The sequence below is a fragment of the Sinohyriopsis cumingii genome, chromosome 5 (assembly GCF_028554795.1).
Source record: "Sinohyriopsis cumingii isolate HCF-2022 chromosome 5, ASM2855479v2, whole genome shotgun sequence".
Classification (NCBI taxonomy): Eukaryota; Metazoa; Mollusca; class Bivalvia; order Unionida; family Unionidae; genus Sinohyriopsis; species Sinohyriopsis cumingii.
The window spans coordinates 144,351,239-144,423,327 of NC_142965.1; the positions used below are offsets into that span (position 1 = coordinate 144,351,239).

The following is a 72,089-nucleotide window of genomic DNA, read 5'->3' on the forward strand; positions in this document are numbered from 1 at the left end:
ACATTTGTATGGATAGTATGTTTGGGGTTTGTACACGTTAGCGAGGTTGTGTGGATAGTATATTTGGGTTTGTATGCGTTCGCGTAAGTTTTTTATGGATAGTATATTTGGGGTTTGTATGCGTTCGCGTACGTTTGTGTGGATGGTATATTTGTTGGGTATGTATGCATTAGCGTAAGTTTATATGGATAGTATATTTGGGGTTTGTATGCGTTCGCGTACGTTTGTATGGATAGTATATTTGGGGTTTGTACGCGTTAGCGTACGTTTGTATGGATACTATATTTTAATTTTGGTTTTATTCTTCGATCTGTTGTGTGTGTGTGTGTGTGTGTGTGTGTGTGTGTGTTAGTGTAAGAACGTCTGGAAAGTATATTTGTTGGGTTTTCCCTCTTCCCTGTGTGAATTGTATATTTTGGGATTGTTTTTTGTTCTTCCCTCTGTGGTGTGCGTGTGCGTGTGTGTGTCTGTGTGTGTGTGTATTGGTCTCTTTTTGTCCCTATAAAACTCCCTTTATCCCTATCAAATACATTCTACCTACCTACCTACAGTAGCGCGTATTCAGGTCAGCCACTTGCAACACTGTTGCCATATATCCCCTAGTTTCCAGTACAGTTACGTCACTGACGCTGGAAATTTTGATACTATAAATATAGACTTGGGGTTTTCCACAGGTTGTAGCTATACATATGTACTAGAATTCATAAACAGGAACGTCACTCAAGCTGAGGCTATAAAAAGATAGTGGGATTTTCCAAAGGCATAACCCACAAGTTGTATTATAAATGGATAGTGGGATTTCATATGAATTTTAGCTGAATATAGCTATAAATAGATACATAGGTGTTTATCCACGATCGTCACACAAGTTGATATTGTAAGTAGTTACTTATTTTATCCATTATAGTCGAAACCATTTTAACTTAATTTTCGGGGATATGTTTTAAATTATGGGACAATTTCGTCATTGTTGCGTTACTTTTAGTCACTTCCATTTTGTCGTTGAGCATTTCCTTGATTATAGCTGTTTATAGCATCATTACAATTATGCAACTTTTTGAACAGCCCAGCAAAATTTCAGGTCTTAGTAATGCTTTATATATAAATCTCAGGCTTTTACTAGTGTATGTCTGTCTCTGTCTCTGTTGTGTTTGGCCCTCTACCATCATTGTCCCTAGACAGGCCCACCATGTTAAATTCCCCTTTACGCTATACAGACCCACCATTTATTCCCCATGTTAATTTCCCTTGTCGCTAAACAGACCCACGATTTATTCCCATTGTCCCTATACAGGCCCACAGTTTATTCCCATGTTAATTCCCCTTGTCCCTAGACAGACCCAAACTCTATTCCCATGTTAAATTCCCCTTGTCCCTAGACAGACCCAAACTCTATTCCCATGTTAAATTCCCCTTGTCCCTAGACAGACCCAAACTCTATTCCCATGTTAAATTCCCCTTGTCCCTAGAGTGACCAACGATTTTTCTCCATGTTAAATTTACATAGTCCCCAGAGTGACCCAGGGGTGTCTGTAATGCTAATTCCCATTGTCCCTAGAGTGACCCCATTCATTACTAATAACATTATATTTTCACAGAGAGAGAGAGAGAGAGAGAGAGAGAGAGAGAGAGAGAGAGAGAGAGAGAAAGAGAGAGGTTTATATCTTTAAAATCAAATTAAAATGTCATCAGCAGTGAATCTTGGAGAGAAAAATAAAGACAGAAAATAACCAACAAATACAACAGAGGTCTCAGTATGTTTTGTATGTATTGATAATGAATGAGGAATCAAGAGCTGTAATGTTGTTTACCTGTATTTTTGGTTGCTTATGACATGCGGAGATTGATAATTGAGGGAATACGCAATGACTGTTTTTTAGATAATATAAACAAACCACTGTCCCTTCTAGTTTCATTTAATATACAATCCTCCTGCTGGATGATACTATAATCAGTAATATAATCAATAAAATCAGCACTGGATGATAATATAATCAGTAATATAATCAATAAAATCAGCACTGTGTGATAATATCATCAGTAATATAATCAATATAATCAGTACTGTGCGATAATATCATCAGTAATATAATCAATATAATCAGTACTGTGCGATAATATCATCAGTAATATAATCAATAAAATCAGCACTGTGTGATAATATCATCAGTAATATAATCAATATAATCAGTACTGTGCGATAATATCATCAGTAATATAATCAATATAATCAGTACTGTGCGATAATATCATCAGTAATATAATCAATAAAATCAGTACTGTGTGATAATATAATCAGTAATATAGTCAATATAATTAGTACTGTGTGATAATATCATCAGTAATATAATCAATATAATTAGTACTGTGCGATAATATCATCAGTAATATAATCAATAAAATCAGTACTGTGTGATAATATAATCAGAAAGGAGTGATTATATAATTATTGCAGAGTAATAGTATTATCAATGTTAAGTGATAATTGTATCAGTGCTGAGTGATAATATAACTAGTAATGAGTGATAATATAAACGGTAACAAGTGATATTTAATTAGTAATGAGTGAGAATATAATTAGTAATGAGTTATAATATGATTAGTGATGAGTGATAATATAATCAGAAATTAGTGATAATATAATTAGAGCTGAGTGATGGTATTATCAGTGTTAAGTGATAGCATTATCAGTACTGAGTGATAATATAATCAGTACTGATTGACAATGTAATCGGTGCTGAGTGATAAATATAGACAGTGTTCAGTGATAATATAATAATTAATATAATATATATATAAATAATCAGTGTTGATTGATAATATACCAGTAATCATTACTGAGTGATAATACAATAACTGCTGAGTCAAAATATAATCGGTACTGAGTGATAACACACAGCAATCACTGCTGAGTGATAATATCATCGGCGCTGAGTGATAATATTATCTGTGCTGATTTATTATATAATGGATGCTGAGTGATAACGTAATCGGTGCTGAGCAATAATATAATCCTTGCTGAATGATAATATAATCGGTGCTGTTGTGAGTGATTATATAATTAGTACTGAGTGATACTATAATTAATGCTGTGTGATAATATAATTAGTGCTGAGTGATAATATAATTAGTACTGTGTGATACTAATTAGTATTGATTTATAACATAATCGGTGCTGAGCTATTATATAATCGGTGGTGAGTAATAATATAATCGGTGCTGAGTAATAATATAATTAGTACTGAGTGATAATATAATTAGTACTGAGTGATAATATAATTAGTACTGTGTGATAATATGATTAGTAATGAGTGATAATATAATTAGCATTGATTGATAACATAATCGGTACTGAGCTATTATATAATCGGTGCTGAGTGATAATATAATCAGTACTGAGTGAAAATATAATCGGTACTGAGTGATAATATAACCCTTGCTGAGTGAAAGAATATAATCGGTGCTGAGAGATAATATAGTTAGCACTGAGTGATAATATAATTAGTACTGAGTGATGACATAATTTGTACTGAGTGATAATTTAATCGTCTCTAAGTGATAATGTTATCGTTACTGAGTCATATCATAATAGTTACTGAGTGATAATATAATCGGTGGTGAGTGATAATATAATTAGTACTAAGTTATAATGTAATCGTTTTTGAGTGGTAATATAATCGTTACTGAGTGACAATATAATCGTTACCGAGTGATAATATTATCGTTACTGAGTGATAACATAATTAGTACTGAGTGATAAAATAATCGTTACAGAGTGATAATATAATCGTTACTGAGTGGAAATATAATCGTTACTGAGTGATAATATAATCGGTGCTGAGTGATAATACAGTCGGTGCTGCCTGATAGCTATATATGAATGAAACCTTAGAAAAGAGATCGTCTTACTACTAGATTAAAGTGTGGCTGAGAATCAAAATAAAATATTACTAATTATTCAGCTGTTTGCTAGTTTTTTTTTTTCTTTACATTAAATTCACATTCTAGTTTTAGTACAACTTCTCTCATATGGTGAAGGAGCCATACATTGCAAACCCATAAATGCAATTCTAATTTATGATCTTAGATTCAGATAACTTCTATACACTATAATTATTTTTTTTTTTCGTGGGGGGTAACACATTCTTGATAACTGGCCTAGATTCTTTACGTATAGGAGTAGTAGTCTGACGTAGGTTTGCGGTAGTGAGGCTGCGGTCTTTGACATCCGCTCCCGTCACTGTTATACTGACAGTGGGCTGAGTTTTCACAGCTTTGTGGCATAATCTTTCGTATTTCTCTTGCGATGATTGACTCTATTTCCGGTAACAGGTCTGCCATATCAGCAGAACATTTACATGCTGACACCCTGGAATCTCGTTTAGGATCACGTGAATTTCTTTTTGTCCAAGTACCCTCCTCTAAAATACGACAGCACATATAAGTTAGTTGAAATCATGCACAATGTCCTTATCTTATAATTATGTCAACAAATATATATAATCAATTAAATGCATTAATATATACTCATAAAGATAGACGCGTATCAGTTCCAGGCATTAAGATATATCCTTACACATAGATGGTAGTTCTGGCTAGGTTTCATGAGAAAAGCAGAAAAATATTGCTATCGCTTGGTTGTAATAACCAGCATCGATAATACAAAGAACACAACATAATTTTCAATAATTATATTTTTGTGACGCTTATGATGAATTCTAATCATGCAATAGATCAAAGATAGAGTATTTTGGTTTACTTTGCTTGAATACACTGTGCTACATAGAAAACTATTGTAATAAATTTGGAGTATGCGCGTTTGGTTATAGCGATCCGTTTTAAGGAATTCTTAGATTTTTGTGATTACTTGTCTGATTATGGGAAGTCGGTCCTCTGGAAATATTCATGTGCCCGAAATAATTAGCAAATTACGAGGAGCAAACGTCACAGAGTGAAGTGTTACTGGGTTTCCACGATGCCATGGTTTACTTTTGGTGAATTCAGGACAGAGCCGCATGAGCGTCCCTGACGTTTCATTGTCCCTATTAAAATCTAGTGGTGTACATTGGTTGTGTGACTGCAGGTGCAGTATTTATGGTTGTAGACTGGTAAAATATACAATGGAATAGACAAGAAGGGACTCAGCAGATACAGTTGGTATCGCCATGTTGGCAAATGTGATACAATTTTACAGGCGAAATGTAGTTCGAAAACATGAATTGACTGGCCTAAGATGGCATAGTACAATTAGTTCCCTGTGTTAGGGGATAGTTGTATAGTTATATGGCGTGAACTGCTGACGGTACGGAACGTTGATGAGGAGAAGCATGCATATGTGAGGTTCATAGACATTCGGAAATTTGTGAGGTCTGTCGTCTTGTATTGACTGGAATATAATTATTTATAAAATGGACACGTTGGGCTTTCTAATTTACAACAGAAGTTGTACAGAGGTCTTTAAATTAGCGTAAACCTATTTACCTCTCAGGCTCTCCATTCGAGTCCATGTCTCACAGTGGCTGTTAATCTTATCCACTATCGACGTCTTAAATCTCATCGAGATGAGCTTCTTGTACAACTCTGAGTTGTCATCAACCTGCTCCACATCTGAAATTGCAACGTATGTACATTTTTCGAGCTACCTGGTAGAGTCATCATTAGAACTAAAATAGGTATATTTTATAAATCCTCGACACAGTAATCGTCCAAGGAAAAGTAGGTATATTTATTAAGTACAGATGTGCAGTTGCCTTCAGAACAAAAGTATACACATTCTATACGTTTTTGATATAGTCATCTTTTCAGACGAAAAACAGGTTCATTTTTATAAGTACTTGACACGATCATATTGGGGAGAAATGTAAGAACCTTTTCATTAGTACTTGAGTTAGTCATATTGGGGGTAAATGTAAGTACTTGATAAAGTAATATTGGGGAGATATGTAAGTACTTGATAAAGTTCTACTGGGGAGAAATGTAAGTACTTGATATAGTCATATTGGGGAGAAATGTAAGTACGTGATACAGTCATACTGGGGAGAAAAGTAAGTACTTGATACACATATTGGGGAGAAAAGTAAGTACTTGATACAGTCATATTAGGGAGAAATGTAAGTACTTGATACAGTCATAATGGGGAGGAATGTAATTACTTGATACAGTCATATTGGGGAGGAATGTAAGTACTTGATACAGTCAAATTGGGAAAAACTGTAAGTACTTGATACAGTCATACTGGGGAGAAATGTAAGAACCTTTCCAGAAGTAACTGAAACAGTCATATTGGGGAGAAATGTAAGTACTTGATACAGTCATATTGGGGAGAAATGTCTGTACCTTTTTATACATACTTGATACAGTCATATTGGGGAGGAATGAAAGTAATTGATACAGTCATAATGGGGAGCTATGTAAGTACTTAGTACAGGCATATTGGGGAGAAATATAATTACTTGATACAGTCATATTGGGGAGAAATGTAAATATTTGATACTGTCATATTGGGGAGAAATGTAAGTACCATTTTATCAGGACTTGATACAGTCATAATAGGGAGAAATGTAAATACTTGATACAGTCATATTGGGGAGAAAAGTAAGTACCTGATACAGTCATATTGGGAAGAAATGTAAGTACTTGATACAGTCATATTAGGGAGAAATGTAAATACTTGATACAGTCATATTAGAGAGAAATGTATGTACTTGATACAGTCATATCGGGCAAAAATGTAAGTACTTGATACAGTCATATTGGGGAGGAATGTAAGTACTTAATACAGCCGTATTAGGGAGAAATGTAAGTACTTGATACAGTCATATTAGGGAGAAATTGAAGTACTTGATACAGCCATATTGGGGAGAAAAGTAAGTACTTGATACTATCATATTGGGGAGAAATGTAAGTACTTGATACAGTCATATTGGGGAGAAATGTAAGTACTTGATACAGTCATATTGGGGAAAATATAAGTACTTGATACAGTCATATTAGGGAGAAATGTAAGTACTTGATACGGTCATATTGGGGAGGAATGAAAGTACTTGATACATTCCTATTGGGGAGAAACGTAAGTACTTGATACAGTCCTATTGGGGAGAAATGTAAATATTTGATACTGTCATATTGGGGAGAAATGTAAGTACCATTTTATCAGGACTTGATACAGTCATAATAGGGAGAAATGTAAATACTTGATACAGTCATATTGGGGAGAAAAGTAAGTACCTGATACAGTCATATTGGGAAGAAATGTAAGTACTTGATACAGTCATATTAGGGAGAAATGTAAATACTTGATACAGTCATATTAGAGAGAAATGTATGTACTTGATACAGTCATATCGGGCAAAAATGTAAGTACTTGATACAGTCATATTGGGGAGGAATGTAAGTACTTAATACAGCCGTATTAGGGAGAAATGTAAGTACTTGATACAGTCATATTAGGGAGAAATTGAAGTACTTGATACAGCCATATTGGGGAGAAAAGTAAGTACTTGATACTATCATATTGGGGAGAAATGTAAGTACTTGATACAGTCATATTGGGGAGAAATGTAAGTACTTGATACAGTCATATTGGGGAAAATATAAGTACTTGATACAGTCATATTAGGGAGAAATGTAAGTACTTGATACGGTCATATTGGGGAGGAATGAAAGTACTTGATACATTCCTATTGGGGAGAAACGTAAGTACTTGATACAGTCCTATTGGGGAGAAATGTAAGTACGTGATACAGTCCTATTGGAAAGAAATATAAGTACTTGATACAGTCATATTCGGGAGAAAGTTTAGTACTTAATACTGTCATATTGGGGAGAAATTTAAGTACCATTTTTTAAAGGACTTGATACAGTCATATTGGGGAGAAATGTATGTATTTGATAGCCTTATTGTCTAGAAATTGAAGCACTTGATACAGTCATACTGGAGAGAAATGTAAGAACCTTTTCATAAGTAACTGATGCAGTCATATTGGGGAGAAATGTAAGCACTTGATACAGTCATATTGGGGAGAAATTGAAGTACATGATACAGACATATTGGGGAGAAAAGTAAGTACTTGATACAGTCATATTGGGGAGAAATGTGGGTACTTGATACAGTCATATTGGGGAGAAATATAAGTACTTGATACAGTCATATTAGGGAGAAATGTAAGTACTTGATACAGCCATGTTAGGGAGGAATGTAAGTACTTGATACAGTCATATTGGGGAGAAAAGTAAGTACTTGATACAGTCATATTGGAGAAAAATGTAAGTACTTGATACAGTCATATCGGGGAGAAAAGTAAATACTTGATACTGTCATATTGGGGAGAAAAGTAATTACTTGATATAGTCATATTGGGGAGAAATGTAAGTAGTTGATACAATCATATTGGGGAGATATGTAAGTACTTGATACAGTCATATTGGGGAGGAATGTAAGTACATGATACATTCATATTGAGGAGGAATGTAAGTACTTGATACAGTCATATTGGGAAGGAATGTAAGTACTTCATACAGTCATATTGGGGAGAAAAGTAAGTACTTGATACAGTCATATTGGGGAGGAATGTAAGTACTTGATACAATCATATTGGGGAGAGATGTACGTACTTGATACAGTTATATTGGGGAGGAATGTAAATACTTCATAGTACAGTCATATTGGGGAGAAAATTGAGAACTTGATTCAGTCATATTAGGGAGAAATGTAAGTACTTGATACAGTCATATTAGGGAGAAATATAAGTACTTGATACAGTCATATTCGGGAGAAATCTAAGTACTTGATACCGTCATATTAGGGAGAAAAGTAAGAACTTGATGCAGCCATATTGGGGAAAAATGTTGGTAGTTGATACACATTCATCTTGAGAAGACGAGTAGTTAAATTTTATAAATAATTTATACAATCATCCTCAAAACATAATCGAAACATTTTATTTTAAGTGCTTTGCGCAGTCATCAAGCAGCAGAGAGGGTGAACAGACCATAGAATTCCGACAAAACAAATAAAACAAACAAATAAAATCATCTCGTAGAAAGGTCAAGATTTTACAAATGAACTTTTCCTTGAGATGTTTTATTTCTGTAATGGCCGATTGTGCTAATAAAACCTCAGTTCGAAATAGTAGCTGAAAAAATAAAGTACTCTACGTGTTTATTTATTTCTTGTTTATTTTTTTGACGACCAACGTTGGTAGGCACCCTCTCTGCTGCTATTAATTTACCACCATACCAAGTTTGATGAATATTTTTCAACGCGTTCTCGCTGTCCTTTCTCCTCATCTGTTTCATCTTCATCTGTTTCATCTTTATTTGTTCTATGTTTCAAGTAATATTCAAGTTCTGATGGTGATTTTTCTATTTTTGGATTTATGTTCTTTCTTTTTCTGTAATAGTTCATCAAACTTCTGTATCGATCTCCACCGCAATTTTTACAAATCTGATATAATCCTCTAACGCCGTTGTCACATCCAACACAACTTCGTGGACCAGCATGAAGGTTTTTCTTTAGAAGATAATTATGTTTCTTGCAATATTCTCCACGGCACCTTTTGTTGTATTTATCTGTTGTTCCTTGACGCAGCCACGCACAGTTGTTCATTATATTAATGATATCTGTTTAATTAAATTTAATTTTATCATCACCCCTGTTACCCAAATATTTTATCAAGACCCACACGATATCTTGTTCTTGGATCATGTAAATTTATTGTTATAAATCCATGTGGGGTAGCTTGCGCTCGTGAGAAGAAATTTTTGAATTTAAGTATATCCATGTCACCACCACACCAAGTTTGATGAATATTTCGCAACGTGTGTGTGTCTACGCCATTAAACACAACTAAAATGTTGCAGTTGTCTCTGATCACCTTCGGAATTTGTGTGTATCGTTGAGTAACATAGATCACGTCTGTATTTTTATGTCTACCTCGGGAAAATATTCTGGCTGGATTTGATTGTTTATCTAGCATCACATCGTCGTATACAACTAAATTATTAATAAATCCGTCTAAAACATCTACGGATGGTGCTTCATCAATATCGGTTATAAACTCTATAACATCATTATCTTCATCCAGTAATCGCGCGTTTTCATTGAAATCTTTAAGTACATCATAACATCGCTGATCATCAACGGATGGTGCTACTAAATACAACTTATCCCATTTCAGCCATCTCATTATCAGATTAAGTAGTAATTGCGTCTTACCCGATCCAGATGGTCCTATGATGATCATTCTGATGGAGTTCGGTAGCGCAGGATGGTGTTTAACTGGCTCTCGCTGCCGAGTTGCTGAGAAATGAATTATATCCATATATATTATAACATGAATTTATATTGTTTACGCTGTAAAGTTAAAACTCCAACTACTGATTTAGCTACGGTTACAACAAAAAATAAAAAAATAGCGTACGGTGGAAAATGTTCTATATGCGGTAGAAAGAAATTTTCGTTTTTACCTAATAAGCGCGGTGGTGATATTGCTAATTTGATGTCAAAGTTTCCAGGTGCTCCATGGGCTAAATACAGTGGGGAAAAACATCTACCAGGATATAATTATTGCGGTCCTGGTACCAGACTTGATATCAGGCTCGATAATCAGGATCAACCAAAACCAGGCGAGGAACCAATAAACGCTATTGATCGAGCTTGTCATGCTCATGATGTAGGTTATAAAAGTCAAAATCTACAACATAGGCATATTGCAGATGTAAAATTAATTCATGCATTAAATTCTATAAAAAATAAAAATATTAGAGAATCATTAGCTAATTGGTTAGTAAGATCCTCGATGAAAGGTAAATTAGCGCTAGGGGCTGGTAATATATAATGGAATTAATTTATTATTCACCAAGAGGATACTGGAGAGGCAAAGCAGCAATTGGTAAACTTGCTGATGCAGCAGCGGTTAAACATTCTACTGCTAAAGCGTGGTGATCCAAACAAGCAATATGGCAAATTTATCTACCACGTCCTAAACAAATTCAGTACGCGTATTTCGATGTCAGTGTTCCTAATGAAGTTCATCAAGCTGATATTCTGTTTTTACCGCATGATACTGTACGTGGAAAAACGTACAAGTACGCGTTAACCGTAGTTGATGTTGCAAGTAGATATAAAGAAGCAGAGCCGCTATCAGCGAAAACATCATCTGAAGTAGCCGATGCGTTTGAACGAATTTATCAACGAGGACTCGGACCACAAGGTGGTCTGCGATGGCCGCAGCTACTACAGGTTGATCCTGGTAAGGAATTTCTTGGTCCAGTATCATCGCTGATGAAACGACATAATACCAAAATACGACGAGGTCATACTGCAATTCATCGTGATCAAGCAATTGTTGAGCGATTTAATCGAACACTTGCTGAGCGGTTATTTGGATATCAATACGCGAGGGAATTTATTCAGGATAAAAGATCTCGCGAATGGGTGGCAAGATTACCAGGCGTGATAGCTGCATTAAATAATGAGATCACACGAACAACCAACATGAAACCCATTAGCGCGGTCACAAAAAAAAAATATACCAACACAACGAAAAGATGTTGGAAAACAAAAAATATTAGGTGATGTCACAGTCAGATATTTATATGAGCCTGGTGAACTTGAAGGTGGTAAAGCGAGAGCGACTGATCCTATTTGGAGTGTTACCACACACAAAATATCTACCGTGACAAGATCCACTGGGAGAAACGCAGGCGTTTCCAGACCTGCAATCTACAGATTAGATTTGGCCGCTCCTCAGCGTGGATTTACACGTGAACAACTACAAATAATTTCCGCGGATACACAACTACCACCGCGATCACTTGACTAGCACCCAAGGCGCTAGCGCCTCTACGTCGATTACACTCAAGACAGGTTAACATGGTATTTTCTCGTGTATGACCGCGACTATTATCTTTTCTATCTACGGTAAATTGTCTTGAATCATTACTCGAATATCGCCATAACATTATACAATTACAACTGGTGCAATGATTATTCTGCTGCTGTTTTAACTCAATAATAAATTCAACATCAAGATCAAAGTCACGTTTATTTTTTTTATCAGATTGTTTGTATCCGATTAATTTTTTTCTTATTATATCATCATCGATGATGTTAAATTTATCAACGATTTCAGGAGTTATAATTCTACGTAATTGAGATATATTTCTGACCCTCGATACCGCTAAATAAACTAAATTTGACCACTCGATGCGATCGTCTACAATCCAGACTCGTGTATCAGAAATAGTTAATCCCTGAGACGAGTGGATCGTCATTGCGTATCCCAACACCCATGGAGATTTGTCAGCGTGTATTGCATCTTCGACCACACTGATATCAACGGCGACAATATCATTTAATACGAGATTCTGTTTCCTTGACTCTGTCAAGGGTCCTGGAATATCAACATTAATATTCTGTTTTCGTGTATCTGATGGTCTATAACACAACGGTACGGGTAATTCTGAATATTTTTCTTTATGTAGTTGAAATAACTGCTGTTGTAAAGCGTCTCTGATTATTTTTCTACTTGCTACGATCAAATCGGTGGGTCTCCATAATTTCAAAAAATCACTCATTGATGTCTCTGAGATCACTCCACGTATTATTTCACACTGAATTTTGTTTGATTGTAATCTGATTAATTTTTTAAACTCCCTCAAATTTGCATCAAGAGCTCTATGATCATCATCTATTTCTTCGTAATAATCAACGAAATTTTTTAACCAATCATGTGGAGATGGTCCAACAAAAGGCGGCGGTTGACCATGATCGCCACACGTTATTATAGCGGTATTTTTTGTCAACAACCAATCAAGAAACGTTTTTAATGTATCCAAAGAGACCGTGCATATCTCATCCCAAATAATTATTTTAGGTATATATTTTTCTCCCATCCGTTCAGGAGTCCATGTATCTCCGCGCCACCGAAAGAAACTATGATACGTACACGATTGTACTTGCCGCTGTTTCATCTCACGTGCAAGTCTATGTGTGGGTGTCAGCACGATTATATCTGAATTTCTAAAAACATTAATCGTTCGAGTTGTTTTGCCGCATCCACCAGGTCCATTGAGATATACTGTCTTATATCTGGTTATTGGATCACTCAACGATGGTCCTTTCGACATTTCTGATATTTTATTACCCCTACGATAAAAATCTCTCATTGTAACATCTGCTGATTCTGCATAATTGTGTAATAGTTCCTTTTTTATTCTCCACGAACCCCATCGTTCATCATTACTTGTAAATTTCATAACAAGTTCTAAATATTTACTTGAAATATAAAACGAATCTGTTGCGACTCTGACTGCGGTCTCAGGAAATCTATTAATCATCGATAATAAATTTATAGAAACATAAGCCAACATGGAAGATCTTAGATGAGTATATTGTGGGGATACGTCATTTATGTAACTAACGATCGTACCTAATTTTGTTCCGTCGGATAAATAAACACTTTCTCGATTTACAAATATATTTCTCGCTGTTGTGTCAGCGATTATAAAATCGTACTCGGCATCATCTAGAATTAATCGTGCGTGATGTCTTTTATAATCATATGCACCACCTTGAGTAAATTTACCTATAATTTTTCTATCGAGATCTTTTGCGGTTTTGAGTTTATTAGGAATATCATCTTCGGAAACATCAGGATATTTTTCCTTAAACTCGCTAATAACTTCAGAATCTGACATGGGCAACCAAACTTTGGTCTGTGCATGATATGATATAATTGCCTCACTGACCACCAACGATGTCAGTATCATACAATCTAGCATATATCACAACAAAACTATAGGTGCCCAACGTTTTTCACAAAAATGTCTACCAAACCAAACATAACAAATCTTGTGAAGATTTTCGTTAAACTCGAATGATTCAATACAGGCGAATCCAGTCAGATCAAAATCAGGTAATGGTCCATTAATTGCCACTCGCGTCATCTCGTTTGTAGGGTGACCAAATCTTTCAAAGTACACAGAACAATCTCCGTATCCCAGAAAACTTCCTGGATAACATGCAACCATATCAACCGAAATAACATCATTGTAATTGTATTTGGTATTCCATAATCCGCCATGTCCATATTCGACGCAACTTGCGCGTACGTCCTCGAGTAAATCAAATCGTGTTGGTTTCCATGAATTTCGTTCTCTGGCGAAATGAGCCGCAACAGATGGAACGGTAAAACAATTAGTTAGTAATTTGTCAGTATTTTCCGCGTGCTTGCACTGTAAAAACTTCGCGAGATTTTTCATCTCGTCATGGAGGGATTCTGTGCGATATATTTCACCGTTTGGTTTGACAAACTGATCAAATTCACATTCTTCATTACTTTTAAATAACCATACCGATACAGGATCGGTTTTACTTATTTCGTTGATAAAATCAAACATATCTGTGGGGTAAAATCTAACAGTTCGATCACGTGGAAATATTGTTACTGCGTTAGTCCATGCGTGCGCGTTATGATCGATAATATTTATTGGAGCTCCCTTCGATTTATATTTCGATTGGTACAGTACTTCTCCCGTTATTGTCGCCACAGTTATTGGAAATTTTAATATTTTTCCTAACTCAGCAACATCTTTTATTGTAGCACCGGTATCCCTAACTGAATCAGCCCACGAGTTTATTTTTTCACGCCTTAAATCAGTTAATCCATTTCCACGCATCGCGTTTGTAAAGTGTTCTATTACTCGTTCGGCTACACAATTTAACCTTGAAAATTTCATCGGCGCTAGTTTATCAACGTTGGGTTTTTTATTTATCTCATAGATTCCATAAATAGCCGCTGTTACAGGATATGCTCGCTCATAATACGGTTTGTCAATACCCGTCAGTAGACCCGGTCTGGAATTTTTACTTAATATGACAGTTTTATTATTGCCAAGGACAGGATCATATTTGTCACGGATAATCCAATCTACCTGTTTCTGTTAATACAATAAATTTTACTCTGAAGAAATATTTTTGATTGCCCTCGTATTCAGCGATGTAGTTAATGATAGTTGCCGCTCGCTTGTCGTTCATTGTGGCGTCCGTGACTTTGTCAAGGCGTATGATCTTGAACGTTGACCATGTATGAGATGCACCATCCGTGTAAAATTCTTTCTTGGCGTCGTGAATTTTCGAGATCAAACTTTTATTTTTCGGATCAACCAAATCTCGCACTGGCAAGTCAGAAGATAATCTGTCAAGGTTGAATTTATATTTAACAGGCCTAGTTTGGGATAATCTCTCAAGCTCGTTCTTATAATTAAAACAAATATTTAAATAAAGAAAATTATATATATATATATATATATATATATATATATATATATATATATATATATATATATATCTATATCTATATATATATATATATATATATATATATATATATATATATATATATATATATATATATATATATATACAATGTCTCAATGCAGATGGTTGATGATCGGCTCAGTAAATCGATGCAACAAATCCTGCAGAAAGGAATCTTGTTGGATGCACTCACAAAACATACGACGAGGAAGTCTAGGACCAATACCATGTCTGCGGTGTGGTATTGGAGTGCGAGGAAAAACAGAATTATGTGGAAAGTGCGGCGGAAAACGGTTCAGAGAACTTAAAAGATATTATGACAAAAAAAATAATAGCGGTGAAAACGCTATAAAATCCGTGGGGGATTATATATCAAGATTTCAGACAAACAATGATTTAAACGAATAATATTATTATAATGGAGCAAAATAAATTTGTCCCACATCCTGTCATAACAAACTATGAATCAAATATTAATGGTATCATCAGACACTGCAAGTTGAAGAGACAAGTTGGTTGTATTAATAATCATGGTTATCTAAGGTTTACTGCTGGGGAGAGAAAACATTATCTATGTCATAGATTTACGTATGAATGTCATAATGGGATGATCAATGACGGTCTTGTTATTGATCATATTGACGGGGATACTCAAAATAACTCCCTACACAACCTTCGTGTTGTCACTCGAAGCGTGAACTCTGCATGTGGTAATACAGGAAGATGTAAGACAATCGGAAAGAGGGCGGTAATTTCCACAAACATAGAAACTGGCGAAAAAGTTATATTTCGTTCAATATCTTCTGCTGTGAAATATTTTGATATTCACCCACAATCAGTACAAAGAGTGGCAGAAAATATATATAAAACCACTTTCTCGAAAAAATATAAACAGAAAATCATCTTTCAGTATCAATAACTATCATCACCACATTGAATTAATTTTTTTAATTTATGTCACAGTAGGTCCTCCATACACTACTGAATTTTTGATTATATAAAAGGGAGATTACTTTGTAATATATAGTTTTCTTCGTAGATTTTTGATTTTTTATGATCGTAATTAGTCAGTTTAACTAATTACATCGTAATTAATTACTCGTAGAAGTATTATTTATGGTTTTTAAATATTTCCCATCATACAACATTACGAGAAATCATGATAATGTTATTGATCCGCAAGGAAGCTGTGTAGGTACAGAACAGAAACCGTTGTCATGGTAATCGATCTGCAGGTGTGTGTTCATGCCACTGTTATTATTGATTCGCAGTCTGCTTAGGAAAAACGCTGTTTTATATTCAGAAACTGTTGTTATTCAGAAACCGCTGTTTTATATTCAGAAACTGTTATTATTCAGAAACTGTTATTATTCAGAAACCGCTGTTTTAGTGTAAATATTGGTTCCTTAGCTATATAGCTTAACTATATGTTAACTTCCGAAATATATGTTCGTAACAAGGTTTGATAGCTCAATCAGTATGGTATTGGACTGTGACGCTCGCGGTCCAGGATCGAACCCCCATGGCTGACAATTTGTCGGTGGTGTGCGCATAATTGCGATTTTTATAATAGTGGGGGAACCGCAAAAACCCCCCCGCTCAGCAAAATTCAACCACAATATTGACCTGTGGTTGATACATATTTTCGTATCACCCACTGGATTAATTATTGTGGGTGGGATTTTTGCTGAGCGTATATGTTTGTACTGTCCTTAGTTAGGTTATATGTTTGTGCCGTCCAATGCATAATCTGAGCTCGCTAATACACTCGATAGGGGCTCTTCATTCATAATCTGAGCTCGCTAATACACTCGATAGGGGTTCTTCATTCATTGTATATAACCATTTCATTGGATATATCCATTTCATTGTATATATCCATTTCATTGTATATATGTTATGTGTATATCCTCTAAACTTGGTAGATTGCGGTGGCAAGCTACGAGTTTAATGAGGATTGTGCTGTCCTTGTGCCGTCCTTAGTTAATTATATGTTATGTGTATATCCTCTAAACTTGGTAGATTGCGGTGGCAAGCTACGAGTTTAATGAGGATTGTGCCGTCCTCCCTCTTGGGCCTTCTAGACCGTTGTTTGGCGGGTTAGGGGCTCTCGTAGAGGGAATATTTGCCTAATGAACTTGGTAGATTGCGGTGGCAAGCTACGAGTTCTTGGTTGTGCTGTCCCTGAATCATCCCGACGAACTCGCTAAACACTCGATAGGGGTTCTAGAGATATTTTTTTTTTATTTTAAAGATTTATATATTATATAATGAACCATGAAAATATCAATGATGTAATTGTTGCTATTAAAAAATTGAAAAAAGATGGAATTAATATATCTGATGAACTTAATCCTGAAAAAATAGTTTCTGACTTTGAGATTTTACAAGAACGTAAAACCCAGGGGACACACACACTATCATCTGAATACAGGCTCATGAAGCGGATTCAGGCGGCAATGTTTCAGTCGCTAGCTACCGTAGAAGATGATCATGTGAAGGAGTTCGTTCCTCTCTCTGCCGCCGTAGAAAGAATTAAATCGTTATTATCCCACGAGTACGAGGCAAAGAAAACGATTAGTACCCGTATAAGACTATTAAGAAAAATTATGTCAGAGAGTAACTTCGTTACTGGTGAAACGATCCAGAGTAACTTCGTTACTGGTGAAACGATCCAAAGTAACTTCGTTACTGGTGATAATGAAAATGAAAGTTTTGGTAACTGGGGTCCATGTCAATGCTGACCACGTGTGGTGTAAAATGATCAAATTTTCAGAAAAAAAAACTAAATAAAAATCAGGGAAAAATAATATTTTTTCACAAATACGCGATTTTGACTACCAACTACCTCGTCAGAAATAAGAAAAAATTGATATTTATTTTACAAAATACAAGAAAAATGCACGAATTACTTGATCCTGACGGGGTAGTTGGTAGTCAAAATCAAGAAAATTCTAACTTTGTCAAATTGTTCCTAATAAATTTTATTTATTATAAATTAATTTTATTTATTAATAATATTATTTTTACTGAGGATTTATTTTTTTTTTACTAAAATCAAGAAAAATGCACGAATTACTTGATTCTGACGGGGTAGTTGGTAATCAAAATCAAAGAAAAATGTACGAATTACTTGATTTCTGACGGGGTAGTTGGTAGTCAAAATCAGGAAAATTGAGCAATTTCGTTGTATTTTAGTAAAAAAAAAAAAAATCTCAGTAAAAATAATATTATTAATAAATAAAATTAATTTATAATAAATAAAATTTCTTATTTCTGACGGGGTAGTTGGTAGTCAAAATCAAGTAATTCGTACATTTTTATGTTTCTGACGGGTAGTTGGTAGTCAAAATCAAGTAATTCGTGCATTTTTATGTTTCTGACGGGGTAGTTGGTAGTCAAAATCAAGTAATTCGTACAATTTCAGTAAAAAAATAATAAAAATCAGGAAAATTAATAAATCTTATTTTTTTTGTGATAGAAATTTTATTTTTTACTTTCATCGACCAGCTTTTTTAGTTGCCTAGGCCGATTAATTTGTACCAAACACAAATTTGTGCCAGTAATAATAAAATATTTTTTTATTTATTTTTTTTTAAGTTGATCGAATTTGAGTCTGATCTCTGTTACAATTGTTCTTCTAACTGTTAAGAAATCCTCGTGTGTAAAAACCCTCCATTACATAAAGATCTACGATAAAGTCTTACGACTTTACATACAGATTTATCACAAGTTCTTCTCCACGTATGTCAATTAAGCGATTAAGGTGGTCTGTGAGTTTAAAATTGATTCGTGTTAACATATTATTGTGACACCGCAGACACACAGTATTAGTTGGTTCTTGCACGATTAAACTTCCAGGGGGAACTTGTGGTGTGAACGTGTACAGGATGCATCCTTGTTGAGCCTGATTTGATCTTCCGAGATCTATTTGATAGCTGCCATCGATTACGTCACAAACCAGATTGACCGCGACCGTCGGTGTTATATTAACGATTCCCGGAGATATGTGTCTTCCGCCGCCATGTGGATCATTATCATATCTAAGAACAACTGCTGGTGGAATTAATTTTCTCCATGCATCGAGTATTTTAGGAAAAAACTCATCAATGACATCACTGACAGATTTTCTTAACTCGGTTACACTATACCCGGGAAATTTAAAATTTGGTACATCGGCTTCTGTTAATTTATATTTTTCTAACCATTTATCTCCAAAAAAATTTTCAGATGGTTCTAAACTAAGCATCGCTTGAACTATTCGGTTATTAATATATTCCATATCTGATATAAGCTGATTTAATATTTCCACACGCGTGATGATTTTTTCACGCGATGACGCTGATATGTCAAAAATATGTTCGTTAAAATATTGATTTAGTTGATCTAGTTGTTTTTTACATTCTTGATTGATTTCCTGAAAATATTTAATAATATCACTCCGATAAATAGCAAAACTATTTGCTCTTTTCCCGGAATTTTTAAAAGCCCATAACTCATCAAAATCGTGAATTAAAACCTTGCTGAGCATTGATTTATTTTTTAAAATACGTAGTTCTTCCCCGTATGATGGATTAATTTCATGATATGATTGCCTATCCGTGACATAATCAGACTTTTTCGGTTCTGGTGGTATCGGTGTTATCGGTGGTGATATTTCAGGCCAACCTAGTACGGATCTTATCGTGGATTGATAAATATCAACGGCATAATCAGGCGAGTTTGTTTCAATCGTCGAGGACAGGGTGGGTTCATGAACATTAATTGATATTTTTGCTTCTTTTCCCGTTATTGATTTTATTCTACGCGCAAATTCCTCACTGATCTCTTCAATCTCATAACTGCCAGTTGGTATTCCAACAACAACCCAGTCAGGTGTTCCATCGGGTTTGTTGTTGTTAGCAAATATAAGCGAATTATTTGCTTGTGTACCATTAAATGATTTTGATCTGATATTTGGCCAGCTGTAATATACTCGTAATTGTGCTAGTGCTTTTTCTTTTACTGGAATTGCAGTAGGAAAATTAACACTAAATTCAGGATTAATTGAACTTACCGAGATCATCGTTATCTTTGGCGGAGTTGTGTTGGTCACGATCTGCTGGAGTAATTCTGTCATTATTGATACTTGTACCTTTAATACCTTCGTCGTATATTTTGGTTATCATTGAAAATTCGAAATCAGATATAATTCCATCACTGAGACTCGCTGATAACAACGAGGATAATTTCGAGTATGCTACCGTCGCTGTATGTAATTTTATTTTGTAATCGGATAATTTTTCGTTCGTGCAAGTACATATTTTTTTTGTGATGATATTAAGCACACCTGCAATAGTTGTTGCTGCTGAAATACAAATAGTTACAGCTACTGGTGCCATCGTTGTCAACGCTGATAATATTACACCGGTTTCAGCAACAACAGCGGATACTGAATAAACAATCACATCAACGATAACCAATCGTCGTCGATATTTTTTTACTTTTACTGTATATTGATCGACTTGATCTTTTAGCGCAGCCTGCCATTCACGCGCTTGATTGTACCTGTTTTGTGCACCATCCATATATTTTTATGCAGTAACCAATTGAGGTGTTTCAGCTACAAATTCCAAACACCACCAGTAAGATGTTGCGGTTAATTCCTTATCAGCTGCTTCCAGAATAAATATTTCTTCGGTTCCGCTATTTAATACAACAGATACAAACCCATAAAACCTGTCGGTGGAATGACGCCATGGAAACGTTGTAAATATTTCAAATTTTGCAGCACTAAACACAGACAGCCTGTACACGCCAGTGACTGTTGCGGTATATTTGATAGTATTATTTTGTTGCGACCATGTTGCAAATCCCGATGATACCGTGCATACGATGTTTGTGATATGCCCGGGAGTTATTCCAGCTGGAATTTTAATCAAATTTGTTTTGTTGACAATCTCAGGAATTCCCGCTACGATGTCTTGCTGTGTTTGTTTGATCGTGTCTAGGTCAGTTTTGATATCAACGAGTTTCATGTCAATGACGGGAGGAGTTCCAAAGAACTTATTTATGGCATCATCGATTTTCTGAAAATTTCTTCGAAGTCTTATAAAACCGGTTACGTGAACATCATACTCGGCCCGCAGCGTGGATAGTTTTCCATCCACGTCGTCGACGTATAGTTTGTTTGCGACGTCGTTGTCAGATTTTGGACCTGTTACAGCTACTATTTTGTTCCCGTTCATGCTAAGTTCACCTGTCATTGTGTCACCGGTGTTTCTCACGCGATTAGCAACACTTTTTGCAATTTCATCTCTGATGGTTTTAAGTGACATACTTGAATCTCTGATTCTACCACCGTCAGTAAACACAGGAATATTATCCGTAACTGCACCAAGTACTCGTCGAACTATATCATTCCATTTGATATTGCTGGTTTTTAGTTTACCATATCGATCTTGAAAAATAACAACTTCATCTGGGTCAACTCCAGCCAGGTTCATGATATCAGCGAGGTCATCCTTAGTCACAGACTTCGACAGATCAACGTCGGATTTTATTTTCTTACTAGTAGAAGATCTTCCGTAGATGTCAACCATTATAATAAGACCCGTTGTTTAAAACGCCTTACGCGCAACAAATCGGTTGCTTGTATAATCGTGCACGACTTTATGTGGCGGCCTGGATGATTTTGATATAGCGTCGAGTACATTAATTACTTCACGGCCGCATATTGGCGGATCTGTCATTGTTTGTGTGGGTAGCGTTGAATACCAAACTTTATAACCAGAGGTTCCTGCGTGAAGTGGTGCGACATACTTGATAAATTCAACAGGTGGAGCTAACCCGTACGAATCAAAATAAACAATTCCACGTGGATCAACCGCGTATGATACCCAATGAGTACCAGGTCCAGAACGTTCATCGAGATTAATAATACCTGTTTCGAGTTTGTTTGGTTGTTTCGGTAATTGATCTCGCATAAAAACACCTCTAAAGGCAGATATTTTTAATTTTTAGCGGCATTAAGTAAACCAAAATTTGATGCTGGAACGTCTAACGAAATGATCCTGGAAGCCTTAGGCCTCTCCCCCAACGAGATCCTGGCAATCTTAAGCCGCGTCCCTTTTTTTTGTATCCTTGCCCTGTTGCTTTCTTTAGTGCCATTTCAGCAGCTGTTCCAACAGCACCTAACGCGGCTGCTTTTGCTACGGCTGGAGCAGCTGCAGCTATTAATGCCGGAATGGCCGCGAGAAGTGGGAATATACCACCCGTTTTAACCATGTCTTTGATGGCGCTCGGGGAGAGATGAAATTGAACTCCAGTTTTTGATTCTAGGGCTTTATTGAAATGTTTAATCTGATTATTTGTCAACGATAATTTGTTTGGACCACCACTAATATGATCTCGTTTTAGTGATATTTTAGTTCCGCATTTGTTGGCGGTTTTTGATTGAAGCTTTTTTACCTGACCGGGGGTCAGAGTAACATTAACATGACTATACGACATTTTTATATAAATAATATTTTTTCTGAATAATTAAAGATTTTCCACCGGTGCATCAACGACCCTCATTCGACCACTACCACCTTCAAGTAACATGGCTTTGTCGCTAAGTATGACCGCGATCGCTCTGTAGAAGGCACCACCAGGTGGTGGGTTAGTAACATGAGCTCGAAAGTGTATATCAACGACAGATTGTTTGGATAAATCGAGATGTTCTAGTGAAATATAATAAATCGGATATAGACCTGTAAAATCTAATTGTGATATTTACAAACCGGTATCTATATTTTGATCACGTCCCATGAATGACATTAAACGATGATATGCGCGCGCTACATGATTTTGTGCATAATTTAGTTGTATATTTTCTGTTGGTTCTTGATGTCCATTTATCCGTAAGGAAACTTCATTAACTCCAAGGTTATCAAATATCATATGTGAAAGTTGTTGATCATTTATCCGGTCAATATTTTGCAGTGCAATAAAAATATGTCGTGGTGCAGAAACACCCTGTTGTGATGCTATATGCCATGTAAATAAACCATTAATATTGCTTTGAGCAGCATCTGTGGTTACTGTTAACCATGATAGCAATGATTTACCGCCTTGATCCATAAAAGATAGTAATTTTTGTTCCTCAGTAGCAACAACATCAGCACCTCGCCAGACTGCATCATTATCATCACCTTTTCTTACGAGCACAATTGTGTGTTTAGCTCCAAAGATGACTTTTCTAACATTTCTGCAAAATCCAAAGATGTGAGATAATGGAATTGCACACGAAAAATTTCTATTATCTCCCGACAGAGCTGCTCGGCGTGTTGCAAATCCCAGGTTGTAAGTCGCACTAACACTTTTTATAATATCAAAAGCAGCACCCGGTCTGTCTTCGTGTTCAGAATCAACCGGTTGTGGATTAACTGCAGTAACTTGAGGTGTCTGTAACTTAATATACTGAACATGATCAGCGTTGTTGGTAATATCCTTAGCAAACATAATTGTTGGACCAGCCGATCTTGTAAAGTCGTCAGAATATCTCGCCAGACCAATTATTGTTGTAGCAACGTCGATATCATTCTGAATTGATTCAATATTTTTTCCATCAATCATGTATGTGGCGCCACTAAATAATGCCATAATCCCGTTGTTGACAAAACCAACACGCAAATTAGCAGCATATGGCGTATTAGCTACAACATCCGTTACAAGTCTACCTTCTACTTCAATAAACGCCTCAGCGGGCAAGAAATATCTACTTGTATCATGAACCTGTAATTCGATTCTCCCCCTCTGATTTGGTAGTCTTGCGTCATAGGAATAAAATTGATAATCACGTATAGATTCATACTTAAGGACAGGTGCCTCCATATCAAATGCTGGGTCTGATTCGCGCCTGAACATTTTTATTATAGTTACCATTTTTCAAATGATGATCATCGTCGACGAAGACCGCTTCCTGCTATTAAATTTGCTGTTATATTTTTTTCTGCTTCTTCAGATATCGCCGCTAGTTTTTGATTTGCAGCTTGATTTATTATTTTACTAACATCTGCAGGCATCACCTCAGTACTTGCCAGTTTCACCGGTGGTTGTTGTTTTATTCGCAATAATCGTGCTAGTCTTTCTTTGATCGCCGAGAACGCCTTACCAGCAACATTGACAATTGCACCAGGAGCTTTATCACGAACAATATCAATAGCCTTCATCGATAATTGTTTTGCTACAGGTGCTACTTTTGGAGCTATCCTTGTAAATAATCCCTGAATAACATCACCAAGTCCATTTCCGTAAATAACACTATAGATTGGTAATCGTGAGTTTACCGCTCTGACCTGTGCGGGTTTACGATGATTATTATGTATTATCATCTTATTTTATTTACCATTTATCTAACAACTAGTCATCAACAAGTTCATCGATAAGTTCTCGGTAAACGCCGATATCCATGATACCACCTTGAAATAGTCGCCGACAAATATCAGCTGCTACATTGGTTATTTCTGGTGAATTATTTCCGGCACGTTTTCCTCCTATGAGAACTTCTAACCGTGACACGTCATTGATGATATTATCAGGACATAAACCAGATCCTGTTTTAGGTTCATCTTGAGGTGTTTTAAATACTGGTGGTTGCATTACCGGAGTAAGTACTTCAGTGGTGACCGGGGGTGAGTCACCTTCTCGAAATCCATGTGGTGAATCTATCGGTGCAAATGTTATATCCGGTGCAGAAATTTTACGTAAAGGTGAAGGAAGTTTCCGCTGGGGTGATTTAAGTGACTCTTTAGCCCTTTTAATTTCCGACTTCAACCTTTGCTGCAGCGAAGAAGATTGCTGTTGTTCTATTTGTTGCAGAGGTGGAGGAAGCTGATACTGGGAGGACTCTCCTTGTCCTAGTTGTTCCCGTCTCCCTCTAAGTCTATTTACTTCTTCATTAAATCTTTTAAATTCTTGACCTCTAGCTTGTTTTTTATTGTAATATACGCGATATATCCATTTAATGAAATCATCATCATTTGTTTTTCCATAAAAGGGTTTTAAAAAATTAGATTTATCAGATATATTATCTAATATCATCTTAGGTAATTTCTCTCTTTCAGTTTTTCTAATTTCCTCAACAACTCCTTCGTTAAATCTTGCAATTAATTTTAAGCTTTCTTCTGCTGATTTGGATTTAGATGCAAGTTTTTTTCTCACATCGGCGACTTCAGTACGAAGTTCTCCAATACCTTCAAGTATTTCCTCACCAACAGGTGGAGGTTGAGCTGCAGCTATGTCAGTTGGAAGGTCTCGTAAAATCTTCTTTGTCTGTTTAGTTCTTCTTGCTATTTTTTCTGATACCGGAAGAAGATCTTCTTTGATGACAGTTGTAACTTTCTCAGTAGCTGCAGTGACGGGCTTAAACAGTTTTTTAGTGTCTTCTTCGTACTCAACTCGTGCTTCTTGCTGCGCTTGTAGATTTTTTCTAAATGAGTCTCTGACAGGAAGAAATTTTTTAATTGTTTCTAATCGTTCTCGTGCTGTTCTTGCAGTATGAGATTCTGGATGTATAATTTTATTATAACATAATAATTTAATTAATATCAGCAGAAGAGGAGCAGCAGAGAGGGTACCTACCAACGTTGGTCGTCAAAAAAATAAACAAGAAATAAATAAACACGTAGAGTACTTTATTTTTTCAGCTACTATTTCGAACTGAGGTTTTATTAGCACAATCGGCCATTACAGAAATAAAACATCTCAAGGAAAAGTTCATTTGTAAAATCTTGACCTTTCTACGAGATGATTTTATTTGTTTGTTTTATTTGTTTTGTCGGAATTCTATGGTCTGTTCACCCTCTCTGCTGCTCATCATCAAAGGGAAGATGAGGTAAAATATATAAGTACTTGATCCAGTCATCTTCGAGCATTCGCTTCAGAATAGTTCACCAAACTTAAAAAAAAAAACATTCTCTCCGATACTAAAACATGTACGGAAAGAGAGTGGAGCCACATTTATACCTGTTTATGTGTCCACGCTCAATCTGTTATATGTAAATTTTATCTGAGCAAGTTGTTCCTCACACACACACACACACACACACACACACACACACACACACACACACACACACACACACACACACACACACACACACACACACACACTTAATACTAATGACTGGTCTCCCGTGACGCGAATGAATACCAAATAATCAGAATTTCCCTACGAACCTTTCCCAAATTTTCGCTTGAAGTCATCTGCCGTGTTCATTAAGTCCTGCATAAGGATTTCCTTTTCTTTGAGAAGGCACAATTTTCTTCGAAGCATCGTCACGTCCATTTCAAGATCACAGCCTATGCGAATTAATAAAACAAAGTAAAATAAATAATTGCCATTTTTATCAGATTACTTTCATTAGATCAGTTATTTATCCTTGTAAATTATTGCTGAGCAGCCCTTCATAAGTGAGATACGGAATTGGCGATTATACGAAACACAAATAGTAGCCAGATGTTCTGAAATTTTCGTTTGGATGAAGATTTAGGTGTTTGAAAAATATAATAGATGCATTAAACTTGTGAACATACTTTCAAGAATTTCCAATGAATAACCCTCATTCGTAATATTCTATTATCATGAAATGATCTAACCCATTATTTAGCCGATACACTCAGCACCATGTCACTGCCAAAACGGAGCTCTTCTGTGTTTGGTTTAAGAAGCGTTCGTCTTTGTTTATTGTTAGAGTTACTGCACTCTGTCTGCAATATCTAAGATAAGTATCAAATGCTGATATATCTTAGGTCCCTATTCGAGAATAAATTTTAAAAGGGATATATTTATATTACAAAGTATTCAAGTATGTAGATGGGACAATATGTATTCCAACCAGTTTATTCTACTTCATCACTGGATTAGAATAAAATGGAATTAAACACACTTAAATTAGAGGAAATTAAGACTTTAATGTCCAAACTACATGAAATGTCCGTAGACCAATAAAATGTTGGTTGTTTCTTATGTCACGTGTTTAGGCTTGAATAAACAGTAACACAAGAAAGAGTGAAAACAAGCTTTCAATTTATTTCCCTGGATAAATTCTGTAAAAATGAAAAAAAAAAAATATGATTTTACGGTTTTAAGAATCAAACCCAAAAATAATCCAAGAATAATCCAAGAATACAATTTTTGAAGTCCTAATAACAAAATGTTCTACTGATTTCAAGTTCGAATCCCGTCGAAGAATTCAATATGGGTGACGATGATGTATGCTGCAATATGTAGTGCTGAACTCTACAGTTCCTTGTAGAAACAAGAATTATCACTCCGGTTTTGGAAATTTAAATAAATTTCTTATAAGAACCGTCTTTGATTAAGAATCTCACATGAGCACTTTTATTTTTTTCAGAAAAATAAGAGAATTAATCCTTTTGAATCCAAATAATTGAAAATAACTCCAAACAGCACAACATACAACTTCCAATTGAACAGCCCAGATTCTACTGAGAATAATTCTCATCTAAAAAAGATAGGTTATATTGTATTCTAAACGTAAACAAGAGGTCACGTGATCATCTTCTGGAAGTTTATAGAAGTTAAGTACTTTTTAAAGATCACGTCTACCCAGTGTGATCCTGACGAAAACCAATCATTTCAATCTAAGAAATAAAAATGAAAATAATTGTTTACATCTTAAACTCTAAGTCCCATCATGACCTGAACAACAACTAATCATTTAAAATAAAATATAACTTGTTTACGATGGTTGCTACAAATTTTGAAACAAGGTCAGGATTTAGATCAACACCTGGTGTTTATAAACAAACAGTCAAGGACAAGCTATTTTCTGAAAAAAGTTTCATCTCTGGTGAATAAATTTACATTACAATATCATGCAATAAAAAAAAAACATAAAACTGACAAACAATTAAATGAAAATAAATATATATATATATTAAATCAGATATAATTAAATCAAATATACATAACATGTCCCAATTGATTTAACAAAACGTTCAAATGCTGTTTTGAAAATTAGAACCTAATCATTGTCTTGCATTGAGATTATATTCATGATATTGATTGGTTCATATATTTAAATACTAAATAGGTAATACTAACAATCAATAAGGAAGAAATTGGTCGGGGGAGGGGGTACTAAGTGATAAGTGGACATTACTAACTTTTTAACCAGAATTGTACCATCCTCGAACACTAGACAAGTAAATATAATGTTTAAATAACGGAAAGAAAGTATTTACTTTCTTTATGTTGACCAGTGGTCACAAATTTGCTTTCTTGCCCAGAAGAGCAAGGGGAAATTGTAGATGGAAAGAACAAATGAAGTAATTAGCAAAGTTGCTGAGCATGGAGTGGAGAGGAACTAAACATAGTTATAATGCTAGCAAAGCAATATAAGCAAACAATAAATACAAATACACATTTATAATGTACGTCATTGCAGTGTGGTCAAGAGTTAATAATAATAGATCAAACTGTAACTTTTGAAGCATTGGAGGCTTTAACGGACCTCTTCATTTTGGGCTCTATGAGTTTTGAAATCATTTAATGACCTCTGAATCATACAAAGTATGAAATAAAATTTCCCTATTTGAACGATTAAATATCTTGAGAAAGCATATTCTCAAATGTTCAACTGATGTGTCCCTAACTTAATTAGAGAAAAATCTGAAGGCATGTTTGGAACAGCCAGTGATGTAAATGGAAAACAATAGTAGTAGATAAGAGTTAGACAGTCAATAAAACATATATATATATATATATATATATATATATATATATATATATATATATATATATATATATATATATATTTACTCAACTATGTCCAAAGAAAAAACAAAATTTCCTTTTTGCTGTTAGTACGTATGTATATTTATATATATTTTGCATTTCTTTAGAAAAGAAAACAATGTAACGTCCTATTTGGAATCTTTTGAAATTAAAATGAAATATGTTATGTATATTTAATATAATTAAATTGTTTGTCTGATGTTTCATTTTTTTATTCCATTACATGCTTTTGAAATGTAACATTGTTTACTAGATTTGACATTGTCCGGAATTGAAGCATTGTTTCTGGTTGCTGACCTTGTTCCAAACTCAGTTACAGTTTTGGTAAACAACTTGTTTATAAAACATTTTTTCTTTCTCAAAGTGAGAAGCATTGAATTGAGTCATGGTCGAACGTGGACTACGTGATATAAAGCACGTGCCAATTGGTAACAAACGTCTATTATTTCAAGAAGTATGAACTTTAAACCTTCAGCCGGGAATTTGTTTTGCGTCTTAAGCAATCATATAACTCATGATATGATAGAAATTATATCAGTCATGCTTTAACATCTGACACGTGACGTTGTAGTATGTTGCGACCAATTTGGACTGAATTATGTTTCTTTAAATTATTGAATTCAAGTGATTGTTTTCCCTGGAAATACAAAAGTGTTTCGATAATTCTTGGACAAAGACATTTACTGGAATTTATATGGAATTCAAACACTGGAATACTACTTTCTGTGTTTCAACAAGAGACCGTTAACACATCAGTACAACACTAACTATTACAGACGTCATCGCCTTCCATCTTGAATTTCATCGGGATTTGAACTGAGATTCACTTAGAGTTTTTCATTAATAGGACTTGTGTGTTTTAATTCTTGGATTATTTTTGGATTTAATTCGTTAAACCGTAAGTTCATTTTTCTGATTTTTCACTTTGTATTCCAGAGAAATAAATTATTTGTTACATTTTACAAAAGCTTGTTGTCTTCACTCTTTTCTGTTACTAATTATAAAAGCAAAGACTCGTTATAAAGCAGGAATGATAAATAAAAGCACATTAGTTTTCCATAGTGATTTGTTTAATTAAAATCGGTTGAACATTATTCGGTCAAATTAATTGAAGAAAATAACAGTTCCATCAGTAAAATTCAAGTATGTCATTTCTAACACAATTCCGTTTGTAAACTCAGAGTCTAAATGTGGATGGAAGTTATAGAAAGGTAGCTACTTACAGTCTTAATCTTTTCTTATGTTTTCTTCTTTTAGCCTTAATTCCTTCCATAGATAGTAATGTTCATCTAAAAGGCTTCTTTTACGACGATGGCGAAAATTCTCAACTTCAATAATAATAATAATAATAATAATAATAATAATAATAATAATCATATCAATAATAATATTAACAATGATATTACTGATGATGATGATGATGATGATGATGATGATGATGATGATGGCACCTGAGGTGTGAATTATGTATTCGTTTTAAACAGCTACTTATGTGAGTTTTTTCTGTCCTAAAACGTTTCGCCTTGGATTTAGCACTAAAGTCATTTTTGAATTTTAAACGTTAGAAAATAAGATTAAGATACACAAAACATTTTCTTTTGTCATCAGTTGAGAAAAGAACATGCATAACTATTTACCTGAATGTGTCATTTCCTCTTGTTCTATTTGCTGTTCGCCAATCACAGTGATATAACCGGTAGTGGTAATGGCCGTGTGGGTGTCATCTTCACTGAGATAAAATAAAAACATATGGAATGAAACGACGTGTAATGAATTGACCACTGAACTTAGACACAAAGACACATTGATTCCAATAAAGAGTGCTCTTAAAACTCACTTATTACGACTGCAAGAACAAACTTAAAGACCTAATAATGTTCCTACCTTAAATATTTTGATCATGTTTTGGGGATTTTTTTATAAAATTTAATGGTGCATTTTGTTGTTGTAATAATATCACTACATATGTTTTTTTATGTTTGTAGGTGTTGTCTAACGTTGTAAAGCGCTTAGAGCTTCTAAAGATTAGGCGCTATACAAAGTCCTCGTTATTATTATTATTATTATTATTATTACTATTATTATTTAAATTGAACATGATCAGGTCTGGTCGTTCAATCTTTGATAAGCGATGTGTATTTTTGACGGTAACCATGAATTAACCGTGCTTTTAGCGAAGCGGCTTTTATGTTAAAAGGAAAGGAAAGCCACAACAATACTATTTATAGACATTTGCGTTCAAAATATTCACTCATTTATCGATTAGGCAAGAACAAATATCATACTTGGATGGTTTAGTGTCAACGTTTGCCGAAACAAGGGAGAAGACTTTAAATGTTCGGACTCAAAATTTTCTTCGTGCTCATTTGCATACGACGCAAACTATTTGATCCAGATATTTAACTGTAGGAATTACGTTAAATTTATTTTTTAATTTTTTAATTGATGTACTTTATAGCGTCATAACAAACAAAGACATATTTCTATGCTAGAATAGCAAATAGCTAAATTTGTATCCACTTCATTACTTATATGTCCTAAGATAATAACACTAAACTTCTCTTTAAATAAGATATATAGACACACTATCTACACATAAATTATCAATTAGACAATTGTTTAAATGGTGTTTTGTTTTCCTATGATACTGTATATGAGTATTTTGCATGTTTCCATTCTGCTATAATCCGTCTGTTCTTTTTCTTGACTGCAATATTACATTTCTTGAACAGAGATATCATTTAAAAGCATCTGTACGAACCTACTAAAGAAAAATCTACTTCAGTATATACATGTTTAAGTATATACATGTATACGTATGTTTAAGTATATACATGTAGGTGTATGTTTAAGTAAATACATGTAGATGTATGTTTAAGTATATACATGTATATGTATGTTTAAGTATATGCATATAGATGCATGTTTATGTATATACATGTAGATGTATGTTTAAGTATATACATGTATATGTATGTTTAAATATATACATGTAGATGTATGTTTAAGTATATACATGTAGATGTATGTTTAAGCATATACATGTAGATGTATGTTTAAGTATATACATGTAGATGTATGTTTAAGTATATACATGTAGATGTATGTTTAAGCATATACATGTAGATGTATGTTTAAGTATATACATGTAGATGGATGTTTAAGTCTATGCATGTATATGTATGTTTAAGTATATGCATGTACATGTATGTTTATATTTACAAATGTGTGCGACAGATAGAGACACAATAACTTACCATTGGAGGAAATTCCGCATTATCGGATAAAGTGTAGCATTGAATGCCATCAGTTTTAGTATAATTCCCTGGACAATAGCCCTGAAACAGCACAGAAGAATTGGCATTAATGATCGCTATAAAAATTTTCCTCATTTTGAAATGTTATTACGATAACCTAGTCTGATAGAAAATCTTCACATATGTTCTGCTAGGTCAAAGATCTATAACTTCCTCTGATAAAACTGTAACCTTATTGGAATGTTTAGATCCACTGAATTGACGCTAATAGTCCTTGTTGGAATGTTTAGATCCACTGAATTGACTATAATAGTAATTATTGGAATGTTTAGATCCACTGAATTGACGCTAATATTCCTTATTGGAATGTTTAGATCCACTGAATTGACGCTAATATTCCTTGTTGGAATGTTTAGATTCACTGAATTGACTCTGATAGTTCTTGTTGGAATGTTTAGATCCACTGAATTGACGCTAATATTCCTTACTCGAATGTCTAGATTCACTGAATTGACTCTAATAGTCCTTGTTGGAATGTTTAGATTCACTGAATTGACGCTAATAGTCCTTTTCGAAGAGCTCCTAGTGTTTACCAGTAAATAGTTTGTGAGCATCTTTTGTTTCTGATTTATGTTCATGCCCCCTACTTTTGTGACTACACCATGTTTATTGCTTCTCAAGGTCACGTTCAAACAATACATGACTATACACAATAGTCATTTCTTCTTGCTTTGTATTAAATACGTTACAATGTATATCGTGTTTTAATTAACATTCTTACTTTAAATGTGCTATATGTTACATTAATGTTCTTTACAATAGTTGTAAATTTTTTAAGTCTTATTTTACATGCATGCATACAATTATAAAATATGTATGCACAAATCACTGGCCATGAGAATCCCGTCAAATTCTGTTTGACCATTAATATGAGTATCATTAATTGTTTACTGTAGGCCCACGACACCCATATATGTCTGTGTTCATGTTCTATTGGAGAGTGTAATGGCTGAGTCTCTTCTCCTGCAACGTATCTGGGAATCGGGCCAAATCTATCTTCCATAACACCAAAATGGGAATCGGGCCAAACCTATCTTCCATAACACCAAAATGGGAATCAGGCCAAATTTATCATCCGTAACACCATAATTGGAATCAGGCCAAACCTATCTTCCATAACACCAAAATGTGAATCAGGCCAAACCTATCTTCCATAACACCATAAAGGGAATCAGGCCAAAACTATCTTCCATAGCACCATAAAGAAGCAGTTTCTCCAAGGCCCCAGCAACGCAGTGAAATGGTATATTGTTTTACTTCGGACTTGGTAATGGTTTTTCGCATTTGGCCCAGGGATTACTACCACCATAAAGAGGCACTGCATACCTCACAACCCATTCTCTCCTCATTGTACGACCTCGTGATATCTTGAAGGAATGCTGAAATTGACCGTGACGCAAGGCAGCGTCATCTCCTACTTCCATTGAATAGAAAATTGCATTTCCGCTTTTCATCCTATTTCTTCATACTTCCCACCACTGTTAGCGACTCAAGGTAAATTCCTTACATTACCTTTCCTTGATCATTACTGACAAAATAACTTGAATGATATGTCTATTGCATCTCCATTCTCTTATCCTAATGTATTTACAAATACATTTTTACACATTAATAGTAAATAGGCATTATATAACGAATTTGGATATACATTGCAATACACTCTGGTTATCTAAACGCTTAACTATATTGGTTCTTCACAATTCATAGGTTATCCATAACTCTGCAGTCTACTGACGTAAGTATTATGAAAACACAAGATGGCATGATCTAACTTCAGGTAGACCACGTTGTTATTCTAATTTACACTTAAGTCAGAAATTAATAATTAAAGAAGGCGGTAAGACTTCACCCTTAACAAATAGGATAACATCCACATTGATTGGTGAAATTCATGCCGTTGGATTGTGTTTGATCAGTGTTTTACCTGTACCCATGTAAAATAAATTAATCCCTTTGTGTGTGTTCTTGCAGATATATCTTCCGTGAGCAATAGCTTAGGTCCCGTAGGTATAATATTGAATATAGCCTACATGTATCTCGTCTCTGTAATTCACCTCGAATTATCAACTTGACCTTAGGTATATTATTACAACCATCAGTTGTATCGCATAGCATTGAGACACAAACACGAAACCACAAGGTACTGCCTAAATTAAACCGGAAAGAAACATGTGTCATAAAAAAGATAAAGCAATAATAACAGAAAAGATGTTCCAACATCATACCAGGTCTAAGATGATCCCTGCAGGCTGCAATGCATAGTTCTAAAGACTTAATCATTTACGTCATTAAGAGAGGACTGTAAAAGTACTGAAATGATTTATACTTACGACTGAACTTAACAATATGCATTCACTCAGGTAACCCACAAAGTATTTATTAAGAAAGAAGAAGAAATTCTAGACAAAGAGGTATCGAGTCGGAACGTACCTACTAATGAATTATATTAGAATACCAGAGTAGTGCTGATGTCCCTGCAAGCTATTGTTTATTTAGAGCTGACTTGATATACAGTAAGCTGTTTGACAAGATTCTACATTTACAATGTTTAGGAGAAGTAAACAGAAACAGTGTTCACTGAAAGTACAATTTGTTAAGACAGCTGTTCGGATACAGAGAAAGTATATATAGAAACGATGTTATGTTTTGAATGAAAATGAGATTGCTGCCAATCTTGTACTTTCTTAATTGTTCACCTTTGTACACCTTTGTACACTTCCTGGATATTTCACCTTTGTACTCCTTTTTGCACCTTCCATCAATAATACACATAATTTAACTCAGTATGTTAACATGAAGACATAGTATACGTGCTGATACCTATTTTCGGCTGGTTCGTCTTTTGTCACGGTTGTGAACATTTCTTGTTTGCGTGTAAAAGTCTGAATCTTTTGTGTAATTATATTAGTAGTGAGGGGGGAGGGATTAGCGTCAATGGGAATTAGCAATGCATAATACCCCTGGGACAGATTAGCGTCAATGGAAATTTAACATGGAGAAAAATCGTGGGTCAGATTAGCGTCAAGGGAAATTTAACATGGAGAAAAATCGTGGGACGGTTTAGCGTCAAAGGAATTTAAACAGGGTGGGACTTTATAGCGTCAAGGGAAATTGAACATGGGATTTTTAAAAAAAAAAAAATAAAAAAAGGGGTAGGCAATTGAAAGGCTATCTCTTTTCGAGAAATATGGCTGGCCCTGAAAAGGGCCTTTGGGTTTATGTTAATGTATTCATTAACATAAAGGGCACCGCATTGGTCTTCTTCTTGTCCTTAGGCTGCGTCTTACTGTTGGTCCGTACATCATCACTCTTTTCAGGCATCCTTGTCTTTCAACGTAGATCCTACGTATCCACAGGCTGGTGTTTGTCCTGTGGACAACGGTCCACTTGGATCGGACATACATGAGCATGTCTGTCCTGAACATCATGGAAGACACAAGGGTGGATGACTCAACTGTAGTCCACATCTTGAAGCGACGAGAACAGGTGAATCAATGCAGTGAACTGCGCTTATTTATAGGTAGAGGAAAGATTGAAACGGATTGAGTTCATTCACCAATCCGAACACGCGTTGCAAAATTCAGTCAGTCCGCATCCAATCCGAAGACAGCAGTCTGTGACGTCACGTGGTCTATATAGATTCGTTAGCGCTTGTGTGCAGTCAATCTATGTGACAGTGATTCAACATGACGGAAACTCAGAAAACGATCCATTGGGGTGCACCAGCAGGGGAGACTGTCCAAGGGAACCCGGACTTACTTTCAGAAGAGGTGAATTGGGATTTTGTGGATTTTCTCTCTTCGCAAGAATTTGTTCCGGAACCTTCGTTACCTTCTTCATTACCGCAAGTGGAGAATTTTAGACAGAGACAGAAAGAAGAATTGGAGAAATTTATACAACGACAAAAGGAAGCGGAACAAGCTTTTCTCCTACAGCAACAGCAGCAAGAAGAAGAAGAGGTAAGAAAAAAACAACAGCAACAACAGCAAGAAGAAGTAGCAGCAGAGAAACAAGAGGGTGAAAATCAAACCGTCACGGTACTGTTGAACATTTTAGCGAAGTTAAGAAGTCTGAAACAAATGTATCAGACTTCTTTATTACGACCGAAGAGAATACGACCTTCCCGAGCTAAACACGTCAACCCTGTGACTAAACCTACCGTACCACCCTTAGTGATTTCAACCCAATCATCATCAACATTATGCAGTCCAGAAGTAGGCCTTGGCCGTGGCAAAGGCTTAAGGCAGTTAAAGTTGATTGCTTAAACTCACCCCTACACCATGAAGAAAAAAGGCCCTTTTCAGGGCCAGCCACATTTCTCAAAAAGAAATACAATTTCAATTTGCCAATAACTCAAAAAATGTTAAACAGCCCATTTTACCCTTATAGTACGTTTCTGTGTATGAGTGCGTGAGTGTACGTTCTTATTTTAAAATCAAACTCAAAGACACTTACCTTATATCATTAATTTATTCTTTTATCCATTGTTGCAATCCAATTCACAATTCACAACTCACAACTTTAATAAAAAGTTCATTAATTTCTTCTTCCTTCTTCTTTAGTCTCTCTGTTTTTTAAATTTCTTCACCGTCTTTTCCTCATTTTCTTCCCTTCTTCTTTTCTTCTCCTGTTTCTTTGCCTCTTGTAAATAGAATTGTCTTCTTTCTTCCTCTTCTTCCTCTGAAGAATCCTTCTCTTCTTCCGAAGAATTCCTCTCTTCTTCTGAAGAATCCTTCTTTTCTTCTGACTCCTCTTGTTTCTTTTTTGGGCAATCTGGAGACCAATGTCCTTTTTCTTTACAATAATAACAGGTATCTTGACTTTTGTCTTTTTTAGTCCCTGTTTTTGTTCTTTTTGACGGTCTGGACACTCTGAAGACCAATGCCCTTTCTTCTGACAGATATAGCAAGTATCTTGACTTTATCTCGAAAGGAAGGAGAGTAGTCCGTAGGCTGGTCTGAAGAGAATTTTCTAATGACCCCTCGCAAAGCTCTGACGAAACGTTCGATTTGGGTAGTCTCTTCCATCGTTGTGCTCTGCTTGAGAGTGAAATGAATAGTGAAAGGACAAGACACACACCCTTTTTATATACGCTGGTCTGCCATGACTATAAATTAGTCTATGGTGTTTAAACTTGAGTCATTTGACGTTTTACACTCAAGATGAAACGATCCTATTCATTTGAGAAGAAAGAAGAAGAAAGTAAGAGGCAGAAACGTGATCTATCGCCTCGAACCAGGGCTGAAATCTTGGCACAAATTCATGCCAGTGATTTTGAAGAGGACATGAGTGAACCAGAATTTGAAACCTCTAAACCAAGTTCACCACCCTTAGTCAACCCTGAAAAATACTATTCCATTCGAGAGACGGAAAAGCGCTCCTCTAGAAAATTTAGAACCACGGCTTACAAAAACACGGTGAAGTTTAAAGATTTCAAGGCTGAAGTGCCGTTAGAGAAAGCAGAAGTGTTCATCACTGGGGTGTGGGATTCTTTGCTCACTGCACTCAAGCGACAATGTCAACCCAAAGAAGACGATCGCTTGAGACTTTCCATACAACACGACGGTTTGAATTCCCCTGTTTGGATCGAGTTTAGCACCCTTGCAGAATTGACCGCTTCCAAAGTCATGGACAAGATTCAACACGTACAACAATCTAATGATCAGTTTGACATCACCGATGGTAAAGCCACACTGGACATGACCCACGTCTCTCCTCCTCAAGGGACTGGATGCAAAAAGATGTTATTGGTGAACGACCTTCGCAGCACCAAAAAGAGTCTCGTCCAAATTAACAACCCTCAAGACCAGATGTGCTTAGCCCGAGCCATCGTGGTGGGACGAACCAATGCCAACAAGAACGAAACGGCAGAATGGAAAAGAGCCTGGAAAATTATTCAACAATCGGACCGAGCCAAACAACGAAACGAAGCAGAACTCCTGTTGCAACAAGCTGGCCTGACCAAAGACACACCCTGTGGCATTCCTGAAATGCAAAAATTGCAAGATGTCCTAGCTCCACGCTAAACCTTGAAAGTGCACCCTCAAGAAATGCGCGGGCCTCTGTTGTTTCGAGGCCAAGATTTTAAGGACAGAAAATACATTCATGTTTATTATCACGATGACCATTTCGATACCATTACCAGTATCACCGGATTCCTGGGATACGGTTATTACTGTGAGAAATGTGACCATGGTTATAATAATCGAGAGCAACACAACCATTGTGGATGGAAATGCCCAGGATGTTTGGCCTCTTCACCCTGTCTGAGCGAAGAACCAGTGCCTTGTTCAACTTGTCTGCGCACGTTTGTCAGCCCTGCCTGTTACCAACATCATCTGAAAACGCAAGGTTCACAAAAGAAATGTGCTTGTCAACTCCTGAGATTGTGCCCTACGTGTGGACAAGTCATACGTACCAATAATGTCAAGGCACACGTATGTTTAGGAAAGAAACAATGTCACATTTGTCACCACATCGTGGACTTGGAACACCAATGCTACGTGCAAAAATACCAACCCCCACCAGAGAAAGAGGATGGTCACAAGAAGAAAGGCAATTTCATCTTTTTCGATTTCGAATGAATGCAAGAAACCGGCATTCACATTCCTAATTTCTGCGTGGCTCATCGAGCGTGCGAGAAGTGTATTCAAGAACCTATCTTCAGTTATTGCCCTCACTGCAGCAAGATTGCTGGAGGGCGTGAAAAAATCTTTCGGGGACCGAACACGTTAGCCGATTTTGCACAATGGGTCTTAGACCCCATCAACAAGACGTGGAGCAAAGAGGACATCGAACGTTACGGAGATTGTCATCGCCATGCCACGGTGATGGCTCACAATTTCTCCGGATACGATGGACAGTTTCTTTGAGATACTATACGGAACAAGGCACTGAACGTCCTAAAGTGACTTTGAACGGAGCCAAAATCATTTTCATGCAAGTGGGACAAGTGCAGTTCAAAGATTCGATGCGTTACTTGGCCATGCCTTTGAGCCGAATGCCTAAAACGTTTGGAATGACAGAAATGCCTAAAGGGTACTTTCCACACTTTTTCAATACGGAAGCCAATCAACACCCCGTTCTACCCCATTTACCTGAGGATCACTATTACGACCCCGACAACATGCGTACCGAACAACGAGAAGCTTTCTACGCTTGGTACCAGGCTCACGCCTCGCACCCTTTCGACTTTCAGGAAGAAATGCTAAAGTATTGTCGTTCCGACGTGGACATTTTACGGCGTTGCTGTGGAAAACTTCGAGAACTGTTCATGGAACACGGAGGGGTCGATCCTTTGAAAGAAGCTTGCACCATTGCCAAAGCGTGTTCCTTAGTGTATCGACAACGATTCATGCCTGAAAACACCGTGGCTGTGATCAGTCCTCAAACGACCCACTTTGTCAAACGTCAATACTCAGTCAAAGCCCTACGTTGGTTACATTACTTGTGCGACAAGGAAGACAAGTGGATTCAGCATGCCCGCAACGGAGGGGGCGAAAAGACCATCGGAACGTATTCGGTCGATGGCTGGGACTTAGAAAACCCCAAGATCGTGTACGAGTTTAACGGTTACCCTGACCGTGGCACTAAAAATCAGTTTTTGCAACGAACCATGGAAGACTTGTACCAGGACACTTGTCAGCGGCGCCTAAAGTTAGAACAGGAAGGATACCAAGTGGTGGAAATGTGGGAACACGAGTACGATCACCGTATGAAAACCGATCCCGAGTTTAAACGCCTCGTGGAAAGTTACCAGTTCATGGACCCACTGAACCCGAGGGATAGTTTGTACGGAGGAAGGACCAATGCCACCTGTTTGCTGTACCAAGCCGACGAAGAGAAAGGAGAAGAAATCAAATACTTGGACGTGTGTTCGCTGTATCCCTACGTGTGCAAATATTGTCGCTTTCCTGTAGGGCACCCGCAATTGCTGACGGAACACATCGACCTGAAAAACATTCGACAATACGAAGGCTTGATCAAGTGTAAAGTTTTGCCTCCCACGAACCTATACCATACCGTCTTACCTCACCATTGTCAAGGCAAACTGATGTTTCCCTTGTGCCGTACTTGTGCCGAAACGTGCAACCAAGGCCAACCTTGTCAGCATACCCAGGAAGAACGGGCTTTGACGGGAACATGGGATACCAACTGTTAGAAGTGTACGAAATTTGCCACTTTCCCAAGACACAACAATACCACAAGGGTGATCCCAGTCAGAAAGGCATTTTCGCAGACTACGTGGATGCCTTTTTGAAAATGAAACAAGAAGCCAGCGGCTATCCTTCCTGGTGTCACACTCCCGAAGACCAAATACAATTCAAAGAGAAATACTACGAACAAGAAGGCATTAATTTAGACCACATCGAGAAAAACGAAGGCAGGCGATCGTTTGCCAAAGTGATGTTAAATTGCTTGTGGGGTAAAATGGCACAACGACCGTGTTTACCCAAGACGGAATATTTGACAGAACCTTCCCGCTACTTCCAGATGATTCACGACAAAACCAAATACATGAAACACGTGGACGTCGTTCGCGAGGATTTGATCTTGGTCAATTACGAAGAAGATCTGGACTTTGTACAAGACGACCCTTTTGGAAACGTCATCATTGCGGTTTACGTGACAGCTCATGCTCGCTTAAAATTGTACGAAGCTTTAGAACTGTTAGAAGAACCCGTCCTGTACTTTGACACGGACAGTTGCATTTACATCCATCACCCGATTCAACATCACCCTGACATCGAAGGAGACCGTTTAGGAGCCTGGACAGACGAGCATCCCGACGACAAGATTCTAAGTTTCGTCAGTGGCGGCCCCAAAAATTACGGCTACGAATACCGGGACAAACAAGGAGAAGTGCACACGACGTGCAAAGTGAAAGGGTTGACTCTGAATTATCGTACCAGTCGAGTGGTCAATTTTGGGGTATTGAAAGAGGCCTTGCAATCGGGAGAGGATGGACACTTTAAAGTGACCACCTATCAACCGAACAAGATTGTACGTTTACCCACTCATTATATCGTCAGTCGAGCCTTGGAAAAAGTCTATCAAATCGTGTACCAGAAGCGAGTTCGACTTCCCAATCATTTCACTTTACCGTACGGTCACGTCGGTATTGGTCTGTATATAAAAAGGAAACCCTAGGGAAGATCGATAGTTCATTGGGACTACCAAGACCGAGCGAACAAGATGAACACTTTGAAAGAGACATCGTTCCAGTTTGGGGATTGTAAAAAAGTTGTATCTTCCTCTAGTGTGACTAATACTGGATGGATAAGACCCAGGCATTGCGACGGAAAATGTCCGGAAGGAAACTGCGATTGTCCATGTGGTTACCATTGTAATTGCGTAACGGAGTTTGCAGACGAGTGCGATTGTGAGCCTTGCGATGTGTACGATGCTGTACGTTGTGACCTGAGCGATGCCGTAAAGCATCATGTGAACTTTAGTGTCCCTACCCCTATCATGGAAAGTGATGCTGTGCGTGTCAAACCTGTGGGATGCGAAAGTGATGCCGCTCGTCCTCTTGGACACTTTACTGGGTTTAAAGGGGAATGTTCACCTTCACGTCAACCCCCCCCCCCCCCGACGGATGTCATCCAGCCCTGAGCAAACTCCTGTTCATGTCACCCAACCCTCATCGAAACGAACTTGTGAAAAACGAATATTCGTTTCCTGTGCGTTTGTCGGAATACTGCGACTTTGAAAATCGTCTTCAATCGTTCAAAGGAAAATGGCCTAAGTATCTGGGAGGACCGACCCCCGAAGAATTAGCCAGAGCCGGATTTTTCTACTTGGGCGAAGGAGATAAAGTCAAGTGCTTCAGTTGCGGTGTGTCACTTCACCACTGGGAACCGCAAGATTCGGCCTACGTAGAACATGCTCGATGGTCACCGAATTATCATTACTTACCCTTAGTAGGACCGAGACATTGAAGTAACTTACCATGTCGTTGACGAAGAAGAAACCAGATTGGTTAGAAGTCAACTGTTGGACATCACCGAGACCAGTATTTAAACTTCATTTCAAAAACGATATTGAATCATTGCCTAAAGAACTGCAAGAGAAGATTTACAAAGAAGTTTGGCAGGGGTTTGCCAGAGTGAAATCTCAATGGGTCACTGTAGAACTTTTGTGTTGAGAAATTCATAAGAGGAAAGTGAAAAAAGTCAACCAGTGTGTTAGATTTCTTTGGGTCAAGGTTGCATTCATCCTATTATATCGCTTTAGACCGTTTACATCAAAAGAGTTCAGTGACATTCTTGGACGTTACCCTGAATGGCAGTGGTCAGAAATTGCTCACTATGTGGATTACTTTTGCTCTCTATGAGAAGATTGTGAATTGTACGGACTGACTTATTCATGAATGCTTTACAAGAGAACATTCGTGCTTTGCCTGTGGAATTGAGAGAAAGGATTTACCGAGAGCTGGTCAAAATATAAGTGGAACGCAAACTCGAAGTGATTGAACCGTTTTTAAATTATGCTCTTTTCCAAAGTACAAGAAGACTGATTATGAGTGGATATTACATTAGGCACAAAGTTAAACGAGGCTATTGGCCACCACCCAACGATTCCAAAAACAGTGTATATGCTTATGGATACTTTACAAGAGAACATTTTGGGCTTGCCTGAGGAGTTGAGAGAAAGGATTTACCGAGAGCTGGTGAAAATACAAGTCAAACGTAAAGAACAATTGCATCCGTTACGTCACCAGATCTTTAACCACTGGTACCTGAATGGTATAAGAGAACTGATTCGTCAGAAATTCTTTCAATGGTCAGACATTGTTCAAAACTTTGAGGTCGCTAATGATCGACATGTTCATGATTATGGTTACTTCGAGATTCACCTAGTGCAACGCATTGAGGAAGACAAGTTAAAGGATTACAAACATATTTTACGTGGAATCTACTTAGAGGAAGAGGAAACACCTAAACGAACTCTGACGTTTCGGTTACAGTATGCAAGATTTAGATTCCCTACTGGAGAACGAAGATCTCTGGCTAGAAAGTATGTGTATTGCATCCGAAAGAAAGAGAATATAAAAACAGGCTGCCATGCCACGGTTTATGTCACATGTCATCCTACAGATTCCGTGGAAGGTACTCAATGACAATATTCAAACCGTGGATCATTACCATCAATTATTACAAGAACTTTATCCATTCAATTGGGGACGACAAGTGGTGTGTGTCTTAGTGACTTGTTTTCTGGGATTTCGTTTACCAGCCGATTCTTTGTGGACTCTTTACGATCAGTACTTACCATACCCCCATGGCCTTAAATGGTCACGAAAAACTCCTTTTGCTGAAAGCCTTGCGTTTTCATCTGGATACTTCTCGGCCTCAACAGGAAAAAAAGATTCGTCAACTTTTAGCTACCCAAGACGTGTATGACGATGTGTGTGTAGCTTGTGACTTACATCCCCATTGGACAGATGTCCGTGTCTGGAAAGAAAAGGGTTTTGAGACTTGGACCCAAGAAGTGGCCCAGCATGCACGAGAGTTGTTCAAGGAAAAAAGTTACTTTTCAACCCGTGTTAGTGACGGTGCCAGAAGAACCCGTCACCCAGGACAGGACTGTCGTGGACAGGCCTGAAAGACCCTTTCGGGAGGACACTTGTGTGACCTTACCCCCTAGTATAGAACTGGTTAGAACATTACCCAAAACATGTTGTACAGACACTTGTGTTTATTCCACGTTCATAGTTATCATGTGCCTTTTATTCTTGCACTTAAGCCTTTGGCTTTTATGTATTTTTGTCTTTCGTATTCATGTTTGAAAAAACACCATTCAATAAACGTGTTCTGAAAAAGCATATAAACTCTTGTCTTGTTTGTTTTTCGTGTCACAAGTGACATTTCTCTCACAATGGCTACCTCTGCTGTCCATGCTCCCTCTTCCTCTACTGTCAAAGTCATCGACGAACACTTAGATCGTGCCAGTTGGGAGGCTTTGTATCTACGTCATCCCTTTAACATGCTCATTGCTGGACCTAGCGGTTCAGGCAAAACCGAATTCATCAAACGTTTGATCGAACATAAACATCATTTGATCGATCGACCACCTCAACGGATCGTGTGGTGTTACAAAGAGTGGCAATCGGCGTACAACCTCTTGCGAGAAAGTCAAGGCGATTCCATCGTGTTTGTGGAAGGCATTCCTAAAGAAGACGACAGCATCGTCTCTGACTCCCGTCAAACCCATTTGGTCATTTTCGACGACATGTTAGGAGAAGACGAAGAAGAAATTAAATTGTGGTTCACGCGCAAAGGGCATCACCGTAATGCCAGTGTCGTTTACATCACCCAAAATTTGTTTCAACAAAGTAAAGCCCATCGCACCATCAGTCTCAATGCGCATTACGTGGTCTAGTTTAAAAGCCCTCGAGATAAATCGCAAGTGCAAGTCTTAGCCAAACAGTTAGGCACGCCTTGGTTGACTCAGGCGTACGACGATGTCACTCAAACGCCACACGCCTATTTACTCGTCGAGTTGAAACCTACGACCCCTGAGGATTTGCGATTTCGTACCCACTTGTTTCACCACTGGTGCCAAGACGGAGGGCCTGTCCTGTACACGTCTCCGTCCTCGACTTCATTTCACTCCCCATGAAAAAAAATCTATAAAAACCTCAGACCCTTTTTCGTCTGTCTCACACAGTGTGAACATGACGTCCCTTCAGTCGCATCTTCCCGTCAAATTGATTCGTGCCTTGTATGGCATCAGTCGAGAAAAAAATCCACAAACACGAGCTCGTGTCTTAGAAGCTAGTCTCAGAGAAGTCTTACGATGGTTCACGGTGACGGCACGTCAATTACTCCAAGGAATCATTCAGATTCCTCATCAAACCAAACGCTTTTTCGATCGAAACAAAGTCGCTTTGGTCCAACTGGCCGATCCCCGCATCGACACTCAAACCAAAAAACAAATCATTTTGAAACCTGGAGGGAGCGGTACTCTAGGAGGGGTCATCATTCGCTCACTCTTAAGATGGGATCCTAATGCCCCCAAAGTTATCCCCAAGACAAAAGTCCAACGAAGTCCCAAGAAGAAGAAAAAGACCAGGTCCCCAAGGAGAACTTCTCCAGTGGCAGGACCCTCCTCTTACCAGACACCACCCCGGAAAAAGAAAAGAAGCCCCCAGAAAAAGAAACAGAGAAAAAGTCCCCAGAAAAAGAAAAGCCCACAGAAGAAAACTAGTCGCAAGAGAGGCACTTCGGCCAGGACGCAACCTTACACTCGCAAACCACGACCTGCCACGGCAGTGACTGCGTCTCTGGCATCCTCACGTTCATCCACTTCTCCGTTGATGACACCCAGAACTGAAGAGTACTTGGAGACGTTGATCACACCAAGAACTTCTCCGTTGATGACCCCCAAAAGAACTTCCCCAGTGGCAGGACCCTCCAATTTAGTGGCAGTGGCTGCTGCTCACAAAGTACCTTCTCCCAAAATCAAAGTCCAAGAAAGATCGGGCATGTTACAAAGTTTACTGGATTTGTCCAAGCAAGAACTGGCTCGATTTAGTCCGTTACGTACCCCTGCACGACGTGTCATGCCTGTCCTCAAATTGATACGACGTAAAGACAATCAGTGGCGACTCGTTCCAGTATAAAAAAGGCATGTGACCAAGTAGGGCTATCAGTGAACTTGTAAAAGATGTCACTTCCAAGAAGCCAACAAAGAAAGAGACAAAGGCAGACGCGTCATCCGACAAAGCGCTTAGCCAAGCATCGACATTACCCTAAGAAAGGCACAGTCGTTCCAAGAAAAAGAGGCGTCAACAAAGGGGAGGATTCCTTGGCGATTTTGGGAAAAACATTGTCACGTTTATGACAAAGCGATAGTCCCAAAAAAGATAAAAGGGTGTGTGTTAAGTCATCGACGTTAGTGTCTGTTTGGTGAATGTCCCGGAACCCACAAGCAAAGATGTCACCCTCCAGAAAACCCCAAGGAAAGAAAAGGAAAGGAGAGCCTCCAAGTTTAGTCAAACATGGGGATATGTTATCTGTCCTGTCCAAAGCTTCTCCACCCCTACGAAAAAAACTCATTCAAACGGCCTCCAAAGAGGTCATCGATACCGTGTGCGAATGTTGTTTGAACGTCTTGAAAGGCACGATCCCTTTATCCAAACACCAGAAACAATGCTTAGGCAAACATCGTCACGTTCTTCGCCAAATGGTTCAAAAGAAAATTCCCATTCGTCAAAAGAAGATGTTGGTCCAACGTGGAGGTATTTTACCTCTCTTGTTAGGCCCCATACTGAAAGGAGTCTTAGGAACCATGTTGGGAGGACTGGTGGGAGCAAGATAAAAAGGCCCTCGGAAGTCCCAAGATCTCAGAATCGACCGCTGACAACCCCATGGAAGGACGAAAACTAGCTTTAGTGCCTTACAAACGATGGATGGAATACCATCGGTGGCAAGAACAACGCACCCCGCATTTACCTCCCAATCCCAATTTGAGCGAGATGTCCCAGTTACAACACGAATTGCAGTCCTTGATGGATCGCCAAGATTTGTCCGAAACAGAAAAATCGCAAAAGTACGGTCAACTCTTGCAACGACTGCAACTCTTTCACCAGAAAGCTTTAGACGAAACAGCTCTACCCACTCTGAAAGATTTTAAGACCTTGATGAAAAGTCCAGCACCATCATCATCATTACCACCACCACCACCACTACCATCCCCAAGGGTCACCAGAGATGCTACCCCACGAAGACCTGAGGAAGAAGAGATGCGAGAAGTGTTTCAAACACCGTCAGCAGCTCCCATTTCGAGGAAGATTGCAGCATCCTTGTTGACCCCGTCCCCCACACCCCAACGAGAAGAAATGAAAGCTTGGGTTAAAAAGATGATGTCCACTCCTCCTTCGACAGAAGTGAAAAAGAAAGAAGGGAAAGCAGAAGTGAAAAAAGAAAAGAAAACCAAAGCCATTCCATTGCCACCTCCACCACCACTACCTTCGACTTCTACTCCCGTAGCCCATCGGACACGTAAATCCGTTTCTAAACCACCCCTTCGACCCACCCAAAGTAGCATCACCGAAGAGTGGGTGACTTATTAACACACAAAAAATGGAAAAAGTCTTAGCCAGCATTTACTACGATCCCTCGCATCCTGCAGGTTACGCAGGAGTTCAAAAATTGTATCGTGCTGCCAAAACTCGACTGAAAAGTCTCCGTTTACCTCAAGTGCAACGATGGTTACAAGAACAAGCTACCTACACTTTACACAAACCCATTCGACGCAAGTTTGCCAGAAGTCGCACCCGAGTGGAAGGCATCGATCATCAATGGCAAGCCGATTTAGCCGATGTCTCTCATTTGGCCAGCTACAATCGTGGCTACAAATATTTGTTTTGTGTCATCGACGTCTTTTCCAAATTTGCCTGGGTCGTGCCCTTGACTTCCAAATCCAGTAGCGAGTTAGTGCGAGCCCTGCAACGGGTGCTGAAACAAAGCGGTCGTCACCCTCTTCGATGGCAAACGGACAAAGGCACCGAATTTTTGAACCAAGCTTTCCAAAAAGAATTAAAGAAACGTGACATTCATTTTTTTTACCACCGAGAATCCCGAAACCAAAGCCAGCATCGTGGAACGTTTTCAAAGCACTTTGAAAGAACGCATGTGGAAATATTTTCCGCATCACCACACTCTGAAGTACATCGACATCTTACCGCACCTGGTGCAAGCGTACAACCAATCTTACCATCGAAGCATCGGACGTGCCCCGCAAGACGTGACTCCCGACAACGAAGTGTTGGTGTTTGAGCGCCTGTTCGGTACGTCCCCGACGAGGGCTGTCCCCAAAAAAAGTGGAATGTTGGCCGTAGGAGATTGGGTACGCATTGGCAAAACCAAACGCACTTTCGACAAAGGTTACTTACCTAACTGGACGACCGAATTGTTTCGCGTCACTGGACGAGTGCATGGCCGTCATCCTGCCGTCTATAAATTGGAAGACATGAACGGAGAAGTGCTCAAAGGAACGTTTTATTTGCCCGAGTTACAACGTGTCACCAAAAAAGAAGACGACGTGTACGACATCGAAAGCATTCTCGAACGCAGAACCCGTAAAGTGGGCAAACGACGTGTCAAAGAAGTCAAAGTACGTTGGAAAGGATATCCACCCAGTTTTGATTCTTGGATCGACGCTTCGCAAGTCATCGACTATAAAAAGAAGTGACCATCATGCCCTTTCACACAGCAGACGCAGCTACGTCGACCACTCCTCCTTCACCTAGTTCTTATGTGCAAGATTTACATAAAGAACCCTTGTGGGTGTGGTGCGGAGAACGTGTGCCTAAAACGCAAATCGTCTTTTTCTGCCAAATCTTCGTGGTGTATTGTGTCATCGGGGCAGCCATTGCCAATTTGAGTTTGCAACAAGGAGACAAACAATTGTGGACCATTTTATTGAGCAGTTGCATCGGTTACCTACTTTCCAATCCCTCCCTGAAATTCTCCTCGAACGGGAACCACGGGAACCTTGTGTCCAGTGCCAGTGCCAGTCACCACTCGAACCACAACCAGAACCTCATTTTGAGCGGAGACACGCCTCTGACGTCCAGTAATAACCCCTCCGACAGCCACAGAACTCTGGAATGATGAGTCACGAAAACCAATTTTACTTAACCTTACCCAGTGACAGTTCCATGGAGGTGTTTCCCAACAACACGTTGTGCTGTTACACGGCCAAATTACCTCAGGCCATCCCCTTAGATCACGAAGCCCATTGGGAAGTGGCTTTGGTAGAAATGATTCACCCAACACAAATCAAAAACATCACTGAAACTCAAAACACTTTTGACGTCGAAATTCTGGACCCAGCACTGCAGCAAACCATGACTGCCACTTCTCAACATAGATCACATCTTGCGACGGACCCAATACCTCGCAACAGCAGTGACCCTTCTCCTCCTCTTTACGTTTATCACTTTAAAATTAATTCAGGCCATTATTTTAGTGGTCAACATCTGGTGGAGGCCATCGCTGACAAATTCTATGCAACCCTTGAAAAAGTTCTAAAAAAACGTGTCACCATCGAGTACCACAAACAGTCTCACCGTCTACTCATCAGATTTGAAAGTGAGGATAGAAGTATACGTATTAAATTTTGCCCTGGATTGTATGACATTTTGGGTGGAGACCTCAATATGGTCACGGATAAGCAGACCAAACAAATTCACATCGCAGAGATTGACAACAACTTGCATTTTGCGAGGTATTTTCGTTTCCGGTAGAACTGAACCAAGGACTGAATTTGATCTTTGTGTACTCCGATGTGGTGGAGTACAACGTGGTGGGACACACCTCCGTGCCGTTACTGCGTGTCATTCCTTTCAAAGTAAATTCTGCCATGGCAACTGACGAGGAAGGTGGAAACACTTATCACGTCCACCGCGAATTTGTACATCCTCACTATTTGCCTGTCAGCAAGTCGTATTTGGACACGGTCAACATTGCTATAAAAGGAGATTTGGGACAAAATATTCCATTCACCAAAGGAAAAGTCACGGTGAAACTCCATTTTCGAAAACGGTTCTCTCACGACTCGTAAGTAAGTCATGTATCCAGTGTACCGAGGGGTTGCTCGACAGCGAGGACACGGTTTAGGAGACATGTTAAAATCCGCCTTTCGTTCGGTGGCTCCGGTGTTGAAACCGATGGTGACACGCGGATTGCACGCTTTGAAAGATGCGGCACTGACGCAAGGCAAAGAATTTCTCCAAAATGTCATCATCGACAAACAAAACCCTAAAGAAGCCTTCATGAGGGCTGGCAAAAATGTCTTGCTGCAAACGGGTAAAGACATTTTAGGGCGACGAGACACACCTATAAATGCCCTGCACGCTACCGAGTCAGGCATTCAGCAAGGACAAGGCAGAAAGAGACGACGAAGAAAACACCCTTTCACCAGACTTCAAGCGAAAAAGGCCAAGAAAAGAAGAACCGATCGAGACTTAGACGTTTTCGATTATTGAAACACAGAAAAAAATGATGCACCGAGAGTCTTGCGCTTGTTCCAAGACGGAACTGGATCTGTTTGCCATGCCCCCCACCATGATGACCATGCAAGAATCCCAATGGGTGGAATTTCACCCCGTCTCCTCATTGGCCGATTCCGCTCCCATCGAGTTTGAAATCAAAGGACAGCCCGAAGATTATATCGATCTGAATAGCAGTTATTTGTACCTGAAAGTCAAAGTTCTAAAAAAGGATGATGGTGGAGTAGAAGACACTGAGAATATAGCTCCCGTCAACAATTTCATGCATTCCTTGTTCAGCTCAGTGGACTTGTACTTGAACAACAAACTGGTCAGCAGCAGCATAGATACTTACCCTTACCGTGCCTACCTGGAAAATCTCTTGACGTACGGAATAGATGCCAAGGATACTCATCCCAATGCTTGTGTGCTGTGGGAACCTGACGAAGCGAAGGAGTTTGACGACCCAGATAAAGGCAATAACGGCTTTGGGGAAAGACAAAAGAAAATCGTAGGTGGAAAGAGTTTAGAACTGATGGATCGTTTGCATTTGGACATGTGGTTGCAAGAGAAATATTTGCTGAACGGGGTCAATGTCCGCTTGAGACTGAATCGCAGCAGTACCGCTTTCCATTTGTTGGCTAATGATACTGCTACTAAGACTGGCAATCCCAAAAGCCAAATCGAGGAGGCCAAACTCTACGTACGACGCGTGGAAGTGTTACCCAAAGTGGAAAACGACATCAGTCAGACGTTGAGCAGAACGACCGCCAAGTATCCCATACGACGTGTGGAAGTGAAAACGTTCACCATTCCCGCTAACCATCATTCCATGATCGAAGATCATCTGTTTCAAGGACAGTTACCCAAACGTTTAATCCTTGGTATGGTCTCGAATGAAGCCTTCAACGGAGCCTTCAAAAAAAATCCTTTCAACTTTCAACACTTCGACGTGAAGAAAATCGAAATCAGTCGCGATGGCAAGACCTTGTGTACCCGACCTTTCGAACCTGACTTTAGTGACACGAAGATGAATTACTTGAGATCGTACTTGTCCCTGTACGAAGCCACCGGCCAGTTAGGAACCAACACCAGTCACAGCATTACGTACGACGATTACGCAGGAGGCTATGCTTTGTGGGCTTTCGATTTCACTCCAGACCAAGGCAGCGACGAGGGACATTTCCACCCTATAAAATCTGGCCTGATTCGTGTGGAACTTCAGTTTGCAAAAGAACTCCCAGCAACAGTGAACGTCATCCTGTATGCCGAATTCGATAATATCATAGAAATCAACAGTTTGAGAGAAGTCATTCTAGATTATTAGAAGCCATGGAAGACTGTTCTCCCTCTTTACCTAGTGGAGAAACTTTGGAGATGGAATGTGAGGAGACCGTGGAAGGAGAAGAATCCCAAGACAAAGACGATGAAGATATCATGATGAAGTCAAGATGGCCAGAACAAGAAGCCCATTTAGTCTCCTGTTTTGCCAAACACTTGGTGGAAAAAATGACGGAATTGATCAAGAAAAATTGTTATGGATGTCAAAACGATCATCCCAGTCAAATTCAACACGATAAATGCCTAATGTTAAGTCAAGAAGAAAAATTGGATGAGTATCTGGACGAGGCTTGGAATCTCATCTCTCACGAAGACGTGTTACACCAGTGGTATAAAGACTTGCGTGAACATTCTTGTCCACCATTAACCACTCAAGAGATCCATCGTATCGAAGCTCTCCTGAATCAGAGTGAGGAGACGAAACGAAGAAACGGTTATTTGTCAGACATTTCCAAGCAAAAAGTCAGGATCGAATTGACGACTTATTATTACCTGTGAAGAAGAAAAAACAACACAAATGGATACCTGGGAACTTTATTACCTTTTGAACCACAGTTCGTATACGGCTTCTTGGAATCCCGTCGTCTGTGCTAAAGATGAACTCCCTCATCGCAAACCTAAAGACCATCAAGCTTACGTGATCAACACGGACGACAGTCATCTCCCAGGAACCCACTGGGTAGCCGTCTACTTTCCTCAAGAAGGATGTGTGGAATATTTCGATTCGTACGGATTGCCCCCTTTGGAAAACGATATCATCGACTTTATGAGAAGAAATGCTCAAACCACCCGATTCAATAATGTGAAATTACAAGGCACAGATTCCTTGGTGTGTGGACAGTACTGTGTGTATTTTCTGCATCATCGCAGCCTAGGCTATTCCTTAGAACATTTAGTGACTCATTTTGATCCTCGTTCTTCTTCGAGAAACGATGTGAAAGTAGATCGATGGTTTTGTGACCATTATGCTTATCTTTTGTCTCAAGCTAGGAAACGTAGTGTCCATCAATGGCCTAATGATTTCCAACAGTGGAAATCACAATTTCATTCACAACGTTGTCAGCCCTGTTTAAAGTAGATTGTCAATTGAAAAAAAATGTTTGTGATTTGAAAAAAAATTATTTAATGTTATCATGTTGGATTATTGTTAAAAATGTTAGAGTTGTTGTTGGTTAGTGTTAAGTGATTTTTGAATAAAAAATGTTGTGTTTTTGAAAAAAAATGCCTTTGTGGTTTGTTTAGCTATAAGAATGTTGGATTGATGCTCTTTCATTTCTTACTATTCCTCTCATGACACTCACTGAACGTTGCGACTCGAAAACCGTGTGGGGGATGTTTTCCTTCACGTCCGCGCTTTGACTTTAAGAACCGGGGGTTGTTTCCAGTCTAACCATCCATTGTCGACTCATCCTCCTAAGAAGATGTGCTCCAAACTAGCTAAGCTCAACGAAGCCTACGTGAATTTGCATAGGGTCAGACACAGTCTGATACCGAAGCCAGAAGAAATAGAGAATGTGAGAATGCTAAAAGTCACTGAAGATCTGATAGAAGAGCTCTTCAGAGAAGAAGTGAACAAGGAGAAAGAAGAATGGACAGAGAAGTACAGACTTCAGAGACAGCAACAACAGCAGCAACAGCAGCAACAACAACAGCAGCAGCAGCAACCTGAAGCTGACAGAGGCTTTGTCGATTGTCGTATCGACACCAAAGAGTTCTTCTTCTCTTTCCGAAGAAGCAGACCTATCGCCAGAAAGTCTATCCTCAGAGGACATCGCATTCTTAGAAACTAAAAAAGAATGCCATAGCAAACAAAAAAAACAGCCCTTTTCAGGGCTACCCAATACTCTAGAAAAGAAATAACGATCCATTTGCTAATGTGTGTAGGTAGAGTAGTGTGAATATAAACACTAACTCTTTTTTAAAAAAATGTGAGGGTATGTGTTTGTGTGTTTGTGTTTGTAAGTGCTCAAGTAGGTTGGTATGGATAGTAGATTAAAATGATGTCTTTTTTGGTGTTTGAGGTGTATATTTGGAGTTAGATTGCTTTGCGTATGTAAATAGTCTATTGAAGTGATTTATAAAAAATTTAAAAATAGTGATGGGTAGCATAAAAAAGTGAGTGAGTGTTTCTTTTAGGTCCGCGCGTTGTTGTTTTTGGTTATGATCTAGGTAACATCAATTTTATGTTTTTAGGGGGATGTTTTCCATCACGTCCGCGCTTTCAGTATAAATTGAAACTCACTCGGCAGTCTAGCTACCCTTGTTGATTGATCAACACCACCAGAAGAATGAACACCAGAATTGTGAAACTGTTAGAACTCCAGATGCACCTGGAATATGCCAGGCGCATACTAAATGAACTGGCCGCGGAGGCCATTGTAGAAGAAGCAAGAATGAAAGAGGAGGAAGAGGAAAGAAGAAGAAAAGAAGAGGAGGAGAGAAGAAACAAAGAAGAGGAGGAGGAGGAGGAAAAGGAGAGAAGAAGAAATTTCAGAATCCCAGAAACCGAAAATTGGGATTCTGAAGCCACATATCCTGCCTCTGCACTCCCAAGAAGAAAGGTGAAAGAAGAGTGGGGAAGAAGATACGTGTGTGGCGCCAGGCCAGGAAGGTGCAACCATTAGATAGGTGCATCTGGAGTTCAAAAAACAGCTCTTTTCAGGACTACCCAATACTCTAGAAAAGAAATAACTATTCATTTGCCAATGTGTGTAGGTAGAGTAGTGTGAATATAAACACTAACTCTTTTTTTAATTGTGTGAGGGTATGTGTTTGTGTGTTTGTGTTTGTAACCGTTCACGTAAGTTTGTGTGAATAGTAGATTATGGGTTTCTTAGCGTATGTGGAGAGTATAGTTAGGGTTTTATTATATGAAATGAGAAAAGTAGGGGATGTTTTCCTTCACGTCCGCGCGTTGTTGTTTCTGGTCATGATCTAGGTAACATCATTTTTATGTTTTTAGGGGATGTTTTCCTTCACGTCCGCGCTTTCACTATAAAAACCCACAGTATTCGTCGTTCAAACCATTCTACAAAGAAGATGGCTTCTAACCAAATGGACAAAATGCAAACATTGCAAGACGTTTTAGACAATTTAGGAATGATGGAGCAGATGTTAATAAGACTCGTTGAAGACCACTATTCCTATAGTCCCCATCGTGTAAAGATGGAAATTAATAACTTAAGAAAGGTAAAGGACAAGATAAGTGGTGTCATGAAAGAGATAAAGGAGGAGAAGGAGGATGAAGAGGAAAGAATAAGAATACGCAAATGGAACGAAAAAATTGAAAAAGAAGAAGAAAATGAGAAGAGGAAGAAAGAAGAAGAGGAAGAGAAGAAGAAAGAAGAGCAGGAGAAAAAAATGAAAGAAAAGAAGAGAAAGAGTGTAGGAGATAAAATAAGAACTTGGTGGAGAAAAAGAAGAAATTAGAAGCAGAAGAAGAAAACCCAAAGGCCCTTTTCAGGGCCAGCCATATTTCTCGAAAAGAGATAGCCTTTCAATTGCCTACCCCTTTTTTTATTTTTTTTAAAAAAAAAATCCCATGTTCAATTTCCCTTGACGCTATAAAGTCCCACCCTGTTTAAATTCCTTTGACGCTAAACCGTCCCACGATTTTTCTCCATGTTAAATTTCCATTGACGCTAATCTGTCCCAGGGGTATTATGCATTGCTAATTCCCATTGACGCTAATCCCTCCCCCCTCACTACTTATATTGCTCCTAAAAAGAAAATCTAGCCGTCTTTTTCTGCAATGGGGTAGGCGGGTTGGATATCAACTGATATCGAATTCGTAAAATTAAAATTCGTCTTTCCTTTGCTAAAATGATAGCAACTATAGAAGCATGCGTTCTTTAGTGTTGGATTTGTATTTAACGTGCACGATTGTTTATTTACCAGTACATGATTCGTATCAGTTCTTTATTGAGATTTTTAGGGGTATGTTGTGTTTATTTATTAAGTTACCGCGCATCTGTTCCACATATAAATTTACTTCTAAAATTGAATGTATCATTGTCACTAGAGGTATATAATCAGATTTTCGACTTTCACTCAATCAGCTGCACTTCTTCAACAAAACGTTTAGTGGCATGTATTGTTATATAATACAATATATTGTCAGAAAGATATATAGTAAAATTGTTTTGCTTAGATTTCCCGAACTTTATATCATCTATCATGCTGCCATATTCGCTTTCAGAATAAAATTTGTGGCTGGCCTTGGAGTTCTTTTCTCTCCGCTCTATGATTGAAAACATATCGTATTCTCTTAACAAATCTAACTCTGCACAGATTTTCTTTTAAGTATTCTGTATGCGCTAGACTTCTGTGGTCCTGTAGTTTCTTATGTAGACATTGTATATATCATCACAAAAATCTCATATCAAAGTATGCTTTCATGTAGTTGTCGTGTAGATCACCTAATGTTTAGAATTGACTTGATTCGTAATATGTTGAACGTATCTGCAATCATTCTCTGAAACAAAATTAAATACAAAGTTTACAGCTGTGCTATACATTTGGTTAAACGTTTCAAAACTATCCGTGTATCATTATGGGTAAATGGCTCTTTTCAAATATTAGGGCTTCAGATTGTTCAACAAATTTGTCATAGTTAAAATTCTTTTTTAGTTGTACTTAGGATTAACAGGTAAATCTACCTACCCACTAACCTAATAATTTTATCACATACTTTTTTTCCTTTCTTTTACAAACCTTCGAAATCTGGATCTAGTGAAATATAATTTTCATCTGTGTTAACAACGATTGTAACCTCATAAGCATGTTATTGTCCTTCATGAACTGCAGACGGTCATAAAGCAGATAAGTTGTGAATAAAACGTGGTAATTTGTATCATATATATTATTAAAAGTGCAGTCTCCAAGAGCAGGATTTCGATATCAACCCGTTACATTATCGGTTAAGAAAGCCTGAGTATCAAGAAAACCAAGTGTAGTTAGATGAAGAGGACATAGAGAGAAAAGGCAACTGCAGAACCAAATGCGGTTAGATGACGAGGACAGAGAGAGAGAGAAAAGGCAGCTGCCGAAAGAAGAAAAAGATGCAGTTTCAGAGAGAAACAAATGCAAATGCAACTGAGGAAAGGGGAGAAACAAATACACATGCAATTGAAGAGAGAGAGAGAGAGAGAGAGAGAGAGAGAGAGAAGAAGAAGAAGAAGAAGAGAATTTAAATTAAGATTAAATTAATTAGAGTTGGCAGATGAAAAGCAATCGTCATTTTGCAATCAAGTTCAGGCATTGATGTTGCTAAGAGTATAATGTCAGTACCTCGCATTAAAGAAAAGATGTAGATAAGTATTTACCTCATTAATTATTATTAGGCATTAGTTGTTATAGAAAACGGATTTCAATGTGTATTGCACAACACTCGTGTTATTTCAACGTGTAATTACATTGATTCTTAACTTTCAGGAATTCGCTCGTACACTGAGATTTATAGGTGATCGATAAATCGACAATGTATTGATATAAGTAATATATGCACAATATCGTATTTTAGGTAGAGCGCGTTGTTTTTCTGATTAACACATACATCTGAAATTATTAATTAAAGAAGACGGTAAGACTTCTCCCTTACCATTACTACTCTACAATGAGGATAAAGTCCTCAGTGATTGTATGAAATTCATGCTGTTGTTTTGTGTTTAATCAGCATTTCAACTGTCATCTTGCAAAATAAACTCAATTTGTTGTATTTGTTCTTGAAGATTTATCTTACGTGCGCCATACCACGGGTCCACAGATCCTCATGCTTATAGTACTGAATGTAACGTACATATAGCTCGTCTCTGTGTATATCTATTTTATACTAACAAAAGCTGGTTCACCTTTAAATATCGCCTTGGCTTTATGTATAGTGGTTACACGATCTGTAGAGTCGTATAGCGTAGATATTTACACACAAACAACAATCTACACCCTTTAAATTAAACCCGGAAGAAACATTAAATTAGAACGATTAAACGTCTTATAAAACAGGTATAATAATAATAATAATAATAATAGACAAGATATTTAAACATCATACCAGGCCGCAGGTCAGATAGTTTCCCCGCAGCCTCGCCGAGAGGATTAAAAATTAGTCAAACTATTTATATTTATGACGTGACTTCACAACATCCATTCATCAGGAAAACGCACAAGTTTTTATTAAAAATAAACAAGAAAATCTGGACAGTGAGGTATCGAACCTGAAAGTACCTCGTATCGAATTATGTTATGATAACAGAACAGTTATAATGCCCCTGCAAGTTAATGGTAATTTTGACAAGATTCGCTGTTGAGAATCTTTTGCAACACGGACAGGGTACACCGAAACTGAAAATAAAATCCGTTAGGACAGCTGTTCAGATATGCAACAAGTGTTACAGAAAAGATGGTATATTATCGATGCAAGATAGACTAACGCCAAACTCATACTTACAGGATTAGTTACCTTTGTACACCTTCCACCCATCATAAATAGAAATTAAACCACATTCAATCAACATGAAGTCATCATATACACGTATATACCCATTTTCGTCACGGTTATGGGAATACCGGCCTGCGTCGTTTACACAATCTGAATTTTGATATAATTATACTGCTCCTAAAAATAAAGTAGCAGCCGTACTTTTTTGTAATGTGTGGGGGTGTAACAGAACTGAATATGGCGAATAATCCAACCGTTTATCTCATTTTACTAAACTGATGACAGATAAAGAAGCACACACGCTTTAGTGTTGGCTTTGCACCCACTTAACAATGACTTTTAAATTGTAAGTTCTTTTGAACATATGAATTCTGTGAACACATGTTTCTCGCTCTTAAAATTAACTTCAACATTATATTTTGTCTCATCGCGGAACGTATGCTTCTCACTCCTGTCTTTGACTCATTATTATTTTGTCTCGCTTGTGAACATTGACTTAAACATTACATTATGTCTCTGCTGTCAACCTTTTTATCGCCCTTTACACTGATTTAAATATTATATTTCAATATTATATCGTGTCTATTCTGTGAACAAGTTTAGCGCTCTTGACATAGATTACATATTACATTGTTACCGCGTCTTGACATAAACTTCCATATTACATTGTTACCACGTCTTGACATAGATTTTCATGTCATATTGTTTCCGCGTCTTGACATAAACTTGCATATTACATTGTTACCGCGCCTTCAAATAGACTTCCATATTGCATTGTTACCACGTCTTGACATAGACTTCAACATATTTTTGTATCGCCTGTAAACATGTTTCTCGCATATTACAGTGTTAACAAGTATATAATTAAACTTCCATATTACACTGTTACCGCGTCTTGACAGAGACTTCCGTATTACATCGTTACCGCGTCTTGACATAGACTTCCATGTTACATTGTCACCGCGTCTTGACATAAACTTCCATATTACATTGTTACCGTGTCTTGACATATACATCCATATTACATTGTTACCGCGTCTTGACATAGACTTCCATATTACATTGTTACCGCGTCCCGAAATAGACTTCCACATTGTTTTTGTCTCGGCTGTAAACATGTTTCTCGCATATTACATTGTTACCGCGTCTTGACATATAATTCCATATTACATTGTTACCGCGTCTTGACATATAATTCCATATTACATTGTTACCGCGTCTTGACATATAATTCCATATTACATTGTTACCGCGTCTTGACATATAATTCCATATTACATTGTTACCGCGTCTTGACATATAATTCCATATTACATTGTTACCGCGTCTCGACATACACTTCCATATTACTCAGGGTTTCATATTACAATGTTACAGCGTCTTGACATAGACATTCGTATTACATTATTACCGCGTCTTGACATACACTTCCATATTATATTGCTACCGCGTCTTGACATACACTTTCATATTACATTGATACCGCGTCTTGACATATATTTCCATATTATATTGCTACCGCGTTTTGACATACACTTCCATATTACATTCCTACCGCGTATTGACATATACTTTCATATTTCATTGATACCGCGTCTTGACATATAATTCCATATTATATTGCTACCGCGTCTTGACATACACTTTCATATTACATTGATACCGCGTCTTGACATAGACTTCCTCATTACACTGTTACCGCGCCTTGACAAAGACTTCCATATTACATTGATACCGCGTCTTGACATAGACTTCCTCATTACACTGTTACCGCGCCTTGACGTTGAATTCCGCATTATATTGTTACCACGTCTTGCCATAGATTTGCACCTTACAATGTTACCTCGTCTTGACATAGACTTCCATATTCAATTGTTACAGCGTTTTGACATAGACTTCCCAATTATATTGTTACCGCATCTTGACATAGACTTCTAGATTACTTTGTTTGCGTGTCTTGACATCGAGATCCATATTTCATTGTTACCGAGTCTTGACATCGATTTGCAAATGACATTGTTACTACATTTTCACATATACTTACGACATAGACTTCCACATAGTTTTTTCTCGCCAGTAAACACGTTTCACGCATATTATATTGTTACCGCGTCTTGACATAGATTTCCGTATTACATCGTTACCGCGTCTTGACATAGACTTTCATATTACATTGTTACCGCTTCTTGACATAGACTTCCACATTAAATTTTTACAGAGTCTTGACATAGACTTCCATATTACATTCTTACCACGTCTTGACTTATTCATCCATATAACATTGTTACCTCGTCTTGACATAGACTTCCCTATTATATTGTTACCACGGCTTGACATAGACTTCCACTTATTTTTGTCTCGCCTGTGAACATTGTTCTCGCATATTACATAATTACCGCGTCTATACATAGACTTCCATGTTACATTATTACCGCTTCTTGATATAAACTTCCATGTTACACTAATGCCGCGTATTGACCTAAACTTAAATATAGTTTTGTCTCGCCTGTAACATGTTTCTCGCATATTACATTGTTACCGCGTCTTGACGTAGACTTCCATATTACATTGATACTGCGCATTGACATAGACTTCCATTTTACATTGTTACCGCGTCTTGACATAGAATTCCATTTTACGTTGTTACCGTGTTTTGACATAGACTTCCATATTACATTGTTACCACGTCTTGACATAGACTTCCACATTATATTGTTACCGCGTCTTAATATAGACTTCCATATTACACTGTTACCTCGCCTTGACATAGACTTCCACATTATATTGTTACCGCGTCTAGCCATTGATTTCCACATTACATTTTGCCTCGGCTTCGCATAGACTTCCATCTTAAATTGTTAAAGCGTCTTGACATAGACTTCGAAATTATAGTGTTACCGCGCCTTGACATAGACTTCCATATTACATTGTTACCGCGTCTAATAATATGTTTGTTACTCTTGACATAGAATCATAATTATTGTTTTGTCTCGCCTTTGAACGTGTATCTCGCTCTTGACATTGACTGCTATGTTATATTTTTGTCTCGCCTTTGAACATGTATCTCGCTCTTGATATTGATATCTATGTTATATTTTTGTCTCGTCTGTGACATATGTTCTTGCTATTGACATGTACTTATCTAGTGCGTTGTTGTCTCGTCTGTGAGCATGTTTCCCGATTTTTACGCTGACGTCAATAATACATGTTGTCTTGCATGTGAACACTTTTCTTGCTCTTTCTTGACTTTCGCTACAGTATGATATTTTATTCGTCTGAGATCATATGCTTTTAGCTCTTGACGTTGACTGTAGTATTATATATTTACAGTTAAGGACTGTTTGTATCAAATAGTTGAAGATACGATGAAGAAAACTAAATGGGTACGTGTCTTATATTTTAAAGGTTTTCTTACCTCAAGCAAACGTTAAGTGATATTAAGCTTTTCATCAAGCTCTTGTGTTTATATTTAGTTCCATTGCTCTAGCATCTCTGCATCCCCAATGATCAAGTAAGTGAAAAAATACGAAAATCCAACAGGGCTGGCGCATATGTTAGTAGTTTCTTCTTGGTTTAATCTTGTTAAGCGTTGAAGCATTTAAAATGTTCATAAAAATCATAACGTGATTTTCAAATTATCTTACTTGAAAGTATACACCTTGTCAGGCAGACATGTTTTTATTCGGCATTTATTTTTACTACATACCGTTGGTAGTCGTTGTTATTTTTTGACTCATTTCGAAACACATGTAAGTAGTGAATGGGGATACCCTAGCCTCAATGGGAATTAGCATTACAGGACCCCCTGGGACAATCTAGCCTCAATGGAAATTTAACATGGAGAAAAATCGTGGGACAATCTAGCCTCAAGGGGAATTTAACATGGGAAAAAGTCTTGGGACACTCTAGCCTCAAGGGGAATTTAACATGGAAAAAAGTCTTGGGTCACTCTAGCCTCAAGGGGAACTGAACATGGGATTTTTTTTTTTTTTAAATTTTTTTTAAAATTTAAATTTAAATTTAAATTTAAAAAAGGGGTAGGCAATTGAAAAGTCATTCTCTTTTCGAGAAATATGGCTGGCCCTGAAAAGGGCCTTTGGGTTTATGTTAATGTATCCATTAACATAAAGGGCACCGCATTGGTTTTCTTCTTGTCCTTAGGCTGCGTCTCACTGTTGGTCCGTAAATCAGCACTCTTTTCAGGCATCCTTGTCTTTCAACGTAGATCCTACGTATCCACAGACTGGTGTTTGTCCTGTGGACAACGGTCCACTTGGATCGGACATACATGAGCATGTCCGTCCTAAACATCATGGAAGACACAAGCGTAGAAGATTGCACATCGGTCCACATCTTGAAGCGACGAGAACAGGTGAATTAATGCAGTGAACTGCGCTTATTTATAGGTAGAGGTAGGATTGAAACGGATTGAGTTCATTCACCAATCCGAACACGCGTTACAAAATTCAGTCAGCCCGCATCCAATTCGAAGAGAGCAGTCTGTGACGTCACGTAGTCTATATAGATTCGTTAGCGCTTGTGTGCAGTCAATCTATGCAACAGTGATTCAACATGACGAAAATTCAGAAAACGATCCATTGGGGTGCACCAGCAGGGGAGACTGTCCAAGGGAACCCGGACTTACTTTCAGAAGAGGTGAATTGGGATTTTGTGGATTTTCTCTCTTCGCAAGAATTTGTTCCGGAACCTTCGTTACCTTCTTCATTACCGCAAGTGGAGAATTTTAGACAGAGACAGAAAGAAGAATTGGAGAAATTTATACAACGACAAAAGGAAGCGGAACAAGCTTTTCTCCTACAGCAACAGCAGCAAGAAGAAGAGGTAAGAAGAAAACAACAGCAACAACAGCAAGAAGAAGTAGCAGCAAAGAAACAAGAGGGTGAAAATCAAACGGTCACGGTACTGTTGGACATTTTAGCGGAGTTAAGAAGTCTGAAGCAAATGTATCAGACTTCTTTATTACGACCGAAGAGAATACGACCTTCCCGAGCTAAGCACGTAAACCCTGTGACTAAGCCTACCGTACCACCCTTAGTGATTTCAACCCAATCATCATCATCATCATCAACATTACGCAGTCCAGAAGTAGGCCTTGGCCGTGGCAAAGGCTTAAGGCAGTTAAAGTTGATTGCTTAAACTCACCCCTACACCATAAAGGAAAAAGGCCCTTTTCAGGGCCACCCACATTTCTCGAAAAGAGATAGCCCTTCAATTTTGCCAATAACTCAAAAAAAAAAAAATAACCCACCCATTTTACCCTTATAGTACGTGTCTTTTTTGTATGAGTGCGTGAGTGTACGTTCTTATTTTAAAATCAAAACTCAAAGACACTTACCTTATATCATTAATTTATTCTTTTATCCATTTTTTACAATCCAATTCACAATTCACAACACAACACTTTAATAAAAAGTTCATTAACTTCTTCTGTTTCCTTGTTTAGTCTCTCTGTTTTTTGAATTTTTTCACCGTCACACTCTTTTCCTCTTCTTCTCCTCCTCGCTTTCTTCCCTTCTTCTTTTTTTTCTCCTGTTTCTTTTTCTTCACCTGTCTTCTTTCTTCCTCAGAAGAATCCCTCTCTTCCTCTGAAGAATCCCTCTCTTCCTCTGAAGAATCCCTCTCTTCTTCTGAAGAATTCCTCTTTTCTTCTGATTCCTCTTGTTTCTTTTTTGGGGAATCTGGAGACCAATGTCCTTTTTCTTTACAATAATAACATGTATCTTGACTTTTGTCTTTCTTAGCCCCTGTTTTTTTTTTTTTTTTGACGGTCTGGACATTCTGAAGACCAATGCCCTTTCTTCTGACGGATATAGCAAGTATCTTGACTTTTATCTCGAAAGGAAGGAGAGTAGTCCGTGAGCTGGTCTGAAGAGAATTTTCTAATGACCTCTCGCAAAGCTCTGACGAAACGTTCGATTTGGTTAGTCTCTTCCATCGTTGTGCTCGGCTTGAGAGTGAAATGAATAGTGAAAGGACAAGACACACACCCTTTTATATACGCTGGTTTGCCATGACTATAAATTAGTCTATGGTGTTTAAACTTGAGTCATTTGACGTTTTTCACTCAAGATGAAACGATCCTATTCATTCGAGAAGAAAGAAGAAGAAGAAAGTAAGAGGCAGTAACGTGATCTATCGCCTCGAACCAGGGCTGAAATCTTGGCACAAATTCATGCCAGTGATTTTGAAGAGGACATGAGTGAACCAGAATTTGAAACCTCTAAACCAAGTTCACCACCCTTAGTCAACCCTGAAAAATACTATTCCATTCGAGAGACGGAAAAGCGCTCCTCTAGAAAATTTAGAACCACGGCTTACACCTACACGGTGAAGTTTAAAGATTTCAAGGCCGACGTACCCTTGGAGAAAGCAGAAGTGTTTATCACCGGGATGTGGGATTCTTTGCTCACCGCACTCAAGCGACAATGCCAACCCAAAGAAGACGATCGCTTGACACTATCCATAGATCACGACGGTTTGAAATCCCCTGTTTGGATCGAGTTTAGCAGACCCGCAGAACTAACCCCTTCCAAAGTCATGGACAAGATTCAACACGTACAACAATCTAATGACCAGTTTGACATCACCGATGGTAAAGCCACACTGAAAATGGCCCACGTCTCTCCTCCTCAAGGGACTGGACGCAAAAAGATGTTATTGGTGGACGACCTTCGCAACACCAAAACAAGTCTCGTCCGAATTAACAACTCTCAAGACCAGATGTGTTTAGCTCGAGCCATCGTGATGGGACGAACCTATGCCAACAAGAACGACACGACAGAATGGAAAAGAGCCTGGAAAACTATTCGACAATCGGACCGAGCCAAACAACGAAACGAAGCAGAACTCCTGTTGCAACAAGCTGGTCTGTCCAAAGACACACCCTGTGGCATTCCTGAGATGCAGAAATTGCAAGATGCCCTAGCTCCACGATACACCTTGAAAGTTCACCCTCAAGAAATGCGTGGGCCTCTGTTGTTTCGAGGCCAAGATTTTAAGGATGGAAAATACATTCACGTTTATCATCACGATGAACATTTCGATACCATTACCAGTATCACTGCATTCCTGGGATACGGTTATTATTGTGAGAAATGTGATTATGGTTATAATAATCGAGAGCAACACAAGCATTGTGGATGGAAATGCCCAGGATGTTTGGCCTCTCCACCCTGTCTGAGCGAAGAACCAGTGCCTTGTTCAACTTGTCTGCGCACGTTTGTTAGCCCTACCTGTTACCAACAACATTTGAAAACACAAGGTTCACAGAAGAAATGTGCTTGTCAACTCCTGAGATTGTGCCCTACGTGTGGACAAGGCATACGTACCGATAGTACCAAGGCACACGTATGTTCAGGAAAAAAAATGTCACATTTGTCATCACATCGTGGACTTGGAACACCAATGCTACGTGCAAAAATACCAACCCCCACCAGAGAAAGAGGACGGTCACAAGAAGAAAGGCAATTTCATCTTTTTTGATTTCGGATGCATGCAAGAAACCGGCATTCACATTCCTAATTTTTACGTGGCTCATCGAGCGTGCGAGAAGTGCATTCAAGAACCTATCTTCAGTCATTGCCCTCACTGCAGCAAGATTCCTGGAGGGCGTGAAAAAATATTTCGGGGACCGAACACGTTAGCCGATTTTGCCCAATGGGTTTTAGACCCCATCGACAAGACGTGGAGCCAAGAGGACATCGAACGTTACGGAGATTGTCATCGTCATGCCACGGTGATGGCTCACAATTTTTCCGGATATGATGGACAGTTTCTTTTCAGGTACTATACGGAACAAGGCAGCGAACGTCCTAAAGTCACTTTGAACGGAGCCAAAATCATTTTCATGCAAGTGGGACAAGTACAGTTTAAAGATTCGATGAGCTATTTGGCCATGCATTTGAGTCGAATGCCTAAAACGTTTGGAATGACAGAAATGGCTAAAGGGTACTTTCCACACTTTTTCAATACGGAAGCCAATCAACACGCCGTTCTACCACATTTACCTGAGGCTCACTATTACGACCCCGACGACATGCGTACCGAAGAACGAGAAGCTTTCTACGCTTGGTACCAGGCTCACGCCTCGGACCCTTTCGACTTTCAGGAAGAAATGCTAAAGTATTGTCGTTCCGACGTGGACATTTTACGGCGTTGCTGTGGAAAATTTCGAGAACTGTTCATGGAACACGGAGGGGTCGATCCTTTGAAAGAAGCTTGCACCATTGCCAAAGCGTGTTCCTTAGTGTATCGACAACGATTCATGCCTGAAAACACCGTGGCTGTCATCAGTCCTCAAACGACCCACTTTGTCAAGCGTCAATACTCGGTCAAAGCCCTACGCTGGTTACATTACTTGTGCGACAAGCAAGACAAGTGGATTCAGCATGCTCGCAACGGAGGGGGCGAAAAGACCATCGGAACGTATTCGGTCGATGGCTGGGACTTAGAAAACCCAAAGATCGTGTACGAGTTTAACGGCTGCTTATTTCACGGATGTCCCGTCTGTTACCCAGACCGTGGCACTAAAAATCAGTTTTTGCAACGAACCATGGAAGACTTGTACCAGGACACTTGTCAGCGACGCCTAAAGTTAGAACAGGAAGGATACCAAGTGGTGGCAATGTGGGAACACGAGTACGATCACCGTATGAAAACCGATCCCGAGTTTAAACGCCTCGTGGAAAGTTACCAGTTCATGGACCCGCTGAACCCGAGGGATAGTTTGTACGGAGCAAGGACCAATGCCACCTGTTTGCTGTACCAAGCCGACGAAGAGAAAGGAGAAGATATCAAATACTTGGACGTGTGTTCGCTGTATCCCTACGTGTGCAAATATTGTCGCTTTCCTGTAGGGCACCCGCAATTGTTCACGGAACACATCGACCTGAAAAACATTCGACAATACGAAGGCTTGATCAAGTGTAAAGTTTTGCCTCCCACGAACCTATACCATCCCGTCTTACCTCACCATTGTCAAGGCAAACTGATGTTTCCCTTGTGCCGTACTTGTGCCGAAACGTGCAACCAAGACCAACCTTGTCAGCACACCCAGGAAGAACGTGCCTTGACTGGAACCTGGGTCAGCGTAGAATTGTTCAAAGCTCTGGACATGGGATACCAACTGTTAGAAGTGTACGAAATTTGCCACTTTCCCAAGACACAACAATACCACAAGGGTGACCCCACGCAGAAAGGCATTTTCGCCGACTACGTGGATGCCTTTTTGAAACTGAAGCAAGAAGCCAGCGGCTATCCGTCCTGGTGTCACACTCCCGAAGACCAAATAAAATTCGAAGAGAAATACTACGAAGAAGAAGGCATCTCTTTAGACCACATCGAGAAAAACGAAGGCAGGCGATCGTTTGCCAAAGTGATGTTAAATTGCTTGTGGGGTAAAATGGCACAACGACCGTGTTTACCCAAGACGGAATATTTGACAGAACCTTCCCGCTACTTCCAGATGATTCACGACAAAACCAAATACATGAAACACGTGGACGTCGTTCGCGAGGATTTGATCTTGGTCAATTACGAAGAAGATCTGGACTTTGTACAAGACGACCCTTTTGGAAATGTCATCATTGCGGCTTACGTGACAGCTCATGCTCGCTTAAAATTGTACGAAGCTTTAGAACTGTTAGAAGAACGCGTCCTGTACTTTGACACGGACAGTTGCATTTACATCCATCACCCGATTCAACATCACCCTGACATCGAAGGAGACCGTTTAGGAGCCTGGACAGACGAGCATCCCGACGACAAGATTCTAAGTTTCGTCAGTGGCGGCCCCAAAAATTACGGCTACGAATACCGGGACAAACAAGGAGAAGTGCACACGACGTGCAAAGTGAAAGGACTGACTCTGAATCATCGTACCAGTCGAGTGGTCAACTTTGGGGTATTGAAAGAAGCCTTACAATCCGGAGAGGATGGAAACTTTAAAGTGACCACCTATCAACCGAACAAGATTGTACGTTTACCCACTCACCACATCGTCAGTCGGCCCTTGGAAAAAGTCTATCAAATCGTGTACCAGAAGCGAGTGAGACTTCCCAATCACTTTACGTTGCCGTACGGTCACGTCGGTATTGGTCTGTATATAAAAGGGAACCCTTGGCAAGATCGATAGTTCATTGTGACTACCAAGACCGAGCGAACAAGATGAATACTTTCAGAGAAACACGAAACAAGTTGTTTAGAAAGGCACAATTCAAGTGTGAGACTTCGGAAGTGGAATGCGATTGTGAGCCTTGCGATGGATACGATGCTGTACTTTGTGACCTGAGCGATGGCGTAAAGCATCATGGGAACTTTAGTGTCCCTACCCCTATCATGGAAAGTGATGCTGTGCGTGTCAAACCTGTGGGATGCGAAAGCGATGCCGCTCGTCCTCTTGGACATTTTACTGCGTTTCTTTTTAAAGGGGAATGTTCACCTTCACGTCTACCCCCTTACGGATGTCATCCAGCCCTGAGCAAACTCCTGTTCATGTCACCCAACCCTCATCGAAACGAACCTGTGAAAGACGAATATTCGTTTCCTGTGCGTTTGTCGGAATACTGCGACTTTGAAAATCGTCTTCAATCGTTCAAAGGAAAATGGCCAAAGTATCTGGGAGGACCGACCCCCGAAGAATTAGCCAGAGCCGGATTTTTCTACTTGGGCGAAGGAGATAAAGTCAAGTGCTTCAGTTGCGGTGTGTCACTTCACCACTGGGAACCGCAAGATTCGGCCTACGTAGAACATGCTCGATGGTCACCGAATTGTCATTACTTATCCTTAGTGGGACCGAGACATTGAAGTAACTTCTTACCATAATCTGTTCATGGATACTTTACACGAGAACATTCGTGCTTTGCCTGTGGAGTTGAGAGAACGCATTTACCGAGAGCTGGTCAAAATACAAGTGAAACGTAAAGAACAATTGCATCCGTTACGTCACCGGTGTTTGAACCACTGGTACCTGAAGGCTATACAAGGATTGATTCAATTGAAAGTGTTCCATCGGACAGACATCGATGAACGATCCTTTAGTTTTAAAAAGGATTGGTTTGGTATGGACGATTGTAGGTACATCATTGTAAACGTACTGCATCGAATTCCAGAGGAAGAGTTAACGAATTACCAACATCTTGAACACAATGCCAGCTTGGTGAAAGAGGAAACTTCTGAACGAATTGTAATGTAATGTAATTAGTGACTGAACGATTTAAATTCGACACTGAAGTAAAACCATGTTTGTGCAAACAGTACATTTCTTGTGTCAAACCAAAGAGGATTTAGTATGACCTATTCATGGATACTTTGCTAGAGAACATTCGTGCTTTGCCTTTGGAGTTGAGAGAACGCATTTACCGAGAACTGATCAAAATACAAGTGAAACGCAAACTCAAAGTGATTCATCCGTTTTTAAATTATGCTTTGTTCCAAAGTACAAGAAGACTGATTATGAGTGGATATTACATTAGGCACAAAGTTAAACGAGGCTATTGGCCACCACCCAACGATTCCAAAAACAGTGTATATACTTATGGATACTTTACAAGAGAACATTTTGGGCTTGCCTGAGGAGTTGAGAGAAAGGATTTACCGAGAGCTGTATTGCTTCCGAAACAAAGAGACTATAAAATTAGGCTTCCATGCCACGGCTTATGTCACAAGTGATTGAACAGATTCCGTGGAAGGAACTCAATGACCATATTCAAACCGTGGATCATTACCATCGATTATTACAAGAACTGTATCCATTCAATTTGGGACGACAAGTGGTGTGTGTCTTAGTGACTTGTTTTCTGGGATTTCGTTTACCAGCCGATTCTTTGTGGACTCTTTACGATCAGTACTTACCACCTCAATGGCCTTAAATGGTCACGAAAAACTCCTTTTGCTCAAAGCCTTGCGTTTTCATCTGGATACTTCTCGACCTCAACAGGAAAAAAAGATTCGTCAACTTTTAGCTACCCAAGACGTGTATGACGATGTGTGTGTAGCTTGTGACTTACACCCCCATTGGACAGATGTTCGTGATTGGAAAAAGGGGGGTTTTGAGGCTTGGACCCAAGAAGTGGCCCAGTATGCACAAGAGTTGTTCAAGGAAAAAAGTTACTTTTCAACCTGTGTTAGTGACGGTGCCAGAAGAACCCGTCACCGAGAACAACCACTCGCTTCAGGACAGGACTGTCATGGACATGCCTGAAAGGTCATTTCGGGAGGACACTTGTGTGACAATACCTCATGTAGAGACTGTAAGAACATTACACACTGTCCCTAGGACATCTTGGTTACCCAAAACATGTTGTACAGAGACTTGTTTATATTCCACTTTGATCGTTTTGATGTGTTTTTTATTCCTGTACATCACCATTTGGGTTTTATGTATTTTTGTCTTTCGTGTTCATATTTGAAACATTCAATAAACGTGTTCTGAAAAAGTATATAAACTCTTGTCTTGTTTGTTTTTCGTGTCACAAGTGACATTTCTCACACAATGGCTATCTCTGCTGTCTCTGCTCCCTCTTCCTCTACTGTCAAAGTCATCGACGAACACTTAGATCGTGCCAGTTGGGAGGCTTTGTATCTTCGTCATCCCTTTAACATGCTCATTGCTGGACCTAGCGGTTCAGGCAAAACCGAATTCGTCAAACGTTTGATCGAACATAAACATCATTTGATCGATCGGCCACCTCAGCGGATCGTGTGGTGTTATAAAGAGTGACAATCGACGTACAGCCTCTTGCGAGAAAGTCAAGGCGATTCCATCGTGTTTGTGGAAGGCTTTCCTAAAGAAGACGACGGCATCGTCTCTGCCTCCCGTCAAACCCATTTGGTTATTTTCGGCGACATGTTAGGAGAAGACGAAGAAGAAATTATACTGTGGTTCACGCGCAAAGGGCATCACCGTAATGCCAGTGTCGTTTACATCACCCAAAATTTGTTTCAACAAAGTAAAGCCCATCGCACCATCAGTCTCAATGCGCATTACGTGGTCTTGTTTAAAAGCCCTCGAGATAAATCGCAAGTGCAAGTCTTAGCCAAACAGTTAGGGACGCCTTGGCTGACTCAGGCGTACGACGATGCCACTCAAACGCCACACGCCTATTTACGGGTCGATTTGAAACCTACGACCCCCGAGGATTTGCGATTTCGTACCCAATTGCTTCACCACTGGTGCCAAGACGGAGGGCCTGTCCTGTACACGTCTCCGTCCTCGACTTCATTTCACTCCCCATAAAAAATCTATAAAAACCTCAGACCCTTTTTCGTCTGTCTCACACAGTGTGAACATGACGTCCCTTCAGTCGCATCTTCCCGTCAAATTGATTCGTGCCTTGTATGGCATCAGTCGAGAATAAAATCCACAAACACGAGCTCGTGTCTTAGAAGCTAGTCTCAAAGAAGTCTTACGATGGTTCACGGTGACGGCACGTCAATTACTCCAAGGAATCATTCAGATTCCTCATCAAACCAAACGCTTTTTCGATCGAAACAAAGTCGCTTTGGTCCAACTGGCCGATCCCCGCATCGACACTCAAAACAAAAAACAAATCATTTTGAAACCTGGAGGGAGCGGTACTCTAGGAGGGGTCATCATTCGCTCACTCTTAAGATGAGATCCTAATGCCCCCAAAGTTATCCCCAAGACAAAAGTCCAACGAAGCTCCAAGAAAAAAAAGACCAGGTCCCCAAGGAGAACTTCTCCAGTGGCAGGACCCTCCTCTGACCAGACACCACCACCCCGGAAAAAGAAAAGAAGCCCCCAGAAAAAGAAACAGAGAAAAAGTCCCCAGAAAAAGAAAAGTCCACAGAAGAAAACTAGTCGCAAGAGAGGCACTTCGGCCAGGACGCAACCTTACACTCGCAAA

General features: G+C 38.6%; 1 protein-coding gene across 2 annotated transcripts; it reads right to left on the minus strand.

The window, feature by feature from the left end:
• Window positions 1-1,749: 1,749 nt before the first annotated feature.
• Window positions 1,750-58,334, minus strand: LOC149800397 (uncharacterized). 2 transcript variants are annotated; one of them, XM_089960031.1, is made up of 7 exons: window positions 58,213-58,334; window positions 32,366-32,446; window positions 30,746-30,837; window positions 26,525-26,647; window positions 10,217-10,300; window positions 5,482-5,607; window positions 1,750-4,421 (listed from the first exon to the last, which is right to left on the minus strand). In XM_089960031.1, the coding sequence occupies exons 2-7, from the start codon at window positions 32,413-32,415 to the stop codon at window positions 4,168-4,170; spliced, it is 729 nt and encodes a 242-aa protein (XP_089816157.1). In that variant the 5' UTR covers window positions 32,416-32,446; window positions 58,213-58,334; the 3' UTR covers window positions 1,750-4,167. The 2 variants fall into 2 exon arrangements, with proteins under 2 accessions (XP_089816157.1, XP_089816158.1); XM_089960032.1 differs by lacking the exon at window positions 10,217-10,300.
• Between the last annotated feature and the right edge of the window lie 13,755 nt (window positions 58,335-72,089).

Coding starts and splice junctions, on each gene's coding strand:
- LOC149800397 (XM_089960031.1), bottom strand. CDS start 32,415: ATGGCATTCAATGCTACACTTTATCCGATAATGCGGAATTTCCTCCAA. Junction 30,838..32,365: donor ATGCGGAATTTCCTCCAATG/GTAAGTTATTGT, acceptor ATTTTATCTCAG/TGAAGATGACACCCACACGG. Junction 26,648..30,745: donor AGAGGAAATGACACATTCAG/GTAAATAGTTAT, acceptor TAATTCGCATAG/GCTGTGATCTTGAAATGGAC.